This window comes from Arvicola amphibius, chromosome 5, assembly GCF_903992535.2.
Source record: "Arvicola amphibius chromosome 5, mArvAmp1.2, whole genome shotgun sequence".
In the NCBI taxonomy this organism is placed as follows: Eukaryota; Metazoa; Chordata; class Mammalia; order Rodentia; family Cricetidae; genus Arvicola; species Arvicola amphibius.
This window is the reverse complement of record NC_052051.1, coordinates 158,838,718-158,910,806: the sequence shown is the minus strand read 5'-3', so window position 1 is coordinate 158,910,806 and position 72,089 is coordinate 158,838,718.

The window sequence follows — 72,089 nt, the reverse complement described above, 5'->3', positions numbered from 1 at the left end:
AAAATGTCCTTGTTCATATTTAATGAATTTTCTTTGTGTTTGCATTAAATTGGAAAGCTTTTCTGGATGAAAAAGGAAAAGAAATAACCCCAAAATGATGAGACAACCTATATAAAAGAAGAAAATTATTATAAAATATATGTCACATAGGAAATATATCAACTATATGCCACATAGGAGTCTGATATACATAACTTTTAAACAACAGTAAATATCACATAATCTGATTTTTATTCCTTTCTGAATGATGTATTAATAATCAGGGTTATAATTATATTGACTCAGATCTGGAATGTCTGAAGACAGTGTGGCCATTAAAACTTGCCATATTGCCTAAACCTATTATTGGTTCTCATCTCTCAATCTGAATCAAAATCTTCAAACTCTATACACTTACATCATTAATTGTGCTAATAATTCACACATGTAATTTTTTCTTATTTTATTTTTTATAATTAAATGAATACTAATTTTCTAAATGTTCTGTCTTCGATCAGCATTTGTTCATGGAAGTTTTTTTTTTTTTTTAATTGTTGAATTGATTTTTGATCCAGGTAGGAAATGCACCAGAATTTCATTTTCCTAGAACTATGTTATCTAATTCCGGATTGGTATGGATTCTCAAAATATCAGATCATATCCAAACAATGCTCCAGGAACATTGTGCCTTACAACTCTTACAGATTTGAGAGTAAACTGGTTACTCTCGAGGACTTTACACTTTGTTTCTCTTTTTCCACATTTCAAAATGGTGTGATTTTATGGGGCATGGCTCTTATCCACAGCGTCACATCTTAGGGTCTTAGCATGACAAATTCCAGATTAGCTCGCTGAACCATTCGTTCTTAACTTCAGTTTTTAGGCTCCTTGGAGTTAGTATAATCGATTTGAAAGATAGATTTGTCCCTTTTAGTTCTCTGTTATTTTAGGAAAAGCGTATATTTCTGTCAATGTTTCTGAGAAGGACTTAGAAAGTTGAAGAATCGTGGATCCAGATAAACTACTTTTGATTGGCAGGATGCTGCCTCGCAGGAAGCAGTGACTTCCTTCATGTTTTTCTGAAAATAACCTATGAACTCTATGAATACAGTCTGATGCGATTAAATCAGTTTTTCTTCTCTTAAGAGATGCAATTTTTCTTTCCCTCTCCCGAGGATAGTGAATAGATGCGGTTAGAAAATTCTCTAAGCTTGTGATATCTACAACAAAGGAAGAAAGCATCTCCAGAGCGGAAGGGACGAGGAAATGACAAGTGTGTGCAGTGAGTTCATGTTTGCAAGGTGTGATGAACGTATTTGTGAAGAAAAGCGATATGTAAGTTTTAGCATTGTGCACGTGAAGTCCTTGCTGTATTCCAGAATTTCCACAGCGTACAAGGATTTTGGCTAATGACAAGTGTTTTTTTTGATTAAGAAAATTAGAACACAGAACTAAAAATATTTCTTTGTGTGGGGTACCTCCTGCAGAAGAATGATCACGGGTCTGGATTCTGATCCCAGCATGGACATAGAATGTACCTATAAACCCAGCACTGGGAAGGGAGGGACTAAGACCAGCAGAACACCAAATCTTTCTGACTAGTCATATTAGCTGAATTCTTGAGTTTTAGGTTAAGTGAGAGAGCCTGGCTCAACAAAGCAAAGAGTAATTGAGGAAGATTATTGTGTACATGAAAACCCCTCTACATCACCTATACAAATTTACCCCCACAAAAGGGAACAGAAAAGAAATTTTTTGTGACTTGCTCAGTAAAACTTACTAAAATCTTCAGATGACATTGAGAAGTCACCAAGAGCACCTTTAACAGAAATTTCCAGTCTGTTTCCATATCTATTGTCAACAGTTTGTCTCCTTATATTTAAGAACATGAGCACAAAACACACTTGTTTATAAGAATGCCCTAAGAAACCCCACTGCCTGGTTATTAAATCACAGATGATATTCATTTGTGTACACACTCCTAAGTCTTATACTCAGCTTGAAGGCAGTGGGCATGCACTTAATGCAAGTGAGAAGAAATAGATAAATGGATACACACCCACATGAGGCCTTGTCAGTGGCACGATAAATCACTTGTTACTTTACATTTTAGTACGTAATCCATCCATTCAAGCTAGTTGTTTCCTCAAATAATTATTGACTCCATTTGAGTTGTATATCCTGAAAATAAATGCTTTTTCTGAGTGGGTCCTGTTCGCGTTCATCTCTGTAAATCTTGTTGAGTAGTCTTCTGTGCCCTGGTTCCTCTTCCTTTGATTCCAATTACTCAGAGTTTGTTTACCGCTCCTTTTGTCATTTAAATCTGCAGCTGACATAGCTATGCAGATGAAACGATTTTACATGCAGCACACACATCCCCTTTTAGGAGAACTCTACTGAATCCAGCCTTCTGGAGGGAAATTAAGTCTACTCGCTCACTTTCACATCTTGATGCATGCAGGGGAAAATATGTTCAACGTAAATTGTTCTATAAAGCAGAAGTTTTCCTTGATTAGAAAAAAAAAGCTTTTAGAAAAAATGATTCCCTAAATTGTTTACGTCTACAGATTGATATTAAATGACAGCTAAAATTCAGTTTAGCAGTTTATGCAAAAACAATAAAGAAATCTTAACCTAAAACCTGATTGCAATGTATTAGTGGGCATGTGGCAATATATGTGTTATCTTAGGCTATAAAAATATATAAGTCATGTGATATTTATTTATTGAAATGCTAGAGTCTGAAGTCCAAGAACAATGGTCCAGCAGATTTGGCCACATTAGATGACTGTCTTCCTGCCTTTCACCTAATCTCCCTGCTGGATTCTCACACTTCTGGAATTAGAATCTGCTTCCTCTGTTCCTCCTCTGATAATGACACTTGTTCCTTTCTAAAGAACAATCATATCAGAGAACCCTCTGTGGAACACCATCACACCAGAGGACTCTCCTGGAAACACCATCACACCAGAGGACCCTCTGTGGAAGAGCATCCCATCAGAACACCCTCTGCAGAACACCATCACGTCAGAGATGAGTATGTGTATTCAGAAAGTGTTGCTGCCTGGACAGTCACCCAAGGTTCTTCTGTATTGCTAGGGCATCCATATTTAGCCTACATGCCCATAATATCCAGCATACTTTTCCATGAAGCAGGAACCCTCCGGACTGTCTCATCTTTTATATGCAGCTTCAGCAGCCATTTTTCTGTGGGTCCTGAAAATCCAGTCAAATAGTTCAAGCAAGAGCAGTTTCTTGTCCAAATGGCTAACAAAATCCACCCTCTTCGATTCCCATCATTCTCTTGAAGGAGATTGGTGCTGCCAGGAGCAGATGTGTCTCACTGTCAAGTACTTTATTTCCTCACTGTGTCTCATATCTACCCTTCATAATGATGCATGTTGCCATTATATCATAGGTATTCCTTCTCAGATTTCTATGACTGTCTCAGAAAGCTGCCATGTTATAGTACTGCAAACTGCCCACTTCCCAGTGCAGCTCTATCAACTCTTTATGGGGTAAAGGTGAAGCCTGGTACCAAGCTAGGAAAAAAAGATAGTAAGATATCACTTCTGTATTTATATTACATAATAAAATATTCTCCATTTATAATTGACTCCTTCTCTCTTCCTGACTGACTTTAAAATAATATAATATTATAAATATTACTGCTATAGGAAAATGATTACTTTTGGCAGCCTAAGAGGGAAATGTGGCCTGCTACAATTGAGCCTCATAATACTTCACAGCAGCAGTCCCTTCCTAGAAAGAGCCAATTGAGATCCCTGCTGCATGTGTGAGGCTCATTAACCCCTCGAAACTAGGAACTAATAAATAAGTACTATTTTACAATGGTAAGGTGTGTGTGTGTGTGTGTGTGTGTGTGTGTGTGTAGTTGTGCTATGCTTGAAACCAGTAACAGTTTTTCTTTCAACCTGAACCTCTCCATTTAACATAAAAAAATAGCAGAACATTCTTTGAGTCCTTGTAGTAATCAAAAAGATGTCTTACCTTAAAGTAAAAGAGATGTGTGTCTGTGGAGAAGCAGCCTCAGGATCACCAGGATGAAGCATGACAGAGGTCAAACCACCAGACCCTGAGTGTCCCTCAGGAGGAAAGTCATCTGCTCCCTTCTTCTCTCCCCAGCCTAAGTATCTCAGTCAGTTTTACCTGTCTATCCTTATCTGCCTTTCACTAAAGAGAATTCAGGTGTCTCTAATAATGTCATGATATATTGATATATATAAATACATTCTAACAGTTTAGAAATTGAATGAGATGTATTGATATTGATGGAGTCTGGTTAATTTCTGTGTTTTTTATTTGCAACTTCTTTATAGTAGAGAGCTAATAAATTATAAAAAAGCAAATAAAAAGGTCAAAATAGAACCCAAATAAATTATAAACTTAAGACCTATGTTGGATACTAAGCCTCCTCTGAAGGAATGAAGGCCACCGAAATTCTTATTATCACAAATTAAATAGCTTCAACATAGCAACTGTAAGATAAAATGGCTGTAATTTAATATTTCTTAGAAAAAAAGACAAAAATCAACCTCAGAGAGTTTAATCTGGCATTTGTTTTTCTAGATAATAATATACTGTGAATGGGCCCCTAGTAGTGATAGATGCAACAGATTATAAAGATGGAGATTTTTCAGAGGATAAAAAAAATATTCACCCCTCTTTTTAAATGCCTTCTTTTGCTAAATCACTCCTAGGTTTGTTTGTCCATTTCTTTGCTGCTTCTTGGGAGTAATGCTGTTCAGTCTGCTGGCTGTGGAGGGCTCTTCTGCTCCTTACTTACTGTGTGTCAGCCAAGAGATGCAGCACAAAAAGCACTGCGAAAGCAGCAATTCTAGGTATTTGTGTATTTTACAGTCTATCACACAATTATGTCGTCAACTATTAGTGAAAAGGAAAATCATTGCTGAAGCACAGATGGAGAGAGTGATGGTGACTGTCCTTTATATTTGTGCTATAACCTTGCTTGACTCCAGGAAGTTGGTGCTCTCTACCCATCATAACAGTCAAGTATGCTGAAGAAAAGGCTGAGTGTGAAGAAAGCAGAGCAGATTAAAGTTATTCCATTTGCTTTATCCTTGCCAGGTTTGTGTATGTGTGTATATATATAGTGAGCCCATCTATTCCATCAAGGATGACTACTATTGGTGCTGTCAGAAATCAACCTGCATCTCTTCAGTTCATGTTGAAGAAGGCTGCAGCTCATTCAGCAAAACCATCACATCGTGCTGAGATTTCTGCTCTCCTAATCATCTGCCTAGGAATCCTGGCTGCATAATAACTATATGCAAAAATCAGAACATATGGTACAGAAAACTAATTACTGTATCAATATTTCACTGTGGTGTCAGTGATGGAATCATCGCCATATTTCTACAACTGTGGCTTAGGAGCAATGCCAGCATGTTAGATTCTGCTAACAGTCACAGGCCAAATTAACATCACCTTCGCTGACTGCCTTGCCTCAGGGAGTTACGCCTTTCCTGTGTTTATGAAGTTGTGTACCCTCCAGAGGGTGCAAACTGACCTCTTAAACAGTCATCCTTTATCTTTATCAAGCTTAATTGGGTTCCATATGCTCCCATGGTTTGCAAACCATGGATATACAACTTCATATAAAACCTGATAAAGCTCCAGGGTGTAAACCAAAACTATTGCTAAACAGTATGAAGCTATATTCATGACTTACACAAAGCCATTAGGTACGACTGGATAATCTGTTGGAGTGTAATATGGATCCACAGTGGGCAATGGCAGTATTGTATTTGCTGTTAGCATTAACTGAGAACTCTCTATATACTGCGGAATGCTCTAAACATTTTTCACAAGATCATTTTTTTTTAAATACTTAAAACAATCTACCTATATATAATATGATTATGTTATTATATTATATATTACTATTACAATATTATCTATTAAATAAGTGAGACAATCATGGCAAGAATGTTTAGAAATCTTGCCTAGAAACATTCACGCACTGAATTGCAAAATGAGAGTTAAATGCAGTGGTTGGAAACAGAAACTATTGACGTTTACCAATGATGGATTCTACATCCCTGACGTGACTATAACTTTCAGCCACTTGGCAGAGCTTCTGAAATTTTTTTAAATTCTTATTGTAAATCATATGAAGGGAGAAAAATGAAGATATCTATGACATTGATTCAGATATTATTTTTCTACATAGTTTCCAATATGGATATCTACACATAAGTATGTCAAGGTGACAAAAAACTGTGCCCAAGGTGGAACAATCAGTATTTCAGTAGGAAATTTACTGAAATATAGCAACATAAAGAAATGAAAATGCAGACATCAAAAAATAATAAGGTAGATTTATGTATTCCAGTGTAGCGATGATGTAATGTTAGAATGAAAAATCAAGATATAATGAATTCTGAAATTACATTCTTGGAGACAAATAGAAAGATAGATACACTGATAATAAATAGATGCCAGGGAAATACTTCAGATAAAGACTTCAGATATTTACTTAGACTCTGAGTTCAAGATGCTAAGGAAACAAGTAAGCACAGAATAATCGTTCTATTTTCCACTCCATTTAATCTTCTTTCACTCATTGTAATTTTGGTCTCATTTTCTATTCCAGGCTATCTTAGAATTCACTATCAACTCAGCTTAGCATGGAACTGATAGCAACCTTGCCTAAGTGTTGGGATTACAACCTGGAGATATCATGCCTCCCTACAAATACACTTTTCTGCTGTTGATAGTGATAGTAGTCTTGCTAGACCCTGAACTTGGGGCCTCCGGCTTGTGAAACTAGCACTCTGCTACCAAGGTGCATCCTCAGCACCTATGACTATTTCCCATAAGCTAAAGGTACTGCAACGAAAACAAACTGCATAGAAGTGTGGGTAGATTTGTATAAAATGTAGTCTAGCAAATGCCAAGTACCCTGTGAGAAATTTTCTTTTGCTCATGTACTACAATTCCTCATTTTAGATGGCAATTTGAAAGTGGCCAGGACAGAAGAGCTGATGATATCATCGTAGGAGAGTGGAATAGTGATAGGCCCACAGTGGAACAGGCAAGATTTCTGGCTTCCTATCATCCATCCATCCATCCATCCATCCATCCATCCATCCATCCATCCATCCATCAATCATCAATCAATCAGACTTTTCTAAAAGGATATACTCTTCAGCAATTTTCTCCCATGACTCTCAAGGCTGACTCTAGTCTCTGTAGTTTTATTCTTTTGTCTTTTGGAGGGGCCCATCATACAGCTCCCAAATAAAACACATGGAGGTTTATTATTACTTATCGATGTCTGGCCTTAACTGGGCTTGTTTCTTGCCAGCTTTCCTTATGAATTCCTGGCCTTAGCTTGGCTTGTTTTTTTGCCAGATTTTCTCATCTTAAATAATCCTAACTACCTTTTGCCTCTGGGCTTTTATCTTTTTCTATTTTTGTATACCTTTCTTTCCCCGTGGCTTGCTGTATGTAGCTGGGTGGCTAGCGTTTAATATCCTCCTCTCGTTGTTCTCTTGCTCCTCTTTCTCTCCTCCCAGATTTCCCCTTTTCTTTACACTCTCTGTCTCCTAGCTCTGCCTATCCTTGCTCCTGCCTCACTATTGGCCATTCATCTCTTTATTAGGACCATCAGGTGTTTTAGACAGGCACAGCAGCACATCTTCACAGAGTTAAACAAGAGCAACATAAACAAAAGTCACGCACCTGAAAATAATATTCCCCAGCAAGTCTCTATCTTACTCAAGAACTAAAATGTTTCATGGCCATGTCAAGTACAGAAAAATGAAGGAAATTGCCTAACACATGATACCACCAGCCCATGACTGAGACAAAATTAAACTGTTGGTGTCCTGATTATGAATTTGTCCTGATTTTACACTGAAAATAGAAGATATGTTTCACTTTCATGAGCAGGGTAAAGAGACAAGGAGGAAGTAGATATTTGCAATGAATATATGAAAAGTAGACAAATAAAATGATATGCCAAGCATGATGCTGTGGTCAAAACTCTGTGTGAAATATTCTAGACATAAAACTGCTTTTCAACACAAAAGAACAGCCCAGTGGAAGGTGCCTCTGGCCCTGATTTGTGCTTGCTACTCTTTGATGGTGCATGAATAAAATGTGCTAATAAGGCTCCCGGTGCACAAAGGCCATCCATGCAGTGACAGACTTCAGCATTTATTGTTTGAAACAAACCCAGGAATACTTTCTCAAGCTCTTGCTCAGGGCAGGCCCAGTCAGGAGAGCCTTTTAAAAGATGGCCACACACTTAGGTGTTTACTAATGAGCCTTTTGATGAACACATCCTACTGAGAGCTAAAGGGGTTGTGAAAATGGAGTATACTTTAGGAAAAATATGTTTTTAAAATGTATCTATCTGGACAATGACCACAGCCATCTTTTCCCTCATCTTTATCTAAGAGAACCTTACACAATCCATGCCTGCCGGGACAGGCATCTGATATTACATGACATCAGTTGGATATAGAAAATGGAAAATAGTGAAAGAAATAGAAACCCAGGATTCCTAATGTCTTAGTTACTTTCCTGTTGAAGTGTGAGATCATCCTGACTGAAGCAATTCAGGAAGCAAGGACATGTTTGGGCTCAAAGATCCAGGTACAGTTCGTGATGCGGGGAAAGCTATGGTGGCAGGAAATTTGAGGCACCTGCTCGCATAGTATCTGATGGCGTGAAGTAGAGACAGATGGACGATTGTCCTCAGCTCCATCTTGATGATCTAAGAGTTCAGCTCAAAACTTAACCACCAGTAGTGGGTGGGGCAGTCCACCTAAATTAATCTCGTGAGAGTACTCTCTCGTTGGTGTGCCAAGTGAGCTCTAATTTCAATTTCTGAATGGTTCTGCTTCAAAAATTAATTGGAAAAGTGACAGAGGAAAGTATACAACATTGATGTTTGAGTCTCCATGCATCTGTATATAAGGGGATACACATAACATATATGCACACATATACTACCCATACACATATGCACACATCACGCACACTTTTTTTTTTTTTAAATTCAAGGTCAAGAAACCATGAAGTCTGCATCCAAGAGAACTTTTCATTCTGGATTTCTACCACTTGTTTCATCAAAGATGAGTAATTAAACTTTCTAAGTGTGTCAGTAAACATGAAGTAGCCTTAACATAGCCTCCTTGATAGAATTACCGTGAAGTAACCACACACAAGTACTAGAAAACCTATCAGCTATGAAATGATATTGCATGCTTTGTTACAAAGTTAAGAATTACAAAATAAACCTTGGCCTTTGGAACATCACCTTAGGCCAGCACTGTAACTCAGAAGGAATAGATAAAGTAAAGTCAAATTGGCTTTCTTTTTCTTTTAAATATTATGAATGTATTTTAAACTGAAATACAAATTATACCATTTTCCTCTCCCCAGTTCCTCCTATACCCACCTCCCACAATTGATAGCCTCCTTTATTTATTTGTTTTTACTTTCTTAGACAGGTTCTTTCTAGGCATCACAGGTTAGCACGGAACTCACTACTGTGGTCACTTACATCAGCTTATTAAGTACCGGGTGTCAGGCAAGTGCCAACAGGTTCTGGCTTTCAGATAAGTTTGTTTCACCTGTATTGTGAGCTTTTATATACTTCATGCTTTCAAAGTCCAAGTTAATAAAAGCTATACTTTCATATTATATTTTCTTTAAAAGGAATAATTAAGATTCTTCATTGCATTACTGAAAGAAAGGTGATTGAATTACCAAATATTTTTATTTATAAATGAAAGAACTTACTTTTAATTATTCATTATTCTGATATCATTTTATTTTTATTTTTCCTGTTTCTTTGACATATTTTGTTATAGTAGATGCTTTTCCTGCCAGGTAATTTTTTTTCTTCCTTATCATTGAGTACTCTGAAACTGTTTCTAGAAGATTCTCAAATAAAATATTCTGATATTATCTAATTTAATTCAAATCAAATCCCACCTGTAAAAAAATTGTGTTTTTAAAAATAGGGCTTCATATAATTTATCATTAATATTTGATGCCTCTTTCTTAACAATATAATTTTTTTAAGTAGAGGGAATTTTTGAGCATATTACTGTTACTATTTTACGTGATAAAGCTTCCAATTTCAAAACTATATACACACATTCATATACACACATATATGATTAGGAAGAATAAAAGTTTTGATTAAAATTATTGAGTCTGACAGGGGAAGCATTCAGTTTTAATAAAACAGTGTTCAGAATAGCAACCACTTCAGGCTAAATCAATATTAAACCCTCGGAGGGAATCACTTGAGTAGCATATCAAACCTGAAATCAAACTATTTTTATGCTACTGGAAATCATAGCCATCAGTTGTAATTTATCGAGAAACTTTCTAAATCGCCTCAATTGAGCGTAGATTGAAAGTGTTTTTCCTGTATGTAGCTAAATCACTGCCTGTCTGATCTAATTCCCAAAGCTAATGGAGAAACCATAGCTTCTCCACTGAAATATTACTAGTGGTCACATTAAGGGTGGACATGTATATACAGACCATGTTCTGCAAGTATGAAGCCATCTTGGAGACTCTCTGTTGTGTGAATGCAGAGAAAAATGTGGCTTTGTTGAAATGTGATTTTATTTTGTTTTATTTTTGTATATCTATATTTGAGTCACATTCACATATTTATGGGTGTACATGTGTGTTGATGTACATGTATGTCAGGACATGTGTGTAACTCTCCTTGTGAAGGTCAGGACTTAAGGTTGGATGCATTTTTTTTGTTCACTCTCTGTTTTATTTACTAAATTGTTGACTCTCCCTGCACCCAAACCTGTCTTTATCAGATAGAATAGATAGCCAACTTTGCTCTCCCTATCTCCTGTCTCAATCTGCCAGGCGTCTTTGTAGGTTCTGGGAAGTCAATCTCTGTTCTCACACTTACACACAAAAGTTATTTGATCATTAAGACATTTACACACCCCTGAGACATGCAGGTGTCTAACGAGATGCATAGCATCACAAAGGAAAACATATTTTTGCAATATTTATGAATATTGCAATGAGTTATAAAAATTTTCAACAGAGGAACAAGGTGAAATATTAAGACTTTCAGTGTCCGAATAAACTCTTCCTTACAAGGTGAAGGTACAGTAATTTTTTTGGTATTATTTGGTGAAATGGCTTTCAATTTTTTTATTTTCACTACAATATATGGAAAGATTTTCCACTAATAAAAATAATTTCACATGATTTTTTTTTAAAATATTTATTTACTTATTATGTACACAATATTCTGTCTGCGTGTGTGCCTTCAGGCCAGAGGAGGGCACCAGACATCATTACAGATGGTTGTGAACCACCATGTGGTTCCTGGGAACTGAACTCAGGACCTTTGGAAGACCAGGCAATGCTCTTCACCACTGAGCCATCCCTCCAGCCCCTTTCATGTGATTTATTAAAACAAGTTTTTTCTACTAAATTTCAAAAATTTTTAAAGTGAAAAAATCTATTCCAATCTTAGATTTTTAGTGTCATATTTAAGCAGCCAGTAACTTGTTCTATAATCTCCAACCACAGGGAAGGAAGGAGAATCTAAAAACACACACAGTTCTTTTTGGTTCCAGAATAACTGTTTGCACATGGGCTCATGAAACTTTCTCAGCCACAATTGTATTGATTTTCAACATTAAAGCTCATGACTAGCATTAACAGCTTCAACTATTCAGCTCAAACTGCCGTCATAACTATACCTTTACAGTAAGGTCCTTTATAAATCACTTTTTTCTACCCAAAGTTTTTTAATTCTATGAGATTCTTACTTTCCAATTTTTCTCTCCTAATATTTATTTTCAAACATGTATTTCTTGGGAATGTTATCTCCAAACTCAGTTTCAACACTGGTATTGCTAACAATAACACATCCTTCCCATGTCACCGTGACATTTATCTTTTTTCTTATGTTGATGCTCTAGGCTTGTGCTGTTTCCTCATGCTCTCAACGAACCTGTCTAAAGGCAATAAAAAAAAAAAGAGTGCAGGACACACTAAACAACTGCATGTATTTTGTTGTCTCCTTTCCAGAAGTGTAAACAAGCTCAGAAGACTTCCCATGACTGACTGTTGTGGGGAGGACATGCAAAATTCTTTGTTGAGCACTCCTAAACACTAACGATGAAGAGATAGTTAACTCTCATAAGCCTGTCATTTGCCAAGCTGTGACTCTATATTTTCTCTAATTATAAATGCTTCCTCCCCTTTTATATTGCGGTTAGATAACTCATATTTTCTAAAGTGTATATTTTATGACTTTAATCCTATTCTGAAAAGCACTCAGATGTATTTTTATGAAATTTTGACAGAAAGCTCAACATCAATTTATCACAGAGACAAACAAAATTATGGAATTAAGAAGTAAGATTTCCTTACTTTATATTTGAGATAAAAATGTTATAAAAATATCTCTGAACAGTGATGAGTGTCATTTTATAGATACTAGCTATTCAGTTTCCTCAAAATTGAGTCATGAATTTTTAAAATCATAAAGCCATATCAATTTATAGCCTAAAGCATGCATAAAAGATAAGTAAAAATTATGCTGGTTCTTCATATTAAAAAATTTGTATTTCACTTTCTCCACAGAAGGTGTATATTTTCAGTTGTTTTATCTGAGATTTAATTTAAAAGGCAAAGATGTGCTTTTAGGTGTATCCTTTTCACCTTAAACTTTATGAAAATCTGATTGTCTTTTATCTGTTATTTCTCTGTGGTTGTTTACTTGATTTTTTTAGGCATCTGGTTAGCATGCAGACAAATACCCATCAAGGATGCTGGTAACATGTTTCAAAAAAGACAAAGAAAACATTTTTTTTTTTTTAAGATTTCACTCATGAAGAAGGTGAGACTGAATTATTGATATATTTGCTCATTCAAACTCGTTGACCATGATGGCTGGGATTCTGTCTGTTTCCCCTGGCTTCTGCCTCAGGCACAAATCTTGCCAGGTGTTCTGTGCCCTGCCAAGGAAGCCAGTCTTGTTCTTTCCTACTTTTACATGCAGAGATTTTTTTGTTTTGTTTTTTTTTTTTTTAAACAAAGCTTTCCTGTTTATGCTGTGAAGCAATAGCCTAAAGAGAAGGTAAAACACACCAAAATAACCTAAAAATAGGGGTCTGAAGATAGATTAATGGTAACTAAGATTTTGATGTGAGATTAAAAAGCAAAACTTTGAGAATGGAATCACAAGGACAGCTCAAAGCTGTTCCAAGAGTCATTTAATAAGATATTCCAAATTTAAGTCGAGTTGAATCAAGTTGTAGTTTGTGGTGTTTCAGTTTTCCTTAAGACAACTAGGGGACAGAAAGGACCCAATATTTTCCATGCATTTAGAGATGAGGAGTTCCTTATTGAGGTTCAGTTACAAGTTTCTAACAGGAAATGTTTCAGAGGTTTAGTCTACTTCACTTATTTGATGATAGTGATATCCAGAAGAGCTTCAAATCATGTTTGTTACTTTTCCTTTTCCTTTCTGCTGACAGATTATTGTTTTTATATTCCATTAATACTGGGTAAATTCCTTCCATTGTCCTGGGTTTCTTTGCTGTACCCAGATAGGAATCATGAGAAAGCAAGGAGAATCTATTTTTTTTGCAGTCATTTTGGGTCCTTGAACCTTGTGGGTAGGCTTGTAGACCAATAAGGTACATCTCAAAATTTCAAGTAAAGGTGTCTACTGTTCTAGGCTTTTGAGTGAAGAGACATGACTCTGTGTACTTCAGTTGGAAGCATAGTGCTGCTAGCTTCAACGAACAGCAGAACCTTGAGCTTGAGATCTGTTATTATCCATTGATTCTGGAAGCTGAATGGCATTCACAGACAAGAGTATGAAGCAAAAGATTTTACCTTTTATTATTATAGCTTTCATAGAGGTAAGATTTTGTGACACTCAGTCCCACAGAGGCAATTGTTACAGACGCATGCTTAGGATGTTAGGATTCTCAGCCCTTGATTCCCAGTGTTACAGGTTCTGGTCCTAGATTGCATGAGACCTCTGGTACTTTGAAAGTTCCCTAAGTAAGCTTATGATTTTTTTGTTTCCAGGCTTTCACAGCCCTCTTATTTTTATCACCACCATTTCTTATTGTTTTAGGATCCAAAAGCTGTGAAAATGCATTATAACAAAAATATCTCTTTACATTCTAGGAGCCTGGTAATTTTGATAGACCTTGCAGCCAGAGTTAATAATATACATTGAGGCCACTCAAGAGTTAAACAACTATCCTGCTGCATACACAACCTGTTTTGTTAACCTGTGCTGTGGGACAATGGTCTGTACCCTGTCAATTGTATTTTAAATAAACACTGGCCAGTAGTCAGGTAGCAAGTGTAGGCAGGATGACCAGGCAGGAAGTAGAAGAGGGCAATGAAAACAGGAGAATTCTGGAAAGAGGAAACAGTCAGTCTGTAGTAATTACCCAGAGACAGAGGAAATCAGACACAGAGAAAGCAAGATGTGACTGCCTTGCTGAAAAAGGTACCAAGCCACGTGGCTAACACAGACAAGAATTATGGGCTATTATAAGTAATAAGAGTAAATAAAAGCCTGAGCTACTAGGCCAAACAGTTTACAATTACTGTAGACCTCTGTGAATTTCTTTGGAACTGAACAACTATGGGACCAGTTAGGACAGAAACCTTGGTAAAAAACCTGCTTTTTTTTTTTTTTTTAAAAAGTATTTTCAGATTTAAATATACTTACACTTCTTGCATCCTTTCCCCCCTTCTAAACCCTCCCACGTATCCACTTGATTTCTTTCAAATTCATTTCCTTTATTTTTCATTAATTGTTATTACATGATTATATGCACATACATATATTTTCCTAAAAATAACCTGCTCAGTCTGAATAATGTTACTTATATGTATGTCTTCAGGATTGACCATTTTGTATTGGAAAACAAATTGGTATGCTCTTCTCTGGAGAAGATTCTTTTTCCTTCTCTCAGAATTCCTTGACTTGTTTGGAGGACTATGTGTTTTCCCCCATCTATTTTATCATGTCCCTAGTGTCATTCTTGTTCAGCTCATGCTTGGACAGTCATGTGGCTAAAAACTCAAGGGTGTAGCATCTGAAATTATTAGGAGACCCAGTAACACAGCAAACTCTCTGATCATCTGACTATTTCAATCTTTTGAAATCTTCTTCAGCTTGGGAAGCAGAGGCAGGTGGATCTCTGTGAGTTCAAGGCCAGCCTGGTCTACAAGAGCTAGTTCCAGGACAAGTTCCAAAACTACAGAGAAACCCTTCCTTGAAAAACCAAAATAAAGAAGACAAATGAAGAAGAAGAAGAAGAAGAAGAAGAAGAAGAAGAAGAAGAAGAAGAAGAAGAAGAAGAAGAAGAAGAAGAAGAAGAAGAGAAAGAAAGAAAGAAAGAAAGAAAGAAAAAGAAATCTTCAGAAATATTCATAAAACATTAAATACAGGATACAGGAATGTTTTATAGCCTCAGTGGGACTGGACTCTACATCTCTTCATTTTATGTATTTGCAGTTTTCTTAAACTGTTCCAACTGTTGAAAAAGAAAAGTATCTTTGATGAGGGACTAAGATTACACTAATCTCCAAATATAAGGGCAAATATTTTGAGCATAGTTGGTGATTATGTTGGTTTGGTAAAGTAATGGTTTTAGGTTGTCCTGTAAGATTCATGATTACTCTAGCCCAGACAGTTGGTTAGGTTTTTAGTATCTGGCATGACTTTTTTTTTTTTTTTTTTTTTTTTTTTTTTTTTTTTTTTTTTTTTTTTTTTTTTTTTTTGGTCAGGCTTTTAAAACTGTTTTATGCTTAAAGTCTACAAATATGTTTATTTTAATTAAAAATCTCCGCCTCCTCCCCGCTTCCCAATTACCCCCCTCCCTCCTCCACTTCCAATTCCCTCTCCTGTCCAGAGAGCAGTAAGGTTTCCCTGCCCTGTGGGAAGTCGAAGTTCCTCCCCCTTGGATCCAGGTCTAGGAAGGTGAGCATCCAAACAGGCCAGGACCCCCAAAGCCAGTATGAGTAGTAGGATCTAAATCCAGTGTTATTGTCCTTGGCTTCTCAGCAGCCCTCACTGTCTGCCATGTTCAGGGAGACCGGTTTTATCTCATGCTTCTTCAGTCCCAGTCCAGCTGGGCTTGGTAAGCTCCGAATGGATCAGCCCCACCATCTCAGTGGGTGGGAACACTCCTCGCAGTCCTCGATTCAGCCGATTGGCTATTTTATTTAGGATTATGTGGTTATGCTGGTACAATTAGCTGATAGCTTCATCTTCCTGCTGTAACTCCAGCTTTCCACAGTGTTAACTATGCACATACAACACCATACTGCATTGTAATACACATAGTAAAGTTTATAACAGCTAACTATCATAAAATAAGAGAACGACGCATGAGTAATGGGCAGAGAATTATTTATGAAATAAACAAAATGGTAATGTGTAATTGTTGAAATTTTGGCATCTGTATCAGTGTTCATTAAATGATTGCTTCAAAGGTTTATATCATGAAACATCACAAATATTTTTAAATATTTCATGCTTTTTTATAGCTTTCTTAGAAGACAAACAACACACTTTACTGAAATTTAATAAGTGAGTGACATTATATCACCCTCTTTAACTTTATCTAGCACCTAACGGTCCTGGTTCAATTAGAGATATTTTCGCGATTGTTTCAGAGGCGGAAAAGAGCCTCTTTTCACATGGCAAGTTCTTAATGCAAGAATTCCATCCTGTATATACATAGTAACACTTATTATGTGTCCATCAGTACCCTGAGCAAATGTCCTGAGGGAATAAAGAAATGATGTTCTTGCCTGGGGACTTATACACTCTAATTCACAAAACCTTTCCTGGCTTTCTAGTCCCAATCCAGTTTGGATATAAAAGTAGGAAAGTTTTGGAGTCTCAAATTACCTCTCAGTATGCTTTAACAAAATCAAATTAATGATCTAATTCTAGGTAACTTCTTGTAAATATTCCATTATCTCATTCAGAAAGCTATATAGATATTTTAAACTATTCTAACTCTAATTATTAATGATACCCATGCAAATTACAAGTAAAATTGTGATGAGAGCATTGTGGAATTATGAAGGAGGTGTTTTTTGTAACAAACTATTTATTTTGTAAAACAGGGTTTAAGATTTTCCTATTGAGTATAGAATCCCAGCAGAGCCTATCCCTATGTTGGGCCTTGGCTCTGCTCCAACTTGATATGCCAGACTTTGTTGACTCCCCATCAAATGGTAAGAACACTTACCCATTGGTAGGAATGAAGGGAAAGTTTGCTGTAGTGGGGGGACAAAGGGGGTGGAAAGATAGTGGGAGAGAGAACTGTCATGGGATTGTAAAATGAAATTTAAAAATAATAATAATGTATAAGTCGGATGGTGGGTGCACCAGCCTTTAATTCCAGGATTTGAAAGGCAGAGTCAGGCAGATCTCTGCGATTTTGAGGCCAGCCTGGTCTACAAAGTGAATGACAAAACAGGTTTCAAAGCTACACAGAGAAACCCTGTCTCAGAAAACAAACAAAAAAAAAAAAGGAAAGAAAAGAAAAGAAAAAAGAAAAACAAAGAAATAAATTAGAAAAAAGAATTTCCTATTGATTCACACTTGGAAACATACACAAATATTTCTAATGCTTACTCAAAAAGCAAATGGCTACAACTGGATTTCAAAGCATTTATAGAATACTGGCTAAGAGAATCCAACTCAGACTTTTCTAGCAGAGTACTCCTCTCATCTGGGATGGCATACTGAAAATAATGGCAACTCTAGTCAACTTTGCAGAAGCCTAAAAAGAACTGTGCTTCTCAGGAACTGTTTGCATTGTGTGAAATGCCCACCAAATGCTCACACTGCCATTGCTAGGAGCTTTCAAGAGAAATGTCACTCCTCACAGCCAGTGATGAGATTTGACACATAGCATCAAAGCATCGTTGAAGCTATGTCTGGCTTAGAAGATGCTGCTTCTCTCAAGAAAAGCTCAAGCAGAAAAGGTTACACTGAAACCCTTAAAGATATATATGCACACACACATACAAGTAAACAAAATAAAAAATAAATTGCTCAAACAAATATACTAAAAACCATTTTTGGAGCAGAGTATTAACAAAATGTTTGAGTATTAATCTATAGCTGTCAGCTGTCAATATCAATGCCTGAAATAAAATAAAGCAGAACTTATTCCCAACTATCGATTTCTGTACAAAGACCTTTGGAAGATAGCACAGCTTACGAGGATCTGCAAAATGTCACAGGTTTATTATTTTGGAAATAAAAAAAATCTCTTTTAAAGAAATTCTCACAGTGTTGGCAATTCCAGTGACTGCATTTTTGTAAAAAGCACATTTTGGTAATTCTACATTTGAAGCTCAATTAACTTTCCAATGAACCAATTTTTTATTTTCAAGTCTTCCTCATATTTAAGTGTTATTGTAGCTTCGCAGAAGCTATTGATTTTGAAATAGTAGGTTTTTATTGATTACTTCTGGCACTTTTGAATAAAAGTTCTTTAAATTTGACCATCCAGCAGAAGTTATACTAATGGACACCCAGTGTACAGATTATGTCTGCTCTGAGATAAACTAAGATGATACTGTAATTAACTGAAAAAAATGCAAGCGTTGTTTGTTACAGAAGCAATAGTAGAAAGGAAGATGAACAAATTCCTAAAACGGTTCCCATTTTTACATATTTCACACACACGCACACACACACACACACACACACACACACACGCGCGCGCGCGGAGTAATAAATACACAAATTCTCCAAGACTAAATAGTCAAAACAGTGGAGCCAGGATATGTATCTGTGTTGGTCAGATGAACCCTTTCTTTCTGTTGTTTTATATTGTGCTTGACTGGACTGTGGGTATAAGAAAGAAAAAGAAATATTAATGATAATAGTAAAGGGTGTTAACCTTTTTAATACAGCTAATCAGATAAAGTCTATTTACTAAAAGGAAATGAAATTATAGGTTTCATATTAATCATTGAATGACTACTATATGTGTATTGCAGTCAGTATGCACCTAGTTTGAGTAGGCGGTACACTGATGACTGTTTTGATTATGTAGAAACAAAATATCTAACAATTATTGTTTAAGTATATTCAAATATTTGCTGAAGATTTAAAATAAGAATAGGTAGATAAAGATATTTTGTTCTTGCATTAGATCAATTTATGTTTTAATAGCATGACTTTCCTTTTAAGTACTAGGTTATGCTAGATGCTTTACATACCTTTTGCAAAGATTGTCAAAGAATTTGAAATATGGTGGTGAGAGGGAATAGCTGGATAGAGACACTTGCTATCAAGCTGTCCTAAGATTAATTCTTAGAAGCTATACAGTGGGGCACAAATGGCTAGAGGTGTGTTGGAAATATACACTGAAAATGAAAAGAACTGCAATGGTGGTCTGTATAGCAGAAAAATTAAAGCTTTATTCTTGATGGGAAGGGTGTATAGGGATTTCGATAGAAGACAGACAGCATAATTGCATAGCAGTGAAGAATAAACAGTAGTAGTCTAAAACATTCCCTGAAATCCAGAGCAACATCTCTGGAAAATAAAGCCACTGCCTTACAAAACGGAAGAAGACAGGGCTTAAGAACAAGAAGACACTTTTAATCTATGTAGTAAACTATTTCTGTAGCATTCAATAGAAAAGAGCTTAAAACCATACAACAGGGCAAATTCTTCATGTCTGTCACTTCTGATAAAGGCTTTCATTTAAATTAAGACGAATTTTCTATTGTAGAGAACAAAGTTCTATTAACTGTTTTTTTAAAGAGGTGAAAAATGAAGTACAAATGCAAATAAAATTCCACAAATGAGAAAACATACTTCTTGTAATCAGAATTCTCAGAATTGTAGGTGTTTATTACAAGTAGAGATCGTTGAAACCCAAAGAAAGCATAAAACACATTCTTAATACAGAGAACATCCGTAGATTGGAATCTATAGACTTCATGAACTTAAAGTCTATGGGTTAACTTAGTAAAATCAGTTTCCGTGACTGTAAGGAGCCTTGTTACTGCCTGGGATGGTGTGAACAGGAGTGGGAAGCAGGCAAGTCAATAGGAGGAGGTACTGAAACTTAAGGGATAAATACGCCTGATATGCGAATTCCTTTTTGTGTTTTCTGCAAAGATCTTATCGGTAAAGCTAATGAAAAGCTATTCTAGTGGGAATGGGAGTGATCAGCATTTTATGGAAAGGTCCGTGGAAGGAGGATTAAGGTATTACTCTGAAATGGAGCACTGCAGAGGTATGAAAATGAGAAGAGACAAGTGAGCCACCAAGTTAGTTCCGATCCATGCAGGAAGCTTCTCTGAAGATGGTTGATAGATTCAATAATGTATAAATATAACCATAAGTTATAAGGAGTTGGTTCCATTACTACAACCCTTTAGCAGAATAAGAATATGCTCTCTCCTGTGGTGTATAGCTTGTCAGGTCACAGGTCCTTGGATATAATAATGGTGTCTGGAATGGTTTTCATTTTTTTTTTTACCATGACTTAAATCCTATTGCTGATTATAGAAATAGGACTTTGGTTTCCTGTAGAAAGTAACTAAGAATATTGGCAATAGAATATCATGTTTGCAAATCTGCAATGTTTACTAGGGACTTTGCCTCTTTTCTGTAAAAATTTTATCATTATTATAACAGATGTATTTTCTTTTTGTATTTATTCATGATTACTATTAATTTTTGAGACCTTATGACAATTTTCAGTACTTAAGAGTATAATTAAATTCTTGTCAGGAGTATTCATCCAGAAAGAAAGACACTAAACCATGGACCTAAATAAATGTATGGAAGGAAAATTTAAAAAAAACAATAATAATAAATTACAGTCCCAGAAAATTTGGCTGTAATTTATTTGAATCATCATTTACCTAATTAAACAATGTTAATAAGTATGCTTTTTCTTCCAAAAAAGAAATTAAAATAAGAATTGAGAATTTTCATCAGTTCCAGTATAGACAGCATCCAAGGAGGAAACACTGAGATATAAAAATTAGACCTATATAGTGGTAGATGTAAATTCATTTTCTGGAATCAGATGTCTTGTTGTTTTAGTGTGGTCCTAGGAAATATTTATATTTTCTACATTTCTTCTATTGTTTAATATTATCAAAGAATGCTCTGATAATTTGTCTGTATATGGAGGTGCCAGAAAGTGAGTATTGTGAATAAATAGTATAACTGTTTTATTGTTGGGTCTATTTGTCATTGTAACAGGTTGAAAGGCATTTTCAATTTGAACATCAATCTTGGCTAATGTGACTCTTTAGGAGACAGGGTATAGTGTAGATGCTGACTCAATCAAGTTCCGCAGCTCTCCAGAATGAGGACAGACTGTAGCTCCCAGCAAATAAATTTATGTAATTGCCTAGTGGCAGTGCTCCTGGGAATCAGCCATCACTTTCTGCCCATCTTTCGCAGGTGGCATCACTGGCTCTGGGACACATAACACAGTTTCTTCTCTTCATGAGCTCTTACAACACCCAATTACAAGGTGCTGATTATGAAGCAAACATTTTGCCTAAATAGGCTATTCTCCTACAATGACCTAGAATATTGCAGCCAATATCATTTGGAGAGTATTTAAAAGGAAACGAGGTTAACTAACTTGATTAATTTCATAAATTAATTGCTCTACTGGAAAGAAAACAGTCTTGATTCCACTATTTTTTTATCATTTAGAAATATATTGGTCAATTATGCTTCTGGGCAAGACAGAGTACTGGGAATTACATTTGCTTTAATGGCTGAAATGAGATAAAACGAGAAAGCAGAAGAACTGTGCATCTTGACAGTTTTAACTCATTAGACACTACAAGGAAGACAAGCTGAGACCTGCTGTGGTGTAGACACAGAGGACGCTCATCTTTTGTAGATATTATAAATCTTGCTAGGTAATTTATATGTGTAATCAAGTTACCAAATTTCTGCTCACTTTGGAGTATTTGAACTTCAGCATGGGCCTTAGAGTCAAGGGGCCATCAGTTTTCCCCTTCTTCCGGGTGCCCAGAGAAAAGCTTGTTCCAGGATTTTGCAATCTTCTAGAGATAGCTCACATTATTGTGTCTGCTCAATTTTCTCATCCCCACAGAATTCTTTCACGTGCCGTTTCTCCAACCTGTTCTTCTCTGAAGGACTCTTGTGAAAGTCTTTGCTGCACACAGAAAATCTAGGAAAACCACAGGAATGTAAGAGTGGTTGTACAGGAACAGCTGACTGCATGCTATAGGATAACCCCAGATTTACCTAAAAGTGCATGGAGTCTCTATGTAGTCTTTACCATTCCCAAAGTGGAGAAAAAGCTTTGTGAGAGTCTCAAGTCTCTCTGAATTGAGAACACCAAGCTGAGATTTTAGGAGCTATTTTAGAGTCCTTAGGATAGACAACACATAGCACGTTGCTCCACCGAGAGAACCATTAATATTCACAGGGAAATCCAACTGGCCAGTATTCTGCTTAATGAATCTCAGTAAAGTGAAGGGTATTAGAAAAAAATCTCAAAATTACTAGCAGTATAGTACAATTCACCATAGGACACATGGCCAGGAGACTTGTCTAGATAAATGACCCAAAATGCAGCAGTATAAACTAATTACGTGAATTGTACAACAAGCAGAGAAAGGTCTTTCTCCAGTCAGTGAGAACAACTTTTCCAGAGGAAGAGACAGGAGAAAATATCTATTTAACTCAGATCGATGACTGATTAGAGAAAATACTAAGGATTTCTGCCAAATCAAGATTAATGAATTGGCAAATGAATATAGATGAAGTGTTACTTGGGAACTATGGATGAGTCAAAGGTAAGCACATCATCTGACACCCCACAACATTACAGAAATGAATTATCCAAACTGCATCCCCAGAGAAACCTGAATGACTTGTAGGAAGTGGTCTGGTAGGACTTTTTCCTTTCCTAAGCAACTGTTTACTGTTTTGATAATCTTACAGAGAATCTTGGTGAGTCTTGTAAATTCTGTCTATTTTGGATTTGTGAGGTGTGTTTACCTCTTAACGTTCATGAACTTTCCTCTTCCCTCTAGGAGAGAATGTACTTATGCAGAGGAAACCACTACATCCTGTTCTCAGTTGATTAATACTTCGATGTCACTGATCAAACTTTTTAAAAAATTGCCTGTCAGAATCACATGGTTCTTAATTACTTATATACTAGTACAAAGTTCAAATGTTTATAGTGATAAAATTATCTAGTACCCAACAAGGTGATATTCAAAATGTCTGGCCTTCAATCAAAATTTACCAAGCATGAAGAAAAGTACAGCATGTTCCATAAAGAAGACATTTATCAATCATTTAACAGTGAGCTAGGCTTGACACATGCTATATGAGAGGACAAATGCATTAAAACTTCTGCTGGACTCTCCACATCCAAAATATGAGCAGGAGTATGGGAACTATTAAAAAGTGAATTTTTGGTGAATTAATCTACACTGGGTGAGTGAGATGGTATTACTGCATGAACTTGAAATTGTTGCTATGCTAGATGTGTGAGGGAAAAATAAGAAGAGTCTTCACCGAACAGTAATAGATATTTCCAAATGAAACACCAGGAACAGGAGTGAGAAATGACCAGTGCATCAATAAACTTTGAACAACAGCAAGGAGGCTAATGGGCATGAAATGATAGTTTCAGAAATAGGGCAGCAGAGAAAGTTTTTGAGAAAAATTCAGCTAAGAAATGAGTATAAATTTGGCTACTATAAAAGATCAATGACACCCAAATATAAGAAATGTAAACAAAAATGTATAATGTAAAAAAGGTAATTCTAGGGTATATCATAATCAAGTTAATTTCAATAAGCTTATAGAGGAGAACTTAAAATCATGTAGAAAAAGAGATATCATCTAGGAAGAAAAGATATATAGTCTAGTCTTATTTTTTGTACAAAACTAAAAGATAAATATGAAATGATATGTTTTGATTCTTTAAAAGAAAGATAAACTTTGATGACATGCCTATTGTATTTTCTTTAAGTAAACATGAAATGCCTTTTCCAAATATAATTAGGAAGTTAAACACAGTCAGCCTGCTCCATGAGAAATGTTAGATAAAGCCCTTTAGGGAAAAGGGAAGATACACCAGATGCAAACATGTCTTCCAAATAACAAAGAACATTGCAATGGGGGGTTCTAATTGTCAACTTGAGGCAATCTTGAATCACATAAGAAGAGAGTCTTAAAGAGGGTTTGACTAGATCAGGTCTTCCTATGGCCATGCCTGTGTGTGATTGATTAACCTGATCACTGTAATTGTGGCTGGAAGTCTACTCACTGTGGGTGGCACCATTCCCTTGGCTTGTGTCCTATGACACAATGAGCTGAGCAGTTGCATGCACACATTTATTCACTCCCTGACTATGTGTGTAATTAGCTGCATTGAAGTCTCGCCTGAGATCCCCACCATGATGAAATGGTGACATAGGTCCCTCTTATGTGCTTTTATCTGAGTATTTCACCAGAACAATGGGAAATGAAGTCAGAAAAAACATCAAAAACAAATGGCAAATATAAACATCTACCTCATCATTTGAAAGTAATTCCAAACAAAAGTGTTAATAATATAGAATGCAATTTTTATGTAAAGAAAAAACACTTGACAATAATAAGATAAAAGTTCTAATAAACCCAAATGCTTTATTAAGATTCCTTTACAACACATTAGCATAAATGCTTGAATATATGCTGTTAAAGACATTTACAAACATTAAGTTATGGAATCAACCTAGGTGTCAGTCAACTGAGGAAAAGATAATGAAACATGGAAATACTTCTTTCTATTCAGACCTGAAGAATGATGTAATCTGCTGGAAAATTAATATAGCAAGTAGACATCACGCTAAATGAGTTAAGCAGGCCTAGAAAACACTCATGCATGCCTTCTGTCCTTTGTCTATCCTAGGTGCTACAAAGGTGCAAAAAAATAATGCATGCATTCTTGGCATTGAAGTAGAAATGAAACCATACAAATGAAATTAAATGCAAAGGGAACTGATGGCACTAGAATTGGCTAGGAAAGTGGATCTAGGTGAGAATAGAGTATGTTGTCTAAGAACTTTACATACAAATATTCTTATAAAGGCAAGTACTATTTGCAATGAATGTAAAGAACAAAATATGTTTTATAGTATATAATCTTTGCCTAAAGAGAGTGACAGCCTTTTTTACGTTGTGAATAAATGTATATAATTTTACTTTTAAACACATCGGTTGGCTTAGGTGGGCAATTAGTGACAATACATTAGTTCTGCCATAACAAACTCATAAGATTCTTCTAAACTGAAGGGCCATGTTTCACTGGGCCATCACCCAACTTGAGAGTGAATATTCAGAGAATTGAGTTGACAGACCATTCTCGGGCAGCTCTGTTTCTTTCTCTTCCTCTCTCCTCTTTCTTACGTTGTCACTCCTAACACTCACATACAGAGAACAACTGATTTGTTACTCCTGGGTAATCACTAGATTAAGTAGAGCTTTATTTTACTTATTGTAATCTCCCCACCCTGACATTTTCTTATTTATCTATTTTTCTACACATAGAAACACACAAACTTTTTTGAAATGATATTATTACATTTATCCCTCTTCTTTCCTCCCAACAGATCCTCTAATTTACCCCTCCCTACTCTCCTTAAAAATCTATGATGTATTTTTGTCAATAACACTGCATTTTATTATAGACTTATAAATTACTAAAATATTTAATTTGAAATTTTATCAATAATTTAGCATTTTGAAAACAGAGTGGAAAACATAAACTATAGACATGCTTTATTATTGAATCATAAAGTGATATTTCTCTATAGATCATGATAAGACACTGGGGAAAATTTTTCATTTTTCATAAAGGTGCATACATTGTGCAAAAAGATTGTTTTTTATCAAGGCCTGACTGAGCATGTCAGGCTTATAAAGGTGTTGGATGATCAACCAAGCTGAGTGATCACCTTCCTGGACCTGGGGGGAGTTGGGAGGACCTTGGTCTTAGCATAGAGTGGGGAACCCTGATGGCTCCTTGGCCTTGAGAGGGAGGGAGGGGAAGTATGGGTGGAGGGGAGGGGAGGGAAGGGGGAGAAGGATGGGAGGGAAGGGGGAGGAGGAGGGGAGGGAGGGGGGAGGAGGAGGGAAGGAGATGGAAATTTTTAAATATAAAAAAAATAAACCATGAGGAAAAAAAAATAAAGGTGTTGGATGGATGGCTAGTTTAGCCACATCTTGATCTTATTTTCACTCCACCAAAGTCTTCCCAGAGGTCCCGAAGAAGCTGCCCTTCATCTTGAAACTCTTGCCTTCTCTCCTGTCTCCTGACTTCTTTCTTCTGCTCTGCCTTCACTGAAATACCTTTCATGGCTTGAGAAAGGGCTGAGCAGTAGTTTAGGGTGTTCAATTCACTTTCAAGTGAAATACTCTGGAGAAGAAAAGTATAAGCTATAACTCTAAAGAGATGGGAGGTGGAAGAGTATTTGGAAATAAATAACTTTTTCTCATTTGATCTAGAAATATCACAGGTATTTGCTATACCATAAAGTTATTTCATTTTAAAGTCATATTCTTTTTTGTTTGTTTGTCTGAAGAAAATCACTAATTTTTATCATAGGTACCAAAGGAAATTACAAAGTTTTGCTCATACCTGATATAGTGGCACACTCACTAAGCCCTTAATAATATTGTTTGGATTAATAATAACCTGTTTGTGTGCTTGTAGCAGAAGAAAAGGTCAGTTCTGATTTTCTTATTTGCCTCCCTTCAACAAATCTAACTCTGAGTACCACCAGCAGCATTTCCCTTTAGCATTTCGAGAAGGGCTTTCTTATAGATCCCACATAAAATATGTAACTCATGTATGTGTTTTTATACCTGCTTCCAAATTCATCCTCTTAGGAGTAATTTCCTTTCCCCTTGAACTAAATGATTTTAGCGGATCCTTTAAATCTAATGACATTTATACTTTCTGATATCTTACAAATTTATTTCACAATTAATAATCTTTTGTAAGCAACTACTAGTTCCAGTCTCTTTTGTGAGATTTCTTCCTCTATGGTTTATAATTTTTCCCAACTTGACAGACTGATTGATTCAGTCATTTATAAGATTGGTTCAGGGGTCATTTATTCAATGTATTTATTTTTTCCTGGAATCTTACAGTGTTGTCCCTATTCCTCACTGTTGTCAAAAGGTATACCAAGAAAGTACATGAGACTCAATTAAAATATTCTCATTCTCTCACACAAAGTATAAAACATAATTTCAGATTTTGGTTTATCTCATGCAATATGCAAAGCATTTGCCTTCACCAAACACACACTTCTCTGAATACATCCTTGTGAGACATATTACTATGCATTTAAAATTCTCTCAATATGGAAGTAATGGATGCACACAGCGAGGATACAATGCCTCCATCTCAGTCGTGGTAGATATTTCATTTTAATGCAATTTCTTTCCCTTCAAGATACTATGATTGGAAAATAAAATGAGTGGGTGACAGGTGTTTCCCCCTTTCTCCTCCCATGCTCCTTTGCCACTCCAGCTGAGAGATCTCATAAAAGTGTCAGCTCTCCTCTGGCAAAGCACACTGCACCTGCTTACATGTGCTTAGTGACTACTAACATTTATATATCGCTGCATTCCAAGTCACACAAATTGATAAAATGCAACTCAAATGACTCCATACTGCATCCATAATGCTTTTTAGGCTGCAATGTTTTCTCTCCCAGTCTAAAAGCATGAGAGTGATTTCTCAATCTATTCAACTAATTCATGGCCACTTCAGTATTCAATTGCATTTGGAAGATGGTGTTGAAAGCATGGGAAGATGACATATACACTTAAGCAGACAACAGACGTCTTCTTAAGCAGTTCAGGGCTGTGTGCCCCGACATAGGATGTGCAAAGCCAACCAAGCTTTTATTCTCCACTGAGGCTTTATGCAGGTTGATAGTCTGTCAGTCCCTGTAATTTCCCCTGGATATGTGAAAGGCTGTAAGTAGTGGCAGAAATCAGTGTTACTTCACCGATCCTATGCAAATGGAGTTCTGGCTATACCTTTTGTCCTCATAAAAATTTAATTTTCCGTTTGAATTATGTTTTTTTGCCATGATGTATTTTCATGCAACAAAGGTACTAATTAATTTATCAGACTCACATGGAAAGAAAACAAGAAAAAGCAAAAACTAGCAAAAACTTCCCAACTACCCTTTAGAATAATTATTTCTGTAATGGTTAATGTAAATACATGATAAAACAATACAAGACATGGCAGTATACTTAATAAAGTATACTTTAATTTTTTAAAAAAATACTTGCTTTTTGCCAGTATTTTACATTTCAGCTGCTTTTCTCTTCCAAGTCAAGAGAATTTGGCCCTTGAAGGCTGTCGTCCAGTCTCTGAGGTTTCCCAAATGCCTTGTTGTCTCTTATTGTAAGGCTCTTGAGCGGTCAGGAGTTGACTTTTCTGAGTTCTTTTTTTCTTCCTTTGCCTTCTTTTATTGTATAATGAATGTCAAGTCAGTATCTTCACGTAGACATGCCCACTAATTTCTAAAGCAGAGAACACAGATGTCAGACTGAGTAGAGTAAAGCAAAAGTAAATGGGGAAGGTTCTGAGAGAATTGTTTTGTTGTGTGATGGGCCATGTGCTGGTTAGTATGTTAGTGAAGGGACCACCTCCTGGTGCATTCAAGTTCCATGTTAGAAAGAGATGAGAGTATTTATAACCTCCTAGAGATTTCAGATTTATGGATCTATATCAATGTTGTATGAGAAATAAGATCAAGATTAGTTACTTTTCTGAAAATCATTTTTTCATATGACAAAAGTTTATTCACCCAACCAACGCAAATTGATAGATGCATTACTTTATGCAGTGGATAACATTTTAGTAAATTATATTTCTATACTAGTAAGAGGATTGTTTAGGTTATAAGTACTATAATGCAATTGTGTTTATATCTCAAGGTTTGAAGTCCTTTTTTTGCTAAAGCAAAGAGAACAATTTACTATTAATAATGTATATATGGTTCAGGATTTAAATTTACATTTTATACATGTGATTTATTCAATTTTTATTTGAAAATAAGAGAATGCATAACTCAATTATTCAACTCAGTGCTACTTATGAAATTAGTCTGTATTTTTAAATAACAGTTAATTTTAGGGATTAAAAATAGGGCCAAATATAATCAGCAAATATTTTTAACCAAACCTATGGCTAAATTCACATTAGAAGTTAATACCATGTAAATTATAACATGTAACATTCATGTGTTGAGTGCATGTTGCAATTTTCATGTAGGATATGTTTATTTGAAGGTCTAATTCACCTGTACTACAAATAGCTACATAATTCTAAACAATTAAGATAAGTACAGGGACTGCACAGTGGTGGTGAATGCCCTTTATCCCAGCACTCAGGAGACAGAGACAAGCTGATCTCTTTGAATTTGATGCCAACCTGGTAGAGAGTAAGGACAGCCAAAACTACATATTGAGACCCTGTCTCAAAAAAATAATAAATAAATAAATAAATGTATAAATAAATAACTATTAGTACATTATTTGCATGTTTTTTGTATAATTAAATCCAGAACACATAGACACAGTCTTTGGAAATTCTTGGACCCATGTTAAGAAGCAAAAATACATAATTATCATCAGTTTAAAAAAAACTTTTTAAAATTTGTTTTCTAACCGAACAATGACAGATATAAACTAGTATTCATTAATGCTATTTTGCTGTAATTATCATTCACTTATAAAGCAATAAGGCAGTGGACATTTACTAAAGCATGTGTAAATTTTTCAGATGATGGATTATTTTTAATTTGGGGGCATTTCTCATATATTTGCGAAGACATAAATATCCTGTAATATACTCCTGTCATTTACATTTCAGATGCTGACATTTCTGTTTTTCTCTCATGATTTTATGACTTTGATGAGTCTTCCTTATTGAATTTGTTGTATTTGCCAGCAAATAAAGTACTGTTATCATGACTTTTATTTAACATTTAAATGTTCATCTCCGGGTTTGGAGAGATGGCTCAGCAGGTAAGAAGCGACATTGCTTTTCCATACAATCTGCATTCAATTTCTAGCTTTCATGTCACGTGGCTAACAACCACTTTTAATTTCATCTCAAGCTAATTCAGTGCACTCTTTTGGCCTTCATGAGCTTCTGCACTCATGCGTGCCTGTGGACACGTGTGTGTGTGTGTGTGTGTGTGTGTGTGTGTGTGTGTGTGTGCGTTCATGCACACGATTAAGAATAGAATAAACCTTTTAAAAATATTCATCACCGGAATAGACTGGGTAACTTGGTCTTTAAGGTTGAGCAAGCTTAGGATAACATTTATCCACAGAAATAGGAGGACTAATCGTATATGAAGTACCACATTGAATTGGTTATAACTTATATAACTTTTAATATCTTATAGATTACAGCTTTCATTACTGTCACCTACTGCAATAGAGGGAAATTATTCTTTTATTGCTTATCTTCTATTCTTTTAGTATAATTTCTAATATAAAGGTGACATTATTGAATATCTATTAAGTTAAATAATGGTTAAATGAAATGTAAGCAAAAAATTTGTTTCCACTTATACAAATGTTTATTACATCATTATAAATAACTGCTGGTGAACTGGCAAGACAGCTTCTTGGGTAAAGTGCTTACTGAGGACTTGATTTCGATCTTCTGAATTCAAGTTTTAAAAAAAAGTTGTTCAAGCATGGTAATCCAAGCTTGTTTTCCCAATGCTGAGGAGACAAAAAAGCTGATATTTTAGGGGCCTCCCTGACAGGCTAGCCTTGTCTACATCGTGTGCTCTAAGTTACATAGAGATTCTGTCTCAACAAAAAGGTGAATGGTGCCTGAGTAAAGACACATGAGGTTGCCTTCTTTTTTTTTCTTTGAAGCTGAGGACTGAACCCAGGGCCTTGCGCTCACTAGGCAAGCACTCTACCACTGAGCTAAATCCCCAACATTGATGTTGCCTTCTTATGTGGATGCTCTCCATGTATACAAAAGCCAGAACACTCTCTTTCCCTCTCTCTCTTCTTTATCTGTCTCTATACAAAAACAGACACACATAGACACACACACACACACACACACACACAGACATACACAGAATACTCTTTTTAAAAGCTGGAAGGAAATATGGCGTCTCTGTGTGTCTGTGTGTATTGCCATTAATCTTCTATAGCTAGTGCCAGTGACAAAAATTAATAACCATTTAAAATCTAATGTCCATTGCTTCTCAGTCAGCCCCCGCTGTTGGCCACACTCAGAGAGACGGGTTTGGTCGCATGATCCATCAGTCCCATTCCAACTGGAGTTGGTGATCTCCCATTAGTTCTGTCCCACCGTCTCCATGAGTGAACGCACCCCTCTCGTTCCTGACTTTCTCGCTCTGGGCTCTGATTGTTCTTCATGGACGGGCTCTGTGGGAGCCTTCTCAGCTTGGTCGATCACCTTCCTGGACCTGGGGGGAGTTGGGAGGACCTTGGTCTTAGCATAGAGTGGGGAACCCTGATGGCTCCTTGGCCTTGAGAGGGAGGGAGGGGAGGTATGGGTGGAGGGGAGGGGAGGGAATGGGGAGAAGGAGGGGAGAGAAAGGGGAGAAGGAGGGGAGGGAGGGGGGAGGAGGAGGGAAGGAGATGGAAATTTTTAAATATAAAAAAAAAATAAACCATGAGAAGAAAAAAAAAAATAAAATCTAATGTCCATATTGTAAATCATAGGAAATATAAATTGCATTAATACTTTCATTTTGGAAGATAGAATTTTATTTTCTATGGAAGCCCATACTCTAGTTTTGGTGAAGTCAATCCATGAAATGGTATGACAAACCTTAAATTGGGCATACAATTCATTTTTGAGTAAGAATAATTACCTCACAAATTTCTATAAATCAGAAACTTGAATAATCTCTTTCTGCAGACATATACAATGTAAATATTTTGATAATCAAAGCAGTGTTCTAATGATAAAGCTTAATAAATAAAAATAGTTTAATTTTTGTTAACATAATTTCTCTAGTGCAAGAAATATCACTATGTATCTAGTGATATTAGCTGATCAGTTTTTCCAAAGGACAGTAGGGGGACCTTATTTCATTGAAAGAGTAGTCTCTTCAGACAATAAATAAAGTGCTAAAAATATAAAGTCGTCGGTATTTTATGTGTTGTTATTTTTTAGTAGGAAGATTGTACTCTAAAACTATTCCTAAGGCTCATGATATTGAGAAGGGAAAGAATTTTGGAATTTGATTTTCAACAATCAAACATCCTAGGCCAATGTTTTTACAATTGAAGGTCTCAATTGGAGGGGTCAGACTTCTTCCTCCATGAACACTGTGGCCTTGTCCTTACATCGGCTGCTTTAGCTTCAGAAACAACTCAGGCTTCCAATTCGTTGTCTTTTTTATTTCCTTTATTTAATATCCATGAAAATTATAATGAGTTTTCTTTGGCTTCTATAACAAAATAACAAAAGCACTGTTCATAGTGCCTCAGAGAAAATGGGTTAACCCTACTTAAGTCTTTCAAGGTTATCTTATGTTAAGTAATCAGCGCTTGTGTAATATGTTTCCTGAGAACATGCGCATTATAAATAATTAAGAGTGCATCAAAGCTCAGAGTCACTATTGTAAACTTCCACATACCCTGATCAAAGCATAGTAGAGGTTATAGTACAGATGGATTGAAAATTGCAGTCTTCCTTCAGAAATATCACTAAGCAACCTCAGGCTTTCTCACATACAGCTTTTGTTTCTTGTGTAACCTGCTTCTCTCGGTATGTAGATTAGATAATTCTCCCATTGCTGTAAAAATGTAAAAATGTAAAAAAGGACAGAGGGTTTATCTTGGTTCACAATTTGAGCATACAGACCACCAAGGCAGAGGAAGGCAAGATAGCTGAAAGGTGAGGTTGTTGGTCACATAGTACCCGAGGTCAGGAAGAAGAAAGAAGGATGCTGAGGCTAACCTTGTTTTCTTACCTTTATCCCAGGACCTCAGATAATGGAAATCACCAACCCACAGGCAGGGTGGATCTTTCATGCTCAATTAAACCTTATTGTAAACACCCTGTTAGACACACCCAGGGGGTTGTGTTTCCCAGATTACTTTAAATCCCTTCAAATTGGCAATGGGGATTAACCATGACAGTGAAAAATGAAATAGATCAACACTCTGTGCTTGAAAAATGACATTAGGTTTCAGGTTAAGAATATAAGAGTGCATCGTACCACGTGATATTTCATATGCAATGGACTCAAGCAAACTATGATCCAGTCTTGCACTCTGTAAGAAAGCATGAAAACATTTGTGTTGGGGTTGATGGTAGTGAGCAATGTGAGCTATGCCTGAGTTTGGAAAATGAGGCGTGTGACTTCACAATATCCTAGACGAACTTTAGAAAATTCAATTGATGAGGACTTTGGCATGGAAGGTTTAATCAAAATTTGTGTGATTGTAGCTGAGGTGTAATAATGGAAAATTTCTCGACTTCCATGTTCCTTCTTATCTGCCTCTGGAATTCTGCACAAAATTACTATTATAGACCAAAATTGAAAGAATGGCATTACACATGTAATTTCTATATCTATCCATCTATCTATCTGTCTGTCTGTCTGTTTATGTTTTGATAGAATTGTGACAAATAGCATGACCCAAAGAAACTGATTGTAGGAAATGATTTGTTTTGTCCTTGAGGACATAAATCATCACTAACAGAAATCAAGGAAGGAATTTAAAGCAGAAATCATAGTAAAACATCCCATTTGTTGTTTCTAGCTCATGCTTAGCTAACATTCTAACACAGTCAACACTACATGCCAGTCTTATGGAACTGCCCACAGTGGGCTAGGACAATCAAGGTGATCCCTCACGGAAATGCCCGAGACAAAGCTGACAAAGACATTTACACAACCAAGACTCTTGATCAGATGATTCTAAGTTGTATTGAGTTGACAGTTGACTATGTGTCTCAGGAAATACTCATTGTCCGAACCATCTGTTACTGGAAACTTACCAGTGTCTGCTGTGTGAAACCAGGGGAATGGCTGTAAAACTAGGATGACTTAAAGAATCTTTCCTTTGTTTTATTTTGTATTTCCTTCATTAAAAAACAAGTTTCAAGACTGTTCAGTGGCTGAACAACCACATCCCAATGAGAGTTCGTGTGCCACAGGCTGCTCACAGTCAATGATTTAGAGGGGTTGGGGTTCTGAGGCTAGATCCAGGAAGACATAGCCTTTTCTTGTCCATTCCTTTAGGATTTATCTATTGAAGCATTATCCTTTCTTTCCCCTCCCTCAGATAAGAACAGCCCTATGACTGCTTCATTGTTTATATTCTCCTGCCATTTTTCCCCACAGGATTTCACCTAAAACATCCTTACATACGTCATCACGTTTGCTTGTCAGAGGACTGGGAGATGAAGCAGCTCTTCTTTATTGATTTTTTCAGTAATGACAGTATGCTATTCTTTATGCGAGGGACGAAGAAAATGATGAAAATCACTGACCTCTAAGAGTTTCCTCCTTCATTTCATTGATATATTATCTTTAATATTCTCTTACACCACTTCAGTTCCTCAGAAGCAGTCTCTACCCTCACTAAACTGTTACCATTCTATTGTATTTAATGTGTTATTGTGTTTATGCTTTTTCTAAATTCACTGTACTCATTGTTATAATTCTTTTGAATTTCAAAATACTTGTCATGTATGTTTGAAAACAGTGGTAACTGTTTTCTTGTTCATTGCCTTTATATTTTTCAGATAAAACTCTATTTTATTGTTTAATTGTGTGTGTGTGTGTCCCTAAATATATTGAGAGAGGAAAGAAATAAAAGCTATAAAATATTTTAATTTGCTTTTTAGTAGGGAAATAGTTTTCTGGTTAACTACAAGTAGTAGAAATTTTTACTCTAATTAAAAAATATTAGCTTGGGATAGAGCTTATTAAAGAAAATATTTACTTTACAAACACCAGGACACAAGTTGTATCTTAGAACCCACATAAAATAAAAGCCAGACCTGGTAGAACTGATTTATAATCCCAGTGATGGAAAGAAAAGAAACACTGAGCCCCTGTGACTAGTGACTAAATAGGCAACCAGCCTATATGTTGTACCAAGTTTCATTCTGAAAAACCTCTGTCTTAATGCACAAGCAAGACTTTGCCTTAGAAAAGGAAGTTAAGCCCTGGCTCTGGCATGCAGGTGCACACTTCTGTATACAATGGTGTTTGATAATATAAGCAGCTGATATACCCATATTTAACCAATAAACACTAAAGCACTTCATTATTTTCTCATGTGACTCCTATCACTGTGTGCTTCAGGATTGAATACTTGAGTCTGGTTCATCCTTTCCAAAGTTGCAGCAATTGTCGGTCCACATCTATACTAATCCTTCATTTTGTTATTATTATCTTGTAGCATTGTTGCTATCTGTTTCCAAACTCTAAATTTTTAATAGCACAAAACAGGTAGACTTATATATTCCCCATGAGGGAAGTTTTACACTTATAAAATGCTCTATCCATATAATTACTTTACATATTTTCTTCTGAGTCATTTATTAAGCTGACAACATTAACTACTAGATACTTTTATGTAGAATTATTCTTGATGTCTCTGAATTAAACATTTTATTTTTCAAACTTAGCTGGAAGGTTCTATGTCCTGATGTCTTCGAATTTTCAACTTATCTTTATAGGTGAAGCATATTTATAACTTATTCCAAAATATTCTAGTTTTAGTTTTAAATATGATTATAGCAGTCTCAAGAAATGAACTGATAAATTCTAAATATACTAAAATTGGGAGTTTTCTAGATTGTGATGGAGGGATTTCATGAGGTCTTATGACTGAAATTGAAGATGATGAAGAAAGGGAATAAATTCAAGGATGTAGGTGTAGACTAGAGTTCCTCATCATTTGGTCTGAAAGTCAGAACACATGTTTGATTGACAAGCCTTGACATAGACACAAGAGAAAACATGAAGACCAGAGGAAGAGGAATGTATGCTTTAGTTTATTACACGATAATAATGAAACAAATCGAAAATCTGAAACCCTTTTTCTGGACTCTGAAGTTGCTAATTCCTTGCCATCCAGATTCACAGCATCTTGTATTTATCCAATACCAGTAGATAAATGCAGCAAACACCTGAAGCCATTTAATTAAGGTTAACGTAGGTGGCAAACACATTTTCAGAAAAGATAATTCTTCGGTAAATTCTCTATGTCTTGCTCATTCATCCTTTCCAAGTAACAGAGTCTGGCTCAGAAAACTAATCCATCAATGTAGAAATCATGTTTATGTTGGTGACTCCCCTTTTTAATGTTGTTCATTAACTTTCTATTAAATAGCAGATATTTTGTGGGACAAGTTTTATGAAATCATAATATTAAATTATTTTGCCAGAATGCTAGAAAAATACTGAGTGTTTGAAAGTGGCTTATTTATGCAATTCCAATACTATTTTGAAATGAGAAACTGTTTTTCTGCTTTTTTTCAACCTGGGATTTTGAGTGGCTCATGTAAGAAGACAATAAGCCAAGTTATTTGACCTCATATCGAAAATTCTATTTTCCAGAAATATGCAAGAAGGTATTATTATACCATAAGAACGCACTCAAACAACCTGAATCTCTGTATCCATGATTGCATTGATTATTCTCACTCTACATCAAAAGTGCATCTATTTAAATCAGTGTACAAGGAATTGAATAATTTCTGCACTTTTAAAACAGTTAAAACCACATACAGTACATACTGTGCAAATATGTAAATTTCATTTTCATACTAATTAAATGTAGTATAAAACTACGTATATAATCAATTAATATTATATATATATATATAATTTCTTCAAGCTCTTTATTTCTTCACTTACTTAAATGATACCCTTCTTATTATTTTTTTCCTTATCATTTTTTTCTGGAAGTATTTTCTACAAAAAAAATACATACACTAAATCTTAATTTCTTCAAGCCTAAGAGAAAACAAATACTTTGAGCAGAATACAATCCAAATAGCTAGTCAGCTCTTCAACGTACCTCTCAGTTACCTCATGGGAGAAGCTGCCTGTTGTCTGCTCCCCAGTGTATAAAGCACTGTGTTTCACTTAACACTATAAGCAGCATAGAGTATGGTTCGTCTGCTAAGGTGAAGTCTATAGCCTACATGGAAAACAGACAATTGTTTAATAGGTGGTGAAAGTCTTGAGGATGATGAACAGGAAAAAAATTATCCGTGGTTCAACAATAGAATGAAGAACTATGTGTGCCAGTGGATTTTCAAGATCCAGCTCTGAGCGAAGGTGATCAGAACAGTGTGTTCAAGTTTGAGCCTTCCCTTTGAGTGAATTGGAAATAAAGAGACGAGAAAGTCCATTTTTCAGAGGAAATTTAAGTGTGGCTACATTTTCAAAATACTTTAGGGATAGTGATGGCAAAATAACAGAAGTGGAGGCAATCTTTAAAATGTCTTTGAGGGATATATTTCAGCAGATTGGCAGAAATTGTTGAAAATTTCTAATCTGAAAAATACAAGTCAGATATGTGTCTTGAAATGACAAATGGCAGGATTCAAAATTTACAAATTTGTTCCAATTGAAATGAAGTCAGAATGAAGTTGTCTGTAGTTCTATCCATCCCAGGAACCTTGTGTAATAGTCAGCAATGACATTAATCAGCCATAATTTAGAGACACAAAATAATGTTGATTGTATAGTATATCAAAGACTATAAAGATGTGACAAACTCCTTTGGTATGTTAGGGGATTCAGTTCTAGGACATCTATGCACATACTAAAGCCCACAGATATTCCAGTCTTTTACCTAAAATGGCATATCCAGTATCTATAACTACACATATAATCTTGCTTACTAAGACCGTATCCAGTTACTTATTGATGTAGGTGTGTCTTCTATCTATCTGATGATTTCATTGGTTAATTAATAAAGAAACTGCTTGGCCTAATAGGTTAGAACATAGGTAGGTGGAGTAGACAGAACAGGAAGAAGGAAGTGAGGTAGATGGCTCAAACAATTGCCCTGCCTCTCCTCTCTGGGACAGACTGCCATTTCTCTCCTCAGGGAGACAGATGAGATAAAGCCAGCCGCCAGGTCAGACATGCTGAAACTTTCCTGGTAAGACACCGCTCGTGATGTTACATACATTATTAAATATGGGTTAGTCAAGATGTGAGTAAGAGGCTGAAAATAATGGGCCAGGCAGTGTTTAAAAGAATACAATTTGTGTGTTGTTATTTCGGGGCATAAGCTAGCAGGCAGCCGGGAGCAGGGCGATGGGAACACAGCCTGCTGCTTGCTCATCACTACAACTTATAATATCTAACACAGTGTGAATCCCACAAAACCATTGGTTTTCTATGTTCTGAAGGAATAATGACAAAATGATCTCTAAATGTTAGTATAAAACACATTCTTTAAACAAATTATTCATTTCTATTGTGTGGGGGAATAGGGACATGATAGAGTATATGTAAAGATCAGAAAACAGTTTTGTGCAGTAACCTGTTTTCTTTCATCATTAAATGGGCTCTAGGGATCAAACTTAGGTCTTGCAGGTCTTCAAGCTTGTATTGGAAGTGCTTTTACTCAGTCATCTTGTAGGTCCCATGCAACATGAATTAAATCACTTTACAGCAACTGTAGGTAGAATTCACAGGTGCAAAAGCTGCAGAAGCAATGATCCAGGAAAATTAGCTCTATAGGAACAGACTGTGCAATGTCTATATCTTTGATAAAAGGTGAAGAGCAAGAAGGAAATGATACCGTAATAAAGAGAGAATAAAAGATGATCAAATTGAGAAACCTGAGGTTAATAGCAGGTGATTATTTAGTAATTGAGATGAAATAAATAAAGAGATTTAAAATAAGGGCAAGTCAATATGCATGGAAACAAATAAAAATAATTTTTCTCACTTGTTAGAGAAGGTGCTTTCAAATGGTATGTCAAGAAAAGTAGTGGCTCTGGGACAGACAATGTGAGAGAGAGCTAGGTGGGACTATCCAGCATCAAAGAGTGGCTTTTGTGAGCCAAGCGTGGACCTCAAGGTGGGATTTGTGTGATGATGACAAGAGGTATTTGAATATTTATCCAAATAAATGAATGTTTATGGTTATGAGTATGTAAATTATCTTGATGTTATCATTAAGTAATGTATATATTTATTGAAACATCCTACAACACTTTGCTCAATTACCATGTATCTATTGCAAGTACAACATATTAAGTTGTTTTTGAAGCAGGGTTTTGCAAATTTTCCCTGAAAAAAAAAAAGAACAAACACAAATGAAAACAAGGGAAAAAGAAGCCCAATTACTATTGTCCATATACTCAGAAGAGCAGGTCAAACTTCCAGGGTCTGTCTCCACCAGTACTCCTGCCAGAAGCCCTCCACTGCGGAGAGCTACACTTCAACATTCTTATCATAATTTTTGTTTTTGATTTTTTGAGACAAGGTTTCTCTGTGTAGCTTCAGTGCCTGTCCTGAAACTAACTCTTGTAAACCTGGCTGGCCTTGAACTCACAGAGGTCCACCTGTCTCTGCCTCAAGAGTACTAGGTGTTATCACAATTTTTAAAATTTCTCTTTGAAGTTTTCCTTTTTAGGCTGTTACCTTTGGTGGAGACTATTGGGTTGGGGTTACGTGTTCTCACAGAAGCCTTCTATGCCCCTTCTTCTCAACTGTGTATCTGCAGTCATCAATGTCACTGAAAATCTACCTTCCATGCCCTTCAAAGATAGCATGAGCATAGATCCTGGGCCTCTACATGGTTTCTCTCTACATCACGGACCAAGAACATCTACATGATCGCCACCATCAACACACTCCAAGGACTTCCACCTAGTTTCCAGAGGCATCACTGACCATGGGCAGCAGCATGGCCTCTAAGGAAAAATGGGTCACAGACACCAACATGACCACGGAGAGTGACATGGTCCCAGGAGGTGGCATAGGCCATGGACTTTTGGATGACCTTAGGTAGTAAAATGACCATGGACATCAGCATGGCTTCCAGTTGTATCAGGACTGTTGACCAAGACATGGCTCTTGGTGGAAGCATAGACCAACACACTTATGAATATCAACATGGACCTCTAGCTGTCCACCAGCCAAAGATCTTTTCATCCTGCCTGCCCTCCCCGACCCACATTTTTTTTTTATTTTTCATAGTTTACAACCATTGCACAGAGATCCATCTGAATCTGTCTCTATCTCCCAAATCTTGGGATTAAAAGTGTGAGTCTCCTTTGAATGACCTCTAGTGGCTTTATCTTTGCCTTTAGTCTTCAGGCAAGATTTATTTATCAAAATAAAATAACATTCCACTACATTCTTTGGTTTGATATTCAATGCTCATGAGTTATGCTCTCCCTCTGACCTCATGTACAATTAGGTAAATGATTCCCTAGGAAGTTTGCAAGCAATTTTATATACCATGTTTGCTCTGCATCTCTCTTAATATTCACAGTTAAAAAAACAACTCTTCTATGTCACATTAACTTCATCCTTGGAAGAAGACAGATCCTAACTAACCCTTGATTACAGGACATGGAGGAAAGGAGAATGGAAGAAATTATTATCTGGCTCAGGAGGAAAAGCCTAGCTAACTCATTTATTTCCATATATTTCCACATTGCTTTTCATGACATTTAGAAACTCATATTTTCTCAGCACTGTAAGGTATAAAAGGTTTGTAGAGGGGCACCTATATTTCTAACCTTCTTTCTTCATGATGAAATTTTAAAGGTGAAGAATATCTCAGGTTGCATAAGCCTGAAATTAATAGATCAAATAAACTGAGCCTTGTCAGTTTGGTTGCTCACCTTCCTGGACTTAGGGGGAGCTGGGAGGACCTTGGACTTAACATAGTGAAGGGAACCCTGATGGCTCTTTGTCTTGGAGAGGGGTGGAGTGGGGGTATGGGTGGAAGGGAGGGGAGGGAAGGGGGGGGAGATGGAAATCTTTAATAAAAAATGAGAAAAAAATAATAATAATAAAAATAAAAATAAATAAATTAGTAACTGCAAAAAATAACAAAAATCAAAACAAAACATCTCCAAGAACTTTATATATTTTATATGCGTGTGTGTGCACTTTTGGGGGTCACGCTTCTTCCTCAGGGCAGAGCCTTCAGAAATCTGGAATAGTTTTCCCTCAAGGAGCACCCATATTAATACATCATTAGCTCTGCTCCGCCATAGTTCCCATCGATGTTGTGTTATTCAACCCATTCAGACACGAGGATCAGTACAAATGAAACTGCTCTCTCTTGTACATGTTCGTGATGCACCTCCATCTTGTTGTGTATCTCTCCCGAGCACCTGACTCTTTGCTAACGAGTTTGCGTAGGACTGCTCCTCACCTGTTTCTTCCTTTGACAGACCAACTTTAATTGGCAATAGTCTCCGCCGTTCTCAAACCCCACTCCCTCTTCAGGCCTTGACCCCTTTCCTTGCAGAATGACTCTCGTGTTTAACTGAAGCAATATCTAACTCACTGCCTGTGTCTCCTAAGCTTTCATCGTGTCCGGCGCTAGCACCAAAAAGTAACATTTTACATAAAGCGTTCAGTTCCTTTTTAGAAAAGAAAAATAGAAAATAGACAAAAACTGAGTAAACACAATGTAGAAATTACTGTTTTTGGTGGCTGGATACAGCAGTGATCCATCAATGTAATCCTCGTGTGGTGGCAGAGCAGATAGAAAAATCGTGAAAAAAAAAATAAGAAACAAAACAGCAAAAAACCTCTCGTGCACAGAAAGCATAACATGTGGGATGGGAATTGGACTGCTATCATTTTTCCAAACTGTAAAGAGAACCCTGATCAAATAGATAGATTCACTCACCTGCAAACAGAGGGGAAAATAGGAGAACACCCAATTGTTTTAAAGCACGTAGAAATATAGAAGCTTATAATTACTTGATTTTTCCTGGCAATCTTGTCTACTTCCAATATCCAGGAGGATAACTACATGTTTTTCTTTGGGTTTGCCTTCCTATCTAGATTCTCTAGGATTATGAATTATAGGCTCAATGTCCTTTATCTATGACTAGAATCCACTAATGAGTGAGTACATACCATATTCATCTTTTTGGGTCTGGGTTACCTCACTCAGGATGGTGTTTTCTATTTCCATCCATTTGCATGCAAAATTCAAGATGTCATTGTTTTTTACCGCTGAGTAGTACTCTAATGTGAATATGTTCCACACTTTCTTTATCCATTCTCCCATTGTGGGGCATCTAGGTTGTTTCCAGGTTCTGGCTCTTACAAATAATGCTACTATGAACATAGTTGAAGAAATTCTTTTGTAGTATGATAGGGCATCTCTTGGGTATATTCCCAGGAGTGGTATTGCTGGATCCTGGGGTAGTTTGATCCGAATTTCCTGAGAAACCGCCACACTAATTTCCAAAGTGGTTGCACAAGTTTGCATTCCCACCAGAAATGGAAGAGTGTTCCCCTTGTTCCACATCTTCTCCAGCAAAGGCTATCATTGGTGTTTTAAGACTGCCAGGCAAAAATTGAGAGCTTGGGGGTGGGGGTAAGAGGGGGTTAAGTGGAGATGGGGAGAGAGAAGTGAGAAGGGGAGGATTAGGAGAGCTTGGGGGAATAGGACAATTGGGATGGAGGAGGAGAGGATTTGGGAGCAGGGAAGTATACATCTTAATTAAGGGAACCATTTGAGGGTTGGCAAGAGACTGGACTCTAGAGGGGTTCCCCGGTGTCCAAGGAGATGTCCCCAGCTTGCTCCTTGAGCAGCTGAAGAGAGGGCGCCTGAACTGGCCCTATACTATAGCCACACTGATGAATATCTTGCATATCACCATAGAACATTTATCTGGCATTGGATGGAGATAGAGACAGAGACCCACATTGGAGCACTGGACTGAGCTCCCAAGGTCCAAATGAGGAGCAGAAGGAGGGAGAACATGAGCAAGGAAGTCAGGACCGTGAGGGGTGTGTCCACTCACTGACACAATGGCACTGATCTAATGGGAGCTCTGGACTGGGACTGATGGAGCATGTGTTCAAACCGGACTCTCTGAACATGGCTCGACTGTGAAGCCAAGGACAATGGCACTGGGTTTTGATCCTACTGCATGGATGGGCTTTGTGGGAATCTAGTCTGTTTGGATCCTCACCTTCCTAGACCTGGATAGAGGGGGAAGGACTTTAGACTTCCCACAGGGCAGGGAACCCTGACTGCTCCTTGGACTGGAAAGGAAGGGGGAACGGAGGTTCGCGGGAGGGGAAAGGAAGTGGGAGGAGGAGAGGAGGTGAAAATTTGTAAAAAAAATTATATAATTTAATAAAAATAATTACTTGAATATGTTGGCATATGTTGAAACAATAAAATCCTGATCAGAAAACACAGTAGTACATAAAGAGAAATATGAACTAGAAATTTCTACCCCTTGCCTTTTTAAAACATGTAAATTAATTCGATATGAATATTTTTCTAACCAAAGCTATATAACACTATCATAAGGCCTTCCAGCTGCTTCCATTACTGTTTTTGTTCTATGGGCTGGTTAACTGATGAATACTGTCTTCCAATGGGAGCAGATAAATGGTTTCTACAAAATATTCTCTTCTGTGTGGAGAAAAATATTAAACACATAGAAAACAAGTATAATGCCTATTTTTAAAATACGTTAGAATAAGGAGTTAAATATGTAAGGCTTCCATTCTTATGGAATTATATTTTAAAACTTAAAGCATAGATTTCAGGTAACCAGTTTAATCCATATATGGAAACTACTACTCCCTTTAGAGGATCATTACTTGCTGATAAAAGTTCCAGTATGCAGGCTTTGCCATTTACACAGAAACTGCAATGATTGTTTTATACTCACGTCCCTTTAGTATCTATTTTCAGGGCTGTATTTTCCTATTGGATCATCATATTCTTTAAATGACAATGTTCTTTGTAGAACAAATATTTAATCACCTTTGACCATAGTACTCAGCTGAGAATTTGACATGGACATACTTTTAAAACTATATTTCTGGGAGGTGGAGATATGGCTATTTGGTTAAATCTTATCTTTGGTTATACAGTTCTCTCAGGAGAATGGAGCTGGGTTTCCAATATCCGTGTCATGGGGATCACAACCACATGTACCTCCATCTCCAGGAATCCTATGTCCTCTTTGTTTCCTTGAGCATACTTGCAGTCCCATGCAGATACACCTCACCCAAACTTACATACACATGATTTAAAAAGAAAACAAACATTTTAAACAAATTCCAGTGTTATCAAACTTTGCAAAGAAGTAGATACTCATTCTCTTGGAATAACTGTTTATTTGATTGAGTTTTTAATATTTTTGTTATTATTTGCCAAGTTTACACACATATAATCTGGGAACTTCTATTTCTCACAGTCTTAGTAAATCTCTCATTCCAACAAGCACACTCCTATTTTCATGTCTTTCATTTGTTGTTTTGCATTTGGAGCCCAGTGAGTTTAGTTAGGATTGTTTTCATGGAAGACAGTTATTTCCTGGCATGTGGGCACTTATATGAGACTTCATTTCTAAGAAAATGACTCCCTCTCTCCCAAACAGCTTTAACCTTATAGTTATTTGCTTGTGTGTTTGTTGTGTTAATACAGGGTCTCTCTGTGAAGACCTGGCTGTCCTGGAACAGGCTCTGTAGACCCAGCTGACCTTGAACTCACAGAGATCTACCTGCCTCTGCCTCCTGAGTGTGAGTGCGGGGATTAAAGGCATGGACACTTCTGTATAAAAGGCACAAAGGCCTTGTGCATGCAGATAAACACTGGAGAAACCAGGGACGTTAGACAAGTTAGACAGTTTACCTCTTTAATGGAATGAGGTGCAAATCTGTTCTTCCTGGAATGACAATAATGATGCAGTTTTATACCGTGGTGAACCTTTAGTATCTGATGAGACACGCTCAGCCCCTATCTCCCAGTATGTGTGTTTCCACTTATTGAAGATCTTTTCCCCTAAATCTTGAGCATTGTTTTTAGACCAGAAATTCCACTTTTTTTTTACAATGTGTGGGGGAAAAATGGAAAGTTTTTTTAAAGTCTTTTTTATTATTATTTTATTTTTTTTTATTAAAAATTTCCACATCCTCCCTGTCTCCCATTTCCCTCTCCCTCCCCCCACTCCTCTCCCCCTCCCTCTACAGTCCAAAGAGCAGTCAGGATTCCCTGCCCTGTTGGGAGTCCAAGATCCTCCCCCCTCCATCCAGGTTGAGGTTGAGGAAGATGAGCATCCAAACTTCTGGACTGGGTCTGAAAAAGCATGGGATCAAACCGGACTCCCTGAACATGGCGGACAATGAGGGCTGCTGAGAAGCCAAGGACAACGGCACTGGGTTTGGATTCTACAGAAATTCCACTCTTAGGAGTGATACCACTTGTGCTTTCCGACAACCAAGTGACTTCTGTATTATTAGGGCCAGGCTACTCATGACACACACACAGGCGTTATGATTAGCTCATTAGAGCTTCCTAGACACTAAGTCTTGGGTACTGTCTCTGAGTCAACAATATCCATTCTTGTGAAAGAGGCAAAATGTACTTTGTAAGGAATCTTAATGTAAACATGTTTTAAATTGTTATACACTAGAAACTGAGTTAATTATTCTATTAGGATATTTTTCAAAAATTGTGCCAGGCTTAAATATATGTAAAGTAAAATGATTTGGACGAGGTTCTACACGTCCTATTCCAGCACCGATTACAATAAAATCAGGATGAACCGAGTTTCATTCTTGTATCATTGTGGATTGATTTTTCCCAATGGTAAAGTCTGTTGGGGAATCACCACACTACTTCCTAAAACAAGTTTTACCTTTTAATACTCTGATTTGGGCCTTTTGAGCCCTTCCCATATTTGAATGTTTTATCTAGTTAAAAAGAAAGCTTAATCGAAAAACCAAAAAAAGAAAGCTTAATATAAAAATTATGATTTGCAACATTTTCTGATCACACAGAAAGGATTGTGAATTTTTATACTCAGTTTGGAAATTCAGTTCCCAAATGGCTTGAAATACTTCAACTAGAGTATATAGCACAGTAGATCAAATGCCATGAATCAGAAATCATGGGGCTCATTGTTTATGTGCTTTATCCTGAGACTATGTGATGTGGGATGTCTTTGTCATTCTCTATGCTGTGACTATGTATTTCTCCTATTGGTTGATAAATAAAGCAGTTTCAGCCAATAGCCAGCAAAATATGGCTAAGAGGGAAGTCCAAACAAAGATACAGAGGGAGAGAAGACAGCTGGGGAGACGCCATGGAGCTATCCAAGAAGCAAGATGTGGAAGTAACAAGCCACAAGTCCCATTGTAAAATATAAACTAGTAGATATGGGTTAATTTATAGGAAAAGATAACCAGTAATAGCCTAAGGTCTTGGCCAGATAATTGCTACAAATATTAAGCCCCAGAATGATTATTTTAATAAGCGGCTGTGGGAAACAGGTGGGCAGAGATAATCTGGTTCGGGGGACCAGTGGAATAGAGAATGCTTCTAGTTACAATTACACATGAGTTGTAAGATTTTTCTAATTTCACTTTTACTTTTTCTTAAAAATGTAATGCTGAGTATAACATCTTGAGTCCATCGTAATTTTGAAATTAAAACTTTTTTGAAAAGTACAAGAAGAAAGACCTTGTTGCTGAAGATAACATGTACTGTGGATGAGGGATATAGAGTAGTCATTATTTAACAGAACAAGAAACTCCCAGTTGGCTAGATTTCAAAGTTTTGGAAGGTGCTATGCAGGCTAAGGTAGGAAGAAGACATCACTGATTTCACCCAATGCTGGGGCCTCCATGCTACTATACCAGCCAGCCATGCAAGATGTGCCTACTGGTGCAAAACCAGCATGACTAACTATTATGATAGCCAGATGCTCTCTTGATTGAACTTAAGCATTGTACCAGAGGAAGGAATTCATGCATATTACCCATAGGTAGGTAATTCATAGATCCAACTGAGGATGTTTGATGCTCTCTTAAACAGTCAAGTTGTCAAAATCCCTTAAGTATTTACATTCATAGATATATATTTGTGTTGCTCTCAACCAAAGTCAGAAATGTTTTGGGTAATAATTACCACAGAGGCTAATAACTCCTAAACGTGCAGAAAAGAATGACTATGAATGTCTAGCCACAGTCAAGACATAATTATCAACTCTTACCCACAAAGCTTAAGGAACATTTCAGAAGACGGTCATTGAGAATATGAGGTATGGGAGATAAGAAAATGTACTGTAAAATATTATCCTTTGAACCTGAAATGCCTGTTACATATATGAACTCACGACATCTGTAGTTACCTTACACAAGTACTTGAACAGAATAAAATGAAGTTTTTAAAAAATCCATCAATGCTGTGGGAGCACATTCTGCTCCTTCAGCTAATAGCCTTTAAAATACCAGCCAACTTGGATGTAGTCTCTTATACTATAAAAGCAGTGGTAACTGTGTCCCTGCTCTCTTGCTGCAGGCTCCCGCTTCTGGCTGCTGCACTCTATTCCTGTTCACTCAGAGGATTGTTGTCTGATGTGGGAGGGTCTTCTGTTTTAATAAAGAAACTTCCTTGGCCAGCCCTTAGGTGGGTGGAGTAGACAGAACAGGAAGAAGGAAGTGAGGTAGATGGCTCAGTCAGATGCTACGCCTCTCCTAAGTTAGAGAGACCACCGTGCCTCTCCTGAGAGAGATGCCAGACACAATGAAGCTCCAGCCCAAGATGGATGTATGCTAGAAACTTCCCGGTAAGGCACCACTTTGTGGTGCTACACAGATTATTAGATATGGGTTAAAGCAAGAGATGTGAGAATTAGTTAATAAGAGGCTGAAAATAATGGGCCAGGCAGTATTTAAAAGAATACAATTCGTGTGTTGTTATTTCGGGTAAAGCTAGCCGGGCGGCCAGGAGCCGGGTGGCGGGAAGCGGCCCGCAGCTCCAATCACTACAGTTGTCTAGGACAGTGATCTGTAAGTTTTCTCCTTAAATAAATAACCCTTTTATTATCCATAATTCTGAACTGGTGTGGGATTGTTTTTTTTTTTTTAGTTTATTTATTTTTTATTAAAAATTGCCATCTCCTCCACTCCTCCTCCCCCTTCCCTCCCCTCCCCTCTCCACCCACACCCCCACTCCCTCCCTCTTGAGGCCAAACATCCATCAGGGTTCTCTACACTATGTTGAGACCAAGGTCCTCCCAACTCCCCCCAGGTCCAGGAAGGTGAGCAACCGAACTGACAAGGCTCACACAGAGCCCATCCATGTCGTAGAGACCAAGCCCATCGCCACTGTCCTTGGCTCCTCGGTCAGCCTCCACCATCAGCCACCCTCAGAGAGTCCGATTTGGTCGCATGTTCCATCAGTCCCATTCCAAGTGGACTTGGTGGTCTCCCATTAGTTCTGTCCTGCCGTCTCAGTGGGTGAACGCGTCCCTCATGGTTCTGACTTTCTCATGATCTCTCTCCATCTGCTCCTCATCAGAACTTTGGGAGCTCAGTCTGGTGCTCCAATGTGGGGCTCTGTCTCTATCTCCATCCATCGCCAGGTGAAGGTTAAGGCTGGCATTGGATGGAGAAAATGACAGAGCCCCACATAGGAGCACCGGACTGAGCTCCCAAGGTCCCGATGAGGAGCAAAAGGAGGGAGATCATGAGCAAGGAAGTCAGGACCGTGAGGAGTGCGTTTACCCATTGAGACGGTGGGACAGATCTAATGGGAGACCACCAAGTCCAGTTGGAATGGAACTGATAGAACAGGGGACCAAACCGGGCTCTCTGAATGTGGCTGACGGTGGAGGAGGACTGAGAAACCAAGGACAACGGCAATGAATGTGAACTCTACAGCATGGACGGGCTTACTGTGGGATTGTTTTGTGACTTACATTTTCACATCAAGGTTGAAGGGAGTGGCTCATGAGTCCCTGCAACTAATTTGGGAGCTTTTGATATTTGAAGACTTCTAGAACAGGAAAATCACTTTGGGGAAGTGAGGGAATTGGTAGGTTATCCATGTCACAGTGGAGAAACCCATACCCACGCACACAGAAAACATACTAGTCGGACTCAATGGGTTATAAAAAACAAAAAGAAGGGGACCTGAAACTGGGTACACATCTGAAGTGATTGTTCTGAAGGAGTTGGAAAAAATAGTGTGCAATGTATATAATCAGGATGCATTGCATACACGCACATATTTTTCAAAGAACAGCTGAAAAAATTTAAATTTAAAGTAATATTTTTGTATACAGAGAAAAAGGATATGGAGATATTTTTTAAAGTTTTAAAATTAAACATACCTTTTAAAATCTAGACACTGACAGAATAGTTTTACTCTGGTCCACAGTAGATGTAACATAAATATGTCCCAACTATGGCTAAGAGCTTCATCCATAATCTGCTTCCCACATATATCCATCGACTCATCAGCTGCAAGACTCTTTCACAATTTCTCCTTGTAAAAATAACTAACAAATTGAAATTTGATTAAACTGAATTACCAGGATAACAAGTTGTTTTGTTTTGTTTTTTCCCATTAAAACACTGCTTGGCCTGTTAGCTCTAGTTTTTTATTGGCTAATTTTTACATCTTAATTTAACCCATTTCTATTAATCTGTGTATGTCCATGTGACTGTTGCTTACCAGCAAGAATCTAACCAGCGTCCATCTCAGGCAAAAGATCCATGGCATCTCTCACTCTGCCCTTCTTCCCAGCATTCAGTTCTCTTTTCTCCACCTACCTAAGTTCTGCTCTATCAGGCCCAAAGCAGTTTCTTTATTCATTACCTGAATTTCTTAATTAAAACATTTTGAAATCATTTCAGATACTTTTTGTATTTTTAAATATTTCAATATTGAATTTTTCTTAAGACTCTTACATTTCTATTGTATTAAAATCTAAAAGTAACACATTTTATTAACAACTATGTACCATACATTTTTATCCATTTAAGAATTCTATTCATTATAGCTATATGTGAACCTACACACTATTTTTACTAGAAGTTTTTAGAAATTAGTCATGAGTCATGGTAATACAGGAAGATTTAAAAACATTTCTCAGAAGTTGTAACTTGTATTTTATATAAACACATCTATAATACAGACTTATGAATGACAATGTCATAAACCTCTAGTTTTCTTCGGATGTGATATCCTTTATAGAAAGAGACATTTAAACAACACCCTTTGTCCCTTTCCTTTTATTTTTTACAAGTATTGCCTTGGTTAAAACATTACAAATTACTAGCATGCCATGATAGCTAAATTCAAGCTGTCAGTGAAAATATTTACTCGTGTATGAGATTTCAACAGCATTGGTTTTGCAATTGCCCAATTTTGTTGTAAGTTGTTCTACAATGTAGACATATGGCTTCTATAATCATTTTCAAAATTTTTCGATTTTATTTTGAAGAGTAATTTTTGTCTTGTATAGTCTACAATAGAAATTTGCTCTGAAAATAGCTGATTATCAAATGTTGAAATCTGTCTTTTTGTTCTCCAATAAATCCTATCATTACTTTTTCCTTTCAAATGACATTCATCATTTCAAGGACATTTGTGCTCACACACCAGTGTCATCTGTAGTGATATTTTGTTTATGATCTACCAAATAAAGCTTGCCTGAAGATGAGAGTACAGAGCTAAGCCACTAGAGGTCAGGCGATGGTGGCACACCTTTAATACCAAGACTGTAGAGAGAGAAGCAGATGAATCTCTAGGAGACCAAGGAAACCATGGATTATGCTAGATTGATCCAGACTAAAAGAGAAACAGAGTTCACACAAAGGTGATCCCAACAGTTGAGACTACATGCCTTTAGTCCCAGCACTAGGGAGGTTATGACTGGGCAGAGAGAAGAATATAAGGTGGAAGGAGACAGGAGCTGAGTGCAGTCTGAGGAGGCAGTCATCTGAGGCAGCAGTCTGAGGAAGCAGTACAGTCTAAGGATACAGTCATTATACAGACAGGATTCCCTTTGCTCTGAGCATTGGTAGAGGTAAGAACTCTAGTGGCTATCAGCTCTGCTTCTCTGATCTCTCAGCTTTCACACCTATAACTGACTCCAGGTTTTTATTAATAAGAGCAATTAGAATTTATGTTGGAGTCATCCTCACACATGTATATACTTATATTCCCTTAAAATGCTGATCTAGTCTCCTATGATTTTAACGCCTACTCCTCACTCCCACAGAGTTGCTTAGCAGCAATGTGATCTGACAAGAGCACAAGGGAGTAATCCACAAAAGAGTAAGTTCTTCCAGAAACTGTATTGACAGTTTATGGCCTACATTCCTACTTTTTTAAACATTTTCCTATAGTAATTCAGGTCCTTTGTGTTCATTAATTATCCTCAACTATTAATTTGAGAGAGTGAGTCATTTCAAGAGAGATAATCTGGATTTTCTGCTAGGCAACAGTAAAATAAGTGTCTCTTGCTAATATGACTTCTGAGGAGTGGTGTGCAATGCTAATACTAGTTACATAGCATAGTTGGGTTGTAAATATAGAGATGATGACACATGTGTAAAATAGTTCATTCACATTGGAATAGAGAGAGAGTGTGCCTATGCGTGTTTGTGTATATGCACACATGTGCTACATGCACAATAAAAATGTTTGAAAAACAACAGAGTCCACGAACCTGACAGAAAGAAAGGAGGGGCATATGTGAGAGTTTGGAGTGAGGAAAGGAAAGGTGGAAATGTTGTAATTACATTGCGTTCTCAAAAACAAAACAAAAAATAAACATGACACATCAGATACTCTGGCTTGTTCATACTTCCCTTTTTTCTTAAATCAGGCAGGTCACATCCCCAAATATTAAAATTTCTCTGCATTTACAGCATCATGTTGCTTACCATTTTAAGACTGTCTCACCAATGTTAAAAACACATGCAATGCTCTTAAGTTTGTCAATAATACACAGATAATTGTTAAATGCAAGGCTCTGGGGATCTTCCATGTAAGAAGAGTATTGCCTTGGTTGTGCAGTTTCACGTGCGTGTGCACAGCTGCAAAACGGAGACTTCCTTACCTGAGGTCTGAATTCACTTAATGTAGTATTAGTTTGTATCTTACTTTATAAGGTTATGGTTTTGTTTGTTTGTTTGTTTTTGTTTTTTCAAGACAGAGTGTGTCTGTGTATCAGTCTTAGATGTCCTGGAACTAGCTCTGTAGACCATGCTGGTCTTAGACTCACAGAGATCAACCTGACTCTCCTTCCTGAGTGCTAGCACTAAAGGTGGGCACCACTACTGCTGGACCACATATTTGTTTTTTATAATGACTTTTTATATGGTTATAAAATGTAAGAACGGTATTCACAAAAATGAATTTTTTAATTTTTTTCTCTCTACAATACACTACAATACATCCTGACTACATGGACATATATATATATATATATATATATATATATATATATATATATATATATACATACATACATATATTTAGAATATTTTTTAAAATATATTTTAGAATATTTACAATATATATGTATTACAATATATATGTATATATATTGTAAATATTCTAAAATATATTTTAGGTGTATAAAATAGAGAAAATATGGCACCTAAAAAACAAACAAAAACTAATGTACTTTGCCTAATCATAGCCAGTGTTAGAAAATATGATATTATTGACCAAGTTTATTATTCTCCTTTAAGGATTGAAGTTTTTTTATTAAATAACGAGGGATAGATATTATGATTCCAAAAAATATATGGTACAGCAAGACACCGTTCAGGCTTCCAAAGGAGGGAGGCAACCAACTATCCAATCCAGGTATGCTGTTTATGATTAAGATCAAAGATGAGCAAGGTATAATAACCCCATGGGTGCAGTAATGGCACATATATCTTGGTGGTAACCTATAACTCCTCAATTGGACTTAGATCCACTCAACAAAATGCAAATCATGCCTAGTACTCTTAACCTAGATAACATCTCAGTGCTAGTGAAATGTTGCTCATTGCAGGAGAATTTACAATGACTAACTCACTAAACCAGCCTAACCCCTATCAACAATCTATAAATATTTGTCCTTATATCCATAGAAAAGTATGATTCCACCCCTCATCAGGTAAAATTCTCTTTGCAACCAATGGAGACCATACACAATCACAGTCAATCAACATGAAGCATCGTGAAGCCCAGTTCCAATGTAGAATTAATAAATCTTAATAGAATCAAGATTTGACAAGGGGTCATCATAATTGAACAACAGCTGATTATAGCTGAAATATGAAACAACTGCATTTGTTGTTAGTGACTTTCAAAAGTATTAGGTAGACAGATTCAACTGTCAAAAGGAAGAGAAAAGCAGTTCAAACACTGCTTATAAAACAACATTTATTTGTGAGTCGATCATCATTGACAAATTTGGAAACTGGTAAATTTATGTAGAGTTCATTTCTTTGGTGAATACTAAAATATCAACTTAATATTTGTAAACTACAATGACTTGAATGATTTGCTTCAAATTGACTGTCTCTGAGATAGTAGGCTATCAGTCATCAAAATTGCTTCAAAGTAACAGCAACCTCAGTCACAACAGTTTAATTTTTGAAATTTCAATTTTATTGTGATTTAAGTATGTTTGTAAAATAACATATAAACCTTATATTGGCAAGTAAGTTAATTTCCTTCCCTGATGACCATATTGCCTTGAAATTTTAGTGCTAATTGAGCAATTTTAGAAGTATATTTTAAGCATATGCTGTGAGATTGCTGTAAAACTGATCATGTTTAGTAGGAATGACAGAGAGCATAGCATCTCATTTCCATGTCCAGTTAGGTGTAGAGAACTTCTCATAATAATGATATCTTAAACATGTTATGATATGATTATTCTGTTCCAAAAACAGTCCTAAGTTTCAAATGCTTCCACAATCCACCTATGAAACAACATAGTCCGGTCCTTCAGAGCAATACTCCAGTCTTAATCAAGATTTCTGTCCTGTCCCTGTGATAAAGCACTGACCTACAACAACCTGGAAAAGAGATGGTTTATTTCTGCTTTCAGCTTACAGACTGTCATCAAGGGAAATCAGGCAAGGAGCATATAAACCTGTAAACCTGGAGGCAGGGACTGAAGTAAAGACTATGGAGGAACACTATTGCTAACTTGGCACCACACTCTGGTTTGCTCACTGACCTTACTTACACTGCTTAGTCTTACTTTCCCAGGGGTGACAATGCCTACAGTCACCTGAGCCCTCCTGCATCAAATGACAATTGTAAAATGCTTCACACACATGCCAAGGGCCATGCTGATGAAGACAATCTCCAAATAATGTTACTCCTTCTTGGGCATCCTAAAATTTATGCCAACTTGACAAAAATGATCCAGCATAAACAGTGCCATCTAAGTAGGGGGCCTTTCAATCCAATATTCCTTAACATTTGAATTAAATAGAATGTTGTGCAGGATGACACCCTGCACCCTGGAACACCCTGTACCTGTGCACTGTGTACTAGGATCAGAACCCTGATAGCTGTGAGATGCATAAAGTTTTCCACACACTGGGGATAACTCCAGGCAACACCACCCATGGCAGTATTAGCTTACATTGCATAGGAGGAAATTTATTACATCATTTTATCATTTTATATTTATATTAATTCTTTCTGTGAATCATTAATAAATTGAAGTAACTGGATAAATTTTAAGAGCTATCGATATCAGGAAATTATGTTAGATGCTTTTATATTTTTATATTAAATGTTTTGTTTCTATATCTAAATCAATTTTTTACAACAGAGGAAAAATGTATTTTTTCTTATGACAATTGGCAAGGCCAGAAAAAAATGTTGAAAACATACCGAAAGATGTGCTAACCTGTGGGTAAGATGAAATAAAAGAAACATTTATTTAATAAAGAAGGTGCTGTTTTTTCTTGAGAGATTTTTATTTGATGAGACACGAATATTATGGTTAAATATATTCTAATTTTGGCTACTAACTCACAGTTATTTTTGGAATTAGTTCAGAGTAATTGCCAATTATGGAAGGGAAAACTAGGCAGTGGAATATTAGTTTGATCATAAATTTTAACTATTCTACAGCATTTACTAATTGTTTCTGTGCTCTTCTAAAGTGTGTGTTTTTTTCGATATCTTTCAGGTGATGCATAATATTCTTCTATAGACCTCTTCCATTCAGATTGCAAAACTTGTTTATAATGAAAGAACTTGATCATTATCTGAGATAAGCGTTTCCTGGGCTCCGAGGAGCTTTCCATTGTCCAGGTTTCAGAGTTGTAAAGAAGGTAGCGCAAGACAAGTATCTCATGTAGTTGTAATTTTATTATTGTCGTTGTCTCTTGCTGACTAAACCTTTCCTAGTGCCTGGAATACAGTTCTCACTCTCCCTATCTGCCTCTTGACATCTGAAATGGTTCCCTCCTTTAAAAAAAAAAAGTCCCAGTGCCTTTATCAATGGCTTCTCAGTCAGCCCCCATTGTCAGCCACAATCAGAGAGTCTGGTGTGATCACATGCTCATTCAGTATCAGTCCAGCTGGATTTGGTGAGCTCCCATTAGAACAGGCACCCTGTCTCAATGGGTTGACAAACCCCTTGTGGTCCTGACTTCCTTGCTCGTCTTCTCCCTCCTTCTGCCCTTCAACTGGACCTTGGGAGCTCAGTCCATGAGGGTTTCTGTCTCTGTCTCCATCAGTCACTGGACGAAGATTCTATAGTGATATTCAAGATAATCATCAGTGGGATGGTGGGGCAAGGACAGTTCAGGCACCCTCTCCTCTGCTGCCCAAGGACCTGTTGCTATTATTAATTCCAGGAATATATTAAAGAATAACCGTGAGAGGATGCAACCCTGCAACACTGCGATGATTGTCTTAAACTGATCACTTAGTTCTCTACAGACTTTGACTGATGCGAAAATATCTTTATAGACATTTTCTAGTATTCTTTTTTTTTTCTCATGGTTTATTTTTTTTTATATTTAAAAATTTCCATCTCCTTCCCTCCTCCTCCCCCCTCCCTCCCCTCCTTCTCCCCCTTCTCTCCCCTCCTTCTCCCCCTTCCCTCTCCTCCCCTCCACCCATACCTCCCCTCCCTCCCTCTCAAGGCCAAGGAGCCATCAGGGTTCCCCACTCTATGCTAAGACCAAGGTCCTCCCAACTCCCCCCAGGTCCAGGAAGGTGATCGACCAAGCTGAGAAGGCTCCCACAGAGCCCGTCCATGAAGAACAATCAGAGCCCAGAGCCATTGTCCTTTGCTTCTCAGTCAGCCCCCGCTGGGTACCTGTAGAACCTCATCGTTTACCAAAGTTCTTTCATCCAAATGCTATCGAATGCCTTCCTGAAGTCGATGTAACAGATATATAAGTCTTTTCCAAATTCTTTGTATTTCTCTGCCAATTGCCTCAAAGCGAAAATCTGATCAGTTGTGCTCCTGTTAGCTCTGAATCCGTACTGGGCCTCTGCTAGGATTTCCTCTGTTCTCCCCTTGATCTTTTGCAGGAAAGTGGAGACGACTTTAGAGCTATAGTAGAATGAATTAAATACCAATTTGAAGAGTCCAGTTTGTCCTTTTTGTGTATGGGAATTATGGTTGAGTGCTTCTATTCCATGGGAATCACATCATGTTCCCTTATCTCTCTGAAGAGTCTGAGAAGTGTCTCAGCCCCTGAGCCTATTGTATCCAGCTCCTTTATCATGGTGACTTCCACTCCAGGGGCCATCCTATGCTTTGCTTTTCTGATAGATTCCTCTATTTCACATTAATGTAATTAAAACATCCTATGCGGGGAGTTTCCAGGAGTTGAGTTTAATGGGGACCAAGCATGAAAGAAAAAGGACTTTATAGCTAACAAATAGTACCTTTACAAATAACATTGTCTGATGTGGGAGAGTCTTCCGTTTGTGTTGATTTCATTGGTTAATAAAGAAACTGCCTTGGCCCATTTGATTGGCCAGCCCTTAGGTGGGCGGAGTAGACAGAACAGAATGCTGGGAAGGGAAGTTAATAAATCGCCATGCCTCTGCTCTCTGGGTCAGACGCGTTGAAGCTCCAGCCCAAGATGGATGTATGCTAGAATCTTCCCGGTAAGGCACCACTTCTTGGTGCTACACAGATTATTAGATATGGGTTAATCAAGATGTGAGTAAGAGGCTGGAACTAATGGGCCATGCAGTGTTTAAATGAATGCATTTTGTGTGTTGTTATTTCGGGGCCGGGAGCCAGGCAGGACGAAAAGCAGGCCTGCCCGCAGCTCATCACTACAATTGTCATTATAATAACAAGTGTATACTTTTGATCATGGAAGACATTAGTGAAGTTCTATATTTAAGAGGAAGAGAATAAATTCTTCTTCACTAGTTATTTTTTTAAAGTCTAGTATCAATCACCTTCAGCACCTAGCTGGTGTCATGTCCATTCTTCTAATCAGTATCTCCTTAATACAACATTTTGCTGTTAGTGGAATATCTCCAATTATATTCACTCTGCAAATGTTTTCCAAATATTCTGTTAGATGGACTGTGTTTTTACCTACTTTTCTTGTTTATGCTTACATGTATTCAACCTTGAAAAAATAAAATCTTTTTATTGGTTAAAATTAGAAAAAGTAAAAAGAAAACACTTTCAGTTTTCTCTATTATTATATTTATATTATATTTATTTAAATTGTTACTTCACTGGGCTAACATATGTCCTAAATGCAAAAACTTTTCTGTACCATTGGCATTTATATTACTGTTTGAATGAAATGTTCTAAGTTATAGAGCTGCATTTAAATAAAGAGCAATTAAATTATACTGAATAATTAATAAATTAGACAAAAGAAAAAGTTACGAACCCTTGTATTTGAATATGACCACTTCTTTAGTCACCAGTGAAATATTGATGAATACATTTTTATCCTGAATACATCTTGAAAATATCGTTTTCTTCTGGATAAAATAATGCTGAATTAGAATACATGTCAAAAAATTTACTACCGAATATGTCTTTTTCAAATACTTTGTGGTTAAAATGAAATACACATTTATGTATATTTTTCAGTGTTTTGGCTTATTTGGGATATTGCAGAAATAATGTTAGTTTCTTGGTTTTATGTGGTTTTAATTTACTTCATATTTTCCAATCACTTTTAACCAATAAAAGAAATTTATAACTCCAAACACTAAGTTATCCATGTTACTTTACATTTCCTGTGCTGCAAATTTAAGAAATCATTCACTGTTACTTTAAATGAATTGCTATCTCTCTTTTCCATCAAAGAGATACCACTCTATAAAAAAATCCATCTGGAACACACTATTGTTGCCTTTATAACAATTGCCATGTTCTAACTTACAAAGGTAAGCAGATAACTCTGAGGAAAAGTTTCCATATCTAATTGGAAGAACCATTTGTAAAGAAATTAGCTGTGTGAAATATAAGGACAAATTTACATGCTGAACCACAAGGAAATTGCTGGAATTTCTTTGTGTCATTATTGAGAATGCTTTATCGTAATGCAGTAAAATGAGAGTCAGTACTAAGAACAATGAGCCTAATAAATTAAAGTGCATGGTAATCCAAGAACGTTATCTTTTGTTATTCTCTTCCAATTCAATTTCAATGACTCTCTCTGTCTGTTTCTCTCTCTCTCTCTCTCTCTCTCTCTCTCTCTCTCCTCTCTCTCTCTCTCTCTCATGTATGTTGGTGTGTGTGTGTGAGTGTGTGTGTGTGTATGTGTAATGTGTGTCTATTGCTGTGATAAACACCAAACACAAAACAACTTGGGGAGGGAAAGATCTTATTTGCTCACAAGTTATCACAAGTTACAGTCTACAATCATGGGAGGCAAAAGCAGGGACTCAAACAAGGAACCTGGAGGCAGGGAAAACAGAGAGGAAGGAAACTTACTGCTTGTTGTACACCTCAGAAACATCAGCCCTGAAGGGGTACCTCATAATGAGCTGGGCCTACATGCATCCATGGTTACTGTCACAAACATTCAAGAAGACAATGTGATGGAGGCAATTCCTTAAACGGAGGTCCAGTCTTCTCACATGACTCCAAATTAACAAAAAATAATGGGCCTCATGAGTGTGTGTGTTTGGTGAGCACACAATAAGGCATGCCTTGGGAGATCATAGGATAGCATCCAGAAGTTACTTCTCTATATATTATATTATATTATATTATATTATATTATATTATATTATATTATATTATATTATTATATTATGGATCAATGTCAGGTTGTCAGATTTGTGTGTCACAAACTTTTCCTTAATGAGTCTTCTATTCAGCACAAAGATCATTTAATATAATATCAATGATTTACTTATTCCTTAAGAAAAATCATAAATATTTTAAAGCAGCATATCATACAATGAAATTTATGAATTGTAATATAAAGTCCGAAAACACAAATTATTGTAGGTATTTAAATAAGTATCAAAATATTTTTAAAACTCATAAAGCAGCAATATACTTGCAGCATTTTATCAAAATGAATAATTCTTTGGTTAGTTTGTACATATGGCAGCTCTGTGATAGATAGAATGCTCAGATTTTTAGTCAGTAGAAATATTTTTATCAAACTTGGAACCATTGTATTCATCATTTTAATTATTAAAATTTATTCGTTGCATTCTATCGATGACACCTGTCAAAATCTTTTCTTTCATAGGATCACATATGGGTAGCCAGCTGCCGTTTCTATCATCTCCAGCAATTATGCTTGCATTGCAAAACTACCCCATTAACAAGGCACAGCACTGAATTTTCAAGTGTGCGTAGAAAGCAGTAATTCTTTCCCAAAGTTGTATATGTACGTGTGATTATATATGTGTGTGTCTAATAAAATATATAGTTGGGTATGTATATATAATGTTACATGTGATATATCATGACATATCTATAAATGTTTATATATATGTATATATGATAATGTTATCTGTTATTCTATAAGAACCTGTGCCATTGAGGAAAATGTGTATGTTTTGGTGTTTTCACTGCAATCATGATGCAATGTGATTAGTCAAATATATGGTAGTTCTATACTCTTTAAGCCCCTTGAGAAGAAAATTCATGCTCATTTATATTTACACATCATATTTTTTGAAAAATAACTTTCCATGTACTGCTTTGAAAGTAATTGTAATTTTAGTGAATTTATGCAAATTTACATTCATTGTAACTGAATTCACTTGTTTGGTGAAATATAATAGTTAAAAGATATCTTTTACATTTTTTACAAGAAAACCACAACCAGCCAGGTGGTGGTGGCATATACCTTTCATCCCAGCACTCAGGAGGCAGAGGCAGGCAGATCTCTGTGAGTTCGAGGCCAGCCTGGTCTACAGAGCTAGTTCCAAGACAGGCTCCCAGGCTCCAAAGTTACAAAGAAATCCTGTCTCAAAAATTAAAAAAAAAACCACAACCAATAAAAATGCAGGATTTTGCAGCGCAGTCCCAGGGGATACAGTTACAAAATACCACAGCACCTAAGACTCAAGGAATGCTCTAGAAGAGGGGTATGAAATCATTTTAAGGTTCAGAGAATCTGTAGGTTTGGGGTGCGATTATGTCTTATTGTAATCAGAAGCTTAACCTGTAAAGTCTCACCAGCATAACCAAACAAACAAAAACTGAACAATGTAAAGACAAATTAACTTGCCAGCTTGCATGCCAAGAAGCCTCAATCCTATGCAGAGAACTACAGGCAACCAAATAAATCTGGGAGCTGTAAAGGTGATTTTGCCCAGGGAAGACTGTACCAATTAATTGTTCATTGCCAAATAGTCGTCTCTGAAGACATGAAGGTAGCGTTATATGGACTAAAGAATTTATTTAATAATACATATGTATTTACATATACATAGATACACAATAATAATTTGTGAAATAAAAAAAGAGATCATGAGTTTGAAGGCAAGCCGGAATGAGTATACTGGAAGATTTGAAGAAAGTAAAGAGAAGAAATAATCTTACTCATGATATTATGAAAATTTAAACTCACATTATTTTCAAACTCTTTGAGTATAATAATACTTTGAATATACAAATAAATGAATAAAATGCCCTAATACATGACTAATATAACAAAATTATGCTAATGTATTTTCTCTGACATTATTGGATGAACCAATTATATAATTTATTATAACAACAGTGAGTTTAAGATAGAAGGTATATACATGGATAAGTAGATATCTGCCCACCTTCTCATTCATTGTTTAATGTATCTAGTTAAAATATTCCTGAGTTTTCTTCCTTTGTTCTACTTATCACTACTTCCAAAGCACACATAAAGGAATCCAGTAGAACTTAACTTTAAAAATATTTAAATTTTTTACTGAGCACATTTTAAAATACACTTTAACTAAAAGAAATATAAAGGCAGACAAAAGGTTGTGCTATTATGAGATGAAATTCTATAAAAAAGTTATGGAAGCTTATAACTATTTTCCTGGTGTATTGAATGCATACTTATATACCTGAGGACTTTGAGGGATCAAAATTATTTCATTCATAGTATAGTTAAACTAGTGTCAAACAAGTCCTATACGGCACCATGTAATTTTTGCCTTACTCTGTCTCTTTTTCAGATACAATGTTTTACCTTAACTTTATGGCTTGGATAAGGACACTTCAAAAATATACTTATGTGTAATATATGTAGTGTTTTTAGAAAGGCAATAAACTCTATAAATTAAGATTTTACTGCAAAAAGAATGTTGATATTTTTATTTCATTCTGACAATAAAGCTTACTTTGATTCAGCAAGCAGAGCTGACTGACCACTAGCTGACCACAATTGACCACAGAGTTTTGAAGGACTGTGGACAGATAGGAGACAGGAAGTAGTAAGGTGGGACTGAGGTTTGGAGGACTGTGGACAGATAGGAGACAGAAAGTAGTAAGGTGGGATTGAAACCGTTTTGGTGGAGGAACGGAAGAGATAAGAAGTCACTGGTGGCTACTCTTCTGCTTCTCTCTTCTCTTAGGTTCTTACCCTGATATCTGACTCCAGATTTTTTATTGTTAAAGAATAATTAGATGAATAAATCAAAAGAAAAATATGACTATTCATTTTTTAACTTTTTTGTTGTTTTGTGTTTTTGAGACAGGGTTTCTCTGTGTAACAGCCCTAGCTGTCCTGAAACTAGCTCTTGTAGACCAGGCTGGTCTCAAAACTCTTAGAAATCCTCCTGCCTCTGTCTCCCAAGCACTGCAATTAAAAGCATGTGCCAACACGGCCCAGAAACTTTTCATTAGGAAAAAATTGAGTATGGATGCTTTGTCCCCACGCATACAGGTACATCACATGGTATTGTGGCTAGAAGAGGGATTTGGACCCTGTGAGACTGGAATTGTGGGCCAACATGTGCCTAATGGAAATCAAACTCAGGTTTTTGGAAAAGCAGTCATTTCCCCAGCCAAAACCTTATTCTAATGTTTGGTTTGTCTCTCTATTATAGAGAGATGTTAAGAAAATAAAACTTCTTTCTTTCTTTTTTTGGTTTTTGTTTTGTTTTGTTTTGTTGGGGAGAGCTTTCAAGACAGGGTTTCTCTGTAGCTTTGGTGCCTGTCCTGGAACTAGCTCTTGTAGACCAGGTTGGCCTCGAAGATTCACCTGTCTCTGCCTCCCAAGTGCTGGGATTAAAGGTGTGTGCCACCACTGCCTGCTGTAAGACTTATTTCAATAATTCAATATTTAAGCTTTATCATGTGGTTCTGATAAAGTTATTATTTATATTACAGCATTTATTGGAGGACCTTGTGTGATACTATTCCTGGGAAGGTGTGGACAAGTGTCTGCTCTCACCAAGCAGAGAATCGATAGCAGATTACAAGAAGGATACCATCAAGTATAACTTGATGAACCAATAACATCTATACAGGTTCTTATGGGATTGTGAGTGAGACTTTACTTACTGAAGCACAAATCACTCAAATATAGGTATATCACCAAAAGCCCAGGATAGGGTAGAAGAGGGACCGTGAAAGATGGAAAGCTGGTGTTCACTGAACAACTTTCAGGCAGACTATCCCATTGAAGAATGTCTCAGAGAGCTCAGGTGTCCTGAACCTCTTCAGGCATTTTGGCAGGCCACTGCCCATTCCAGGCAACTCTGCTAGTATGAATACCTTCTTGGCAGTTGGTTTGTCCAAGAGTGTCCTTAACATTGTGAAGCTAGGCACATGAGAAACCTAATTGCTCACTCACTGGGCAGTTCAGCCCCCTGGAGAGACCATGTTTCTAACAATAAGGTGAGGAGTGATTGAGGAAAACATTAGGCAAATCCTCTGGGCTCCACAGAAACACACAGAAATGCAACTACATGGGCATGTACCCACAGTTGATCCCATTCATATACACAAGCAAAACACCCATTGAGTAGATATTTGATTAGTAACAATGAACCTTAGGAGGCATCATAATTGTATATTAATAGTATAATTCATAGTTCAGAGATTAAGAAACATTAGAGAAAAAAATACCACAAAATTATTTTCTCAATTAAACCTTGGATAGTATCATCTGTTATCTTAAAACATGTGATATTAATTAATGATTGAAACCTGCAACATGTTAGAAAACTACTCAGTATCTAAGCAGAAACCATTATTCCAATTCACATTCATATTTTTATGTCAGATTTATATCCATTTTTATTATATAACATCAGATAGGTGGCAGAAATTGCACATTTTATGTGTGTGTCCAAAAAAAAAAAAAAAAAAAAAAGCCAGAGTGAATGTGAGTCCAAAAGTAAACTAAAGGCAAGATCGGTGATTCTCTAGTCAGTAAAGTGCTGTAAAGTGGGAAACCAGAACGGGGGAAATGTCAGGCATTTTAAAAAATGAGTGCATATGTCAAGATCTTGACAGCTGGATAATAAATGAAATTTGGTCCCTTTGAGAATGGTTCCTTTTGTAACTACAGTACACACCATGGACATCATGGGCGAGAAGTACTGGAGAAGGGAGGTAAGAACTTAAACACTGGGTGGCTCAGTTAAACAGAGCAAGTGAAATACTTGCTGTTTTTTTCACCTCCAAATAAAACACAGTACAAGACAAAATTAATTAGAATGATAGGCCTTACAAGACATGGAGTTGATGTGGAAGGGGTTACTTTAAGTACATTTCAGGCTGTCTAATAAAAACAATTAGCTGTCCATCAACATATCTTCAGCACAACATTGCTTTTTGAAACTAGCATATTCTCTATCATAAGCTTTCTGAAAATATGATTTTAGAAAAAATTATAATAGCCATATATTGATGGCAAAATGCTTTTAGAAGCACAATACAACTTAGGAGAAAAATATTATCTAAAATGCTCAATATGTTTTTAAATTTTAGACAGGTAAGTGCTTCAATTTTAGTTTTTCTGGGTGTCACTGAAGTAGATAAATATGACAGTAAAAATCAGAGTATATATGTCTAACACAGAGATAAATCCTGAAATAAAAGAACCTTCAAGAGATAACAGGTTCTGTAACAACTCAGAATACAATAGTAGCTACCCCATATCTGATAAGAAATGGAAAACAACTTGGCATACACATGAATGGATTGTAGATGTTGTTGGCATTCATAGTAAAAACCTCTTTACTGAGTAAATAAGAGTTAATAAAAGGGCATTTCACCAGTAATTTGTTTTATGCATGAAAAATATTCACCAGAAGTTCTGCTAGTATCATAAATTTTATTTTGATACACAGTCAAAAATGCAAATTAAACAAGGATTTTTACAAAGAAATTCTTGAATGTTAAGGTTTTGAAAAATATTGTTTAAACTCATCTAATTTTTTGTTGTTGTTGATTGTAGAAGGAGCTGTGGGCTATATGCCTGCTGCCTGGCACCTGGCCACCTGGCTAGCTTATACCCCGAAATAATTACAACGGAAACTGCATTCTTTTAAATACTGCTTGGTCCATTAGTTTCAGCCTCTTATTGGCTAATTCTCACATCTTGCTTTAACCCATATTTAGTAATCTGTGTAGCACCACAAGGTGGTTGCTTATGAGGAGAGATCTTAACCTGTATCCGACTGAGAGAGGAGATCCATGGCGACTGCCTGAAGTGTCTGCCTGAATCTGCTTTCTTTCTCCCACAATTCTGTTCTGTCTATTCCACCTACCTAATTTTCTGTCCTATTAAAGGGCCAAGGCAGTGTCTTTATTAACCAATAAAAGTACACATAGACACTCCTCCATCAATTGATTGTGTTTTATTTTATTGTTAAAGGCATTATAGCCATCTACATTTAATTTAACTAAGACTATTTGTATAATATACCATAGTTTTAAAGAACAAAGACTTTATTCTGAAATATCTACCTCATGAGAGTATAAAAACATGATTTCATTCTGTAGTAACTAGAAAATAAGTTAAACCATCTAAGGTTATACATATGTTTATTGTAATAAATATTTCTGTTTTGACAAGGAATTACTTGGTTGCAATGTAATGTGGGAATATAGAGAGCATTTCTTACTAAATTATGGGGTGTAGTTGGGGCTAGCAAGCTAAGGTTCTGCCACAGCTGGTCAGGTAGTAGTGTGTGGTGATATCTTCTTTGTATAAAATAGCTTGCCTGAAGATCAGAGGGCAGATCTTGCCACTAGCTAACCATAGAGGTCTGGAGGTCTGTGCAGACAGACAGGAAGTGATGTGACAGTGAGAGAGGAAGTGGTAAGGCAGGAAGAAACAGGAACTCAGTCTTTTTTGGCTGGAAAGTAGAGAGATAAGGTGACTGCGGTTTTGCTCCTTTGTCTCTCTGATCTCAATACAAATACTACTACTGCCTTGGTGGAATCAAAATATCCATGACATTTCATCACAGCTAAAGAGAAGGAAGCTAATACAGCCATCTGGATGGGACTATTTTCATTATTTCAATAACAGAAGAGTCAATGTTGACATAAATTGCAGTTACTCACTTACAACTTATTTTTCTTTAATAGAGACATGACTGATGTGTAATCCCTTCCCTAAACCATGACTTTTAACCATTTAATTAGTTAGTACTAATTAATTATTGTATGTGTATGACCACCTGTCAACGTGGCATATGACACATATGACCACAACTCATATATGAAAATCAGAAGACAACTTGGGGATACTGGTTCTTTGCCTCTACCATGTGGGCTCCATATATCCATGACACTGTCTTTACCCAAGAGAAAATCTCTGGCAACTTAATCCCGAATAAAGGTGACTAATTGTCTGAATATCTTATTAAAGATCATTGTATGTTTTATTTTTATTTTAGTATAACTCTGTAATTAAGCTTTTGGTGTGTGGCTGATTCAGTGTTTCTAATGTATTACTCTCTTGTCACCAATTTCTCCCATGGCCAGCTGAAGCAGCTTGCTTTTATAAAAATCAGCCTTTCTTAATTACTTAACAAAACATCAGGGCTCCCTTGGACATACTCATGCATTTCTACTTTTGTTTAACTTTGGCCTTTCTGCTCACATTATTCCTGACCCCAAGCCCTGCTAACAGGGTTGACACCAGCATTCTAATTTCACTTTAAAATTTTATTTGTTATAATATAATTCCATCGTTTGCTCAGAAAAAGCTCTATTTTCTTTTCCTCATAAGTCACCTTCCAGAACGATGCACAGCCTTTTTATAAGAATTCCATGTTTACATGAGTCTTTGGCTTTAATATCAAGTTTAAGAGAAAATACAACATTTTACTTAATGAGTAAGATTGCTGGTGTGTTTCTGTTTGATATTGGACTATACATTGCCTGAGACAGAAATCATCTATCAAAGGAGATGTGCTGGCTTTTTAATACAGGATGTTTACAATTATTTGGGCTCTTTAGTATCTCCAGTTTGAAAGATTCATTTATTTTATTAAGTACATATGAGTGAGGCCGGGCGGTGGTGGCGCACGCCTTTAATCCCAGCACTCGGGAGGCAGAGGCAGGCGGATCTCTGAGTTCGAGACCAGCCTGGTCTACAAGAGCTAGTTCCAGGACAGGCTCTAGAAACTACAGGGAAACCCTGTCTCGAAAAACAAAAAAAAAAAAAAAAAAAAAAAAGTACATATGAGTGATTGTTTGCATGTATGCATGAGTATCACATTACTGAAGAGATTATTGGAAATCCTGAAACCAGCGTTTCAAATATTTGTGAACCTAAGTCCTCTTCAAGAGCCAGGATGTCATCTTTTCTGCTGATCCAACTCTACAGCATCTGGAATCTCATTTGTCTATATTATTTTACTTTTTTTCTTTTAGTTCTTTGGGGATACAGATCCCAAATAAATACACAGTGACTTTTTCTTATTTATGAATACCTGGCCCTAGCTTAACTTATTTCTAGCAAGTTTTGCTTAGCCTAATTTTCCCATCTATGTTTTGTCCTCTGGGATTGTACCTTTCTCTATTCTATAGACCTTTCTTTACTTCTTTTCCATAGTTTGACTCTATGGTTGTGTCCTTGGCCATGGCATGCTGCTCTTCTTTTCTTGCTCTGTCATCTTCTCTCTTTAATTTATACTTTCTCCCTACCAACCCTGCCCATTTCTCTCTCCTGTCAGGATATTGGTCATTCAGCTCTTTATTAGATTAATCAGGTGTGTTAGATAGACAATGTAACATACTTTATGGAGTTAAAAATGCAACATAAAAGAATGCAGCACATGCTCATTGCCGTTGTCATTGGTTTCTCAGTCCACCTCCACCGTCAGCCACATTCAGAGAGTCCGGTTTGGTCCCCTGTTCCATCAGGTCCCATTCCAACTGGACTTGGTGGTCTCCCATTAGATCTGTCCCACAGTCCTCAATGGGTAAACACACTCTTCTACAGCATGGACGGGCTCACTGTGAGTCTTGTCAGTTGGTTGCTTCACCTTCCTGGACTTAGGGGGAGCTGGGAGGACCTTGGACTTAACATAGTGAAGGGAACCCTGATGGCTCTTTGTGGAGAGGGCGGAGTGGGGGTATGGGTGGAAGGGAGGGGAGGGAAGGGGAAGGAGGAGGGGAGGAGATGGAAATTTTTAAATAAAAAAATGAGAAAAAAATAAAAAAATAAAAAAAGAATGCAGCACATCTGCATCACTAACAAATATTCTGCAGTATAAATGAATGTAACATATCTTCAACTAATATTCCCCAACAATGATTACATTCAAGCAGATTATTACATATTATTTTGCCTTTGTTACTTTTCTCTAGCACTGAACAAACTGTTCTCATTAAATCCATAGTTGGGCATTTCTTCGCAGTACAAAGAAATTAGTTTCTTGTTTATTTCTTATTTATTTATTTTATCAGTTTTCTACCTGACCTGAAAAAGCACAACCCTTTCAGTCCTCTTTTTAGTATTTTCCCTGTCAAGAGTGGTATCAATTAATCTTTAAAAAACCAAATACTCCAATTAAAAAATGGGGGTACAGACCTAAACAGAGAACTCTCAACAGAAACACTTAAAGAAATGTTCAATATACTTAGCCATTAGGGAAATAGAAAATCAAAACAACTCTGATATTCCATCTTACTTATACCTGGCAGAAAGACTAAGATCAAAAACACAGATAACATCTTATGCTGGAGAGGATGTGGAGCAAGGAGAACACTTCTCCATTGCTGATGGGAATGAAATATTGGCAGCCATTTTGGAAATCAGTACGGCAGTTTCTCAGAAAATTGGGGAATTTTAAAGACACATTAATACCGCTCTTGTTTATATCTTAAGAAATTTTGGTAAAATCTAGTTTACTTTTGTAGCTTTGATTTGTTTCCATTATATGTCTATATGTATAGCACTAGCGTATGCAGTGCACTTCTGTAGGTTCCATCACCAGTACTTGCAAAAACCAAACTGAAAACAGCCCAATTCCTATTAGTAGTGAACATAATGTCTATAGGGACTTTTAAATTTTCTGTTGAATGCTAAGAATACATACTCACATAGTTTTATTCATAAAAAAATTCCTGAACCATATATGTGTACCTTATTTGTGGAAGACAGACATGTATACATTTGGTGAAGGATTTAATGTAATATTCTTCATAAGTTTAAGACATTGCTACATGATAATAAGAACAGATACAAAATAACTGTGAACTGTTCTGAGACAATGTGAAACAGATTGTTACATCTCATTCTTCTAAGCATCTAAGACTTTTTTAACCTTTTCATTTTTTTCTCTTTTTATTCTCTTATTTGAGTCAATAGCCTCAGTTGGTCATGACATCATTGATTTCCTCCTGCCTCAGACTTTGTGGTGCCAGGGTAACAAGCATAAGCTATCCTCATTTTATTTGTTACTTTCATGATCAAGGTTTGCTTTCTACTGAAAAGAACCTTTCATCAAAGACTGCTGGGTGAACTGTTTATTTGCAATATTTTTAACATAGATAATTAAAATATTAGATTTATTTTTAAATAATTTATAAGCTCAAAATTCTATACATTTATGGCTTAATATATTACTTTTGATACACTTTAAAATAGTATGTTTAATTCTGGATATTCACATATATAACTTCAGATATTTATCACTTTGTTAAGGTGAATTTTAAGTCCAAATTAATCTCTAGTATCCACAAAAGCTTCATGAGTGGATTTTATGTAGAAGATTATGCAATATTTTCAATTCTGTTCATTTTTCTTACTGGATATCACTCTGTGGGTTTTCTCTGTATTCTTTGCAATTGTTTGAGCTATCTTTGATGTCTGATTGTTCACTAAAACAATGTTTTCTCTTTTACTCAATGACCTCATTTGTTAAAAATAAATTCTATAGTTTATCCTTATTTTTGTCATCTATTTGACTGCATTTGAACTAAGCAAAATCTCTGTAAATTACTGGTGGGTTAATATTAGAAAAGTTTTTCCTACAAATTATCCATGATCTCCTTCATTCAAGGTCATATCTTGTTATTGTATAATCCTGTAAATTTTCTTTTCTTGGACTCCAAAAATGCATATAGTATTACTATAGAACATTATATGATTAACATATAAAATAGTGTTTGATATGTAAATTCAATTACATATGTTTTCTATTGAAAACATTTTATTGCTTTGGCAACTTCTGTAATGCATAAAAGTTGTGATGGTTGGTAATAACCCTCAACTTGACAGAAGTTGGAATCACCTGAAGATGAATGTCTGTGTAGGTTTAGAGGATAATAGCCCTGTTTTGTTAACTGAGATGGGAAGAACTATGAAGAAGTTTGAGGTCTGTTGTCCTAGACAAGGGATATTGTGATATGTAAGTGGAGAAAGAGCTCAAAGGCATGATAACCACTTTGCTCTTTTCTTGTAAACACAGAAATAACATGAACAAAAGCTTTAAGCCTGTGCAGTCTTGACTTCTCACCAAGATCAACCGTGCTTCGACTGTGAAATATAAATAAACCCTATCTCCATTTAATTAATTTTGCCAGGACATTTTATTGCAGCAAATGGAAAAGAAACTAAGACAGGGATGTAGACAAGGGTTCATGATTGTACTGAACTTGGGTAGAACAAAATCCTTACTTTAACTGTTAGCACCTATAATATTGTACAGTTTTAAATTGAGATAAACAGATGGTGCAGACCTTGGCATAATAACAAAACAAATAAAACTTTGAATTGGGAAATTTTAGTGATGTCTTATTTCTATTTCAGACATGGATTGTTTGTTGTATGTTTGTTTATTTTCTATTACTGCACAAAATAAGATGGGAATTTTGAATGGGGGGGGGTGCATTGAATCTTTAAATGGCTTTTGGTAAATTGTTCATTTGTACAATGTTGACTCTACCAATCCACGAGCATGGGATATTTCTTCCATATTCTAATGTCTTTATCACTTTTTCAGTGGTTTGCCTTTCATTGTACAAGTTCTTCACTTCTCTGGCTAGGTTTATTCCTAGATGTTTTATTTTCTTCAAAGCTATTGTGAATGGGAGCATCTCCACAATCTCCATCCCTGTGTGTTTAGTGTTGATTAAATATTTACTTGTCCATGTGGACTCTATAAAATCTATATTCATTGTTAACACATAAGCCAATTTATAACTTTAATATCTTAATATCTAGTTAAAATTGGTATTGTAATTAGGTTAATGATTGGATTGAAAGAAAAAGAATATCTTTCATAAGAAGAAAAGTTCTAGAACAATTAGTTTTTACAAAATATTTATAAAAATTTCCAAATTTAAAAAAAAACTAGGGAGTATACAAAAGTGAAGAAATTTTTATTCATAAATTTAAACATCAAGTACAGTCTCACGTCACAAAGATGAATACACTGAGAAGAATTTTTCCTTCAGAATTCTTTGGACATAGTTTTTTCAGTTTATGTTTATAAATATTTATTCCCATCTTTTATCCCTGCATTTTCTGAAATTCTTGACTATATCCTGTCATGGAAATTCATAGTTCATCCTTCACCTATGAGTCTGTATATCTTCTGTGCCTTAAATAAAACCAGAGGTTTGACAGTTTAAAGATCCTGGCATCACTGAGATAGGAGAAAAAGCCGGAAGAATTTCTTTTGTTCTCTGCTATTAATCCTAAAAATATAATGAAATATTACTAGTAAGACAATCATGCCAATCAATCACAATTTCTAAGTATCATTTGGTTATGATAGAGGAAAATATGACACATTGTCTCCACATTTTGATAAGTTAATGTGACTTGTAAAAGAAAAATGACAGCTTAATGTTTTAAAATTATTAAATTTTAGCTTACTGACTCCATTTAACATGTTGAACAACATTGTCAAACATATTTTCAGAATTCTCTCTACCATTCTATCTCACATGTTTTATGTATTTTAGCAACTTCTTTAACAAATGTTCAGTATATTTTAAAAATCAATCTAAAGTATATTGACACATCTAACAAATATATTCTGAGTGTCTATGTAGAGCCAACGTCATTATATAGTAAAGCTAAATTGAGGACTGAAATTGCAATTATGAATCATTAAGATTTCA